Source organism: Podarcis bocagei (assembly GCF_964188305.1).
Source record: "Podarcis bocagei genome assembly, chromosome: 11".
In the NCBI taxonomy this organism is placed as follows: Eukaryota; Metazoa; Chordata; class Lepidosauria; order Squamata; family Lacertidae; genus Podarcis; species Podarcis bocagei.
The window spans coordinates 26464409-26536497 of NC_138136.1; the positions used below are offsets into that span (position 1 = coordinate 26464409).

General features: G+C 43.5%; 1 protein-coding gene and 1 long non-coding RNA gene across 2 annotated transcripts; one reads left to right on the top strand and one right to left on the bottom strand.

The window, feature by feature from the left end:
* Positions 1–12604: 12604 nt before the first annotated feature.
* Positions 12605–26585, bottom strand: FAM174A (family with sequence similarity 174 member A). The gene is made up of 3 exons (XM_081212446.1): positions 26209–26585; positions 19825–19959; positions 12605–13127 (listed from the first exon to the last, which is right to left on the bottom strand). The coding sequence occupies exons 1-3, from the start codon at positions 26568–26570 to the stop codon at positions 13124–13126; spliced, it is 501 nt and encodes a 166-aa protein (XP_081068572.1). The 5' UTR covers positions 26571–26585; the 3' UTR covers positions 12605–13123.
* Positions 26586–26832: 247 nt separating this feature from the next.
* Positions 26833–60413, top strand: LOC308597002. The gene is made up of 4 exons (XR_014012786.1): positions 26833–27097; positions 29612–29692; positions 34327–34407; positions 59034–60413. It is a non-coding gene; the product is annotated as an uncharacterized lncRNA (long non-coding RNA).
* Positions 60414–72089: the final 11676 nt, after the last annotated feature.

Genomic DNA, 72089 nt, shown 5'->3' on the forward strand with positions numbered 1-72089 from the left:
CGAGGGGAAGAGTCTCACAAGCCAGACTGGGATACATTCTGGGCCAGATTTGGCCATTGGGCTGGAGGCTCCACACTCTTGCATTATAGGTTAAGACCAGCATTTTGCATTGGGCTCAGAAATATATTCGCAGTTGTTGCAGCTGGGCCACAAACTGTGTATTATGATCCAACCACTTTGTCCCTGTTCCCAATCTATCTGCTGCATTCTGCATCAGCTGCAGTTTCCAAACTGTGTTCAAAGGCCTCCCCACATATAGCAATTGCCTAATTTATTCTGTTAAGCTGAATGCCTGAGATGTGAACGGCTGGACTCTCCCATTCCCATGTACGTTGCAATACGCTAGTTCATAGGAATCAAATCATTACACAAGGTACATGCATCCATACTAGCTCCTTGTTGCTAGCTTCTTAATTCTTGTTTTAAATGCAACTGCTACATCAACGACATTTGCCCTTTGGTTCGCTGTCAGAATCCTGGACACTGATCTTTGCGTCACACATTGGATCCTTCTGACATCCTCCAGCCCAGAAGAAAAGATTCTCTTTTACAAATAATTGCTCAGAATTTCCTTGGAGCGAAACGCAGGCATGAGCAGCTTCTGTGGCGTGCTTAATACTCTACCATCTCCTCGGCCAACTGTACTTTGATGTAATTCCAGATGGCAGTTTCATACTTGTTCCTTTATGATATCCAATCCTCATTGTGCAAGGTGATTATATTACAAAAAGAAAATAGCAGTTGAACAATTACATCTCAATTACACATGTTTATTGAGCGACAAGGGAGCCATCACTAGCCACTTCCTGCTCAGTTTAGCTCAGTTATTAGTGATAAGTACCACAAGAGGGATTTCAAGTGTATGTCAAATAACCGATCAGCTTTTGTGAAAATGACAGCCCGGAGTTCCATAAATGTTCCCCTGTTGGAGATGTTCATAAGAAGAAATGTGGCCAACTAACAAAAACAACTTTTTTCTCTTTGGTTATTTCTGCTTCCTTTTCCCCATTGTTGATCACAAGCAGAAAGAAGAAGGAATCAACATTTTAAGCTAGCAATTGCCGATGGGCAGAACAGGATGTTGTTGTTGTTGTCCTTCTGTAGTTATTTTTGCGCTATTGGAAAGACAGCAGTTTAACACGGCAGACTGCTCCTCTGCCTGTATGTGGGCTCTGTGGGGGGGGGAGAGGGAGGGAGAGGGTGGCAAGCTGCTGATTATGGATGAAAACTTGTCTATGAGCTGATTGCATTCCAAAGATCTGAAGGAAGGGAAGAAGGATTTCCTATAGACCAGTGATGGGGAACCTGTGGCCTTCTAGGTGTTGTTGACTAGTGGAAGGAGAACTCTGTTAAGAACCCCTGCAGTGACATTGGTCACCATGGAAATTCAAAATAATAGGGAGCATTGGTGATGGTAAGTGTTGGTTATTTAGCGGAGGGAAAAATACATCTATCACATATGGTGGAAGTGCCAAAAGGTGAAGGAATTATGACCTACAGCAACAAACATACAGTGGTACCTCAGGTTATGTATGCTTCAGGTTACATACGCTTCAGGTTACACACTCCGCTAACCCAGAAATAGTGCTTCAGGTTAAGAACTTTGATTCAGGATAAGAACAGAAATCGGGCTCCGGCGGTGCGACAGCAACAGGAGGCCCCATTAGCTAAAGTGGTGCTTCAGGTTAAGAACAGTTTCAGGTTAAGAACGGACCTCCAGAACGAATTAAGTACTTAACCCGAGGTACCACTGTAATTAAATAAAATTCCCAAATTGATTTTGCATTAGATACCTGGGTATGTCTACTCTGTTGAACTAAAAATGCCATCCTTATACAGGGCAAAGGTTGCCTATATCCTAACCATGGCAAGGATTTTGCATACTGATTTATGGGGGAAACCTCAAAAACTGAGGGCAGTATCCACTGCAGGAGTTCCTTTAGCACGAGCAGCCTTCTTCTTCTTTCTTTTTTGGCAATCGCTCTTAGCCGAGTAAGATTGTCTTCCACAAACACGGTTTTAACAGTGGGTCCATAGGTGACTATGGGGGCCAATTCTGGATCCACATGTCCTTCCACAGTGGGGACATTGGTTTCTCAGTGGTGAGGGTTTGCCAAGCATGCCTTCCTCTTAGCACATTTCTCCCTTTTGTCCTGAGTTTGAGCGTCTTCAAAATCCATGACACCTTTGGTAAAGGCTGTTCTTTAATGGGAGCGCTCAGAGGCCAGTGTTTCCCAGTTTCCCTCTGATCAATGGGCCTTCCTTTTTCTCTCCCTGTGTGCCCCCTGTGCCCCCTCCAAATTTGTCCGGGGGGGGGGGTTCCCCAACCTTCCAAAGTATATTTGAGAAGAGGAGAAGGTGGGGGAAGTTCTGCCAGCTTTCTGGGCACATAGTATACAGCAGCTGTGAGAATTTAGGCTTATTATTAGCCTATTATTTTATTCCTTTTTATTTGAAAAAATTATTAGTCGATCAATGGACAGTATGCTACTAATGTGTCTCTTGGTGGAAGTGTTTCCATTTGTGCAATGAGACTTACTCCCCCTTCCCCCTCCCCAAACCTGCTCTATAGGGTTGGGGACCCCATAAAACAGATTTAGGGGGCACATGTGGGTGGAGAACATTTGGTTGCAGAAGCAGAAATCCTTGTGCTGACAAAATGATTGCCTTAGCAATATGTTGGACTCCCCACACTCTATCTCTCTCTTTATCTATCACGCATGCATGTGCGGCACACATACACACACACACACACACTACAATACACAGTTGATATTAATAGAAGGCATTTATAAATAGCCAGGATTGACGTTACAAACAATTGCTCCCCCCAAGGGAACTTTATCATACTGTATTGTTTTAACTAATTAAACAATGCAAATTCATAAATCATAATTGGTAGTGTTCCATATCAATAAAGTTTTGCTAGTTCACAAAGAATTCATCTAAGCACAAAGTATGCAGTGCCTGTGAGAATCTAGACCAATTTCATAGTTCTTTCCTACCAAATAGAGTGTGTTCCGTCATAATAAAACAGTGAAAATACTGGGGTTTATACAGGTTCTATTCTGCTGTTCGATATCTCCTGCAGATTTTCTTCCTCTTTCATCCCAGGCTTTCTATCTTAATCTTCTATCACCAGTTCCTCTTGAGCCCTGTCCATCTCTAATTCTTCTTTCTATGATGTGTATTATGGAAGAATCTGAAGGGAATTGAAGGTCATTTTGTCCAGCTCTTACTCAGAAGCTGGACCCTCCAAGCCTAACACCCATAAATTATCCAGATTAGTAGACCACAAGCAGAAAGCAAACCTGAGTAGGTTGAACGATATCAGACCTCCCTATAGGATAAGTTCTTGCATGCAACTATTTTCACTTCGCTTGTTAATTATTATTATTTTCAGTTCTAACCATCAGCCTTTACTCTGCACTTAACAGAACTCTACTTTTGCCACTGAGTTTCTTCGGACAAAAAGCAAGCCCAGCCATTAATTCAGCATGTGCTACTAGTGTTCAAATCAGAGAAATCAATGAACATAACATTTGGGTTAATAAAAAGGAACCCCCCAAAAAGGCAAAGTAATTGCTCGCATTTTTGCTTGATAAGGAAAATCAGCATGGCGAAAGAGAAATGTTTTTTGTGGGACAGAGAGAGACAAAAATAAGGAAAAAGTCCCAAGGGAACTTTATATTATTTTGCTTGAATTTCACGTAGGTTAGCTTCATCAGTACCCAAAACATTGCTGAAGAGATTTATGTCTCTGAACCTGATCAGTAACCTTTTAAAAGCTCCACTCACAAATTATTTGACCAAAGAACAGAGGAGGTAGCAAGTGTCACCATACTTTCCCTCGTTGTGCAATTTCTCCTGGCCCCTCTCATCTTTCAGGTGAACATCTACAGCGAGGAGCTTTCGGTGTCTGGTTTTCAGGGTTCTACATCATACAGGGAGCCTCCACAGATAGAAAATTGGGGATACAAAACTGACTTGTGTGAGTGCTTGCAGCGTGTGGAGAGGGGTTATCACCCACTCTCCATTCATCAAATGATTGCTCTGATAATTAGGGAGGGTGCAATTTGCATCCCCACCAGGATACTGGGATGGATGCAGAGTTTTGAACCTCTCTGCTCACCTTGCCCTGTGTTTTTTTTATTTTGCTGTCATCACCAAAATCTGGGGGGAAATTTTTGCTTAGGCTTCCAGACTGGGGGTTAGCCAGCCCTGACCTATAAGCACCAAGGATAAAACCCTATTAAAGTTATATAGACCCTTGAAGTTCCTCATCTCTCTATTCTGCTAATAATAATAATAATATTATTATTATTTTTGCATTCATTAAACCAGGGGTGTGAAATTTGTTTTGGGCTAAGAGCTATATTAACATGACAGGAAGTGGTTAGGAACCACATTCTAATAGTGGACAGGGCCAAATCCAAAAGTGAGTGGAACCACACACACACACACACACACACACACACACACACACACACACACGTCTTAACAGATTCACAGACTCATAAACACACAGTGACAGACATTAACACACAAAACAACATGTCCCGGAAACAGAGGCAATATATCTGAGTCAATCCACTAATGTTTCTCATTATTTATTTATTTATTTTATCACATACACACACACACAAAAACAATAAAACAGTTAAAAACAGACATGCATTGTGAGTGGATGTATTCTTAATTGCCTGCATAGTACTGGTGGAGTAGAAGAGTTTCCCTGCTTCCTTTCCACTTTTCTCCATAGACTTTCAAGAAGAAAGTTTGTTCTTTTAAAACAGCAGATCAATGCAAATATAATGTCAGCACACAGGTGAACTGTAAGCCTTGCTTCACACCTATTCAAAGCCTCAGATTCCAAAATGCAACCGCATCACTAAAATTGCATCAGCGACTTTTTGTATATTTGCAAGGAGCACAAATCTACCTCTTTGCTGAAATGTTTTATCTCTGCGTTCTGTTCCTGTCGCAACAGATCTCCTTGTAGAAGCTGCAACTGCACAACCTCAGAGCCCTTTCCCCTCTCAGCTGCCCCCAACCAGGAACAGATGACAGGTGGGAGAGGACTCAGAGGGCCAGAGGATATATTGAATGCCTCTAACACGCAAGCTTCTAACTTTGTTTTCACAAGTTTATCTCGGCTGATGGGCTCAGTTTACTCTACAGCAAGGAGCAAGGGCAGCGTCCTGGGGCAAAATGTCCCTTGAAAGCAGACAAAGTAACAGAGAGAGTGTTTCATGGAGGAAATGAATCTGTTAAGCCTTCAATTAAGCAGAGCTCTGGCTGCACACGGTAGCCTCATAGAGAGGCCAGCCTGGAAACAGAACATTTCCAGCATGAATTTAGTTCAGTAGAGCAGCTCTAAATGTCTGTTTCTTCATTTGTGTCAAGCGATAGCCATACAGATGTGCCTCACCTTCTTACTTGCATTGTAAGTGTAAAAAAAAGCTGCTTTTTTCACAGATGAAAATAAACTGCAGCTTCGAAGTTTGATGGAAGACAAGTACCAAACCAGTTTTGTTTGGTTGTAAAAAAACAACAAGATTGTAGCTGTGAAGGTTAGGGGTAGAATTGTGGCTGCTTTAAATTTTAACTATCAGAATTAGGAATTTTATCAGAGGGAGAACATCCATAGATCTCAGTGAGATACAGCAGATTTCCTGAAAGAATATCTCTTTTATAGCCACGATTGCTTTGACACTTTTCACATTGTGCATTATAACGCCAGCTTTGATGGTCTTCCGAAAACCAAAGCTATTATGAGCTGCTATAAAATTTAAAACTAATAGCCTGGGAATTTAGGGCTTCTTTCCCTTTACAAAGGTTATAGAACCATTTTAGCCGGGGAGGGGGCAGATTTTTATTGGACATCTCCACCTCGAGGGGCCAACGTTGACAGATGGACGGGGCAACCCACCTGCCATTTATATGACATCATCATGATTGACAGGTGTACTGCCCTGCTCACCTGCCAAAATCCCTTGCGCGTGGTCCCCAAGTGCCTAACAGTCATGTCACCCTCCCTGGATCCCAGGGCTGGGTTGGTGTGCGGTGGGCTCCCTTCGCCCTCCACACCCTGCCCCCCTCCCCCAGTGCCAATAAAGTACACTCTGCTGCTGGGTAGCTGTGGTTTCTCATGGGCCAAATGGGACTACAGGCCAGAGCTTCCCCAGCCTTGGGTCACAGCAACGGAACCTTTTCCATCGCTTTTCCAGGTTGCAGAAAAACATGCAAAACATGACTGCAAAACAAAGGGCGGACGTGAGCTTGTACCGTTTGCACCAAATGCTCCAAAACTCTTTGACCCCATGCTGTTGTCTTTTCCTCCCTGAATGATGGAGGTGGGTTTCCCTCCTCGCCTTCTCGTTCTTCAGCCTTGCTTGCTCCGTAGCAAGATCTAATAAATCAAAGAAAATCCTCGCAGCAACACGCCAATATAAACAACAGGCGCACAGATGGGTTTTATTTGCTCGGATTGCTGTCATTTGCGGTGACATAATTAGAAGTCTGTCAAACACTCCAGTTTGAAGAACGCCCTTCGCTGAGAGCAGATTTCGCTCAAGGAAATGTGCTTGGTGTCAGGCTGCAAGCAGGACTGTGGCTGCATACACCCTATGCCTTTAAAGAACGCCCAAGACACACACACACACACACACACACACACACAAAACAACCCCAAAACTATTCTGGGCACTGTAGTTTGTTAAGGGTTACTGGGAACTGTAGTTTTGTGAGGGGTAAACTACAGGGCCCAGAATTCTTTCAGGGGAAGAATGTTCTCTGAATACGCTTTAAAGGCTTACAATCTCAGCAGTTTCTGCAGCAAAATGCAAGCAAACATCCATTAGCCAGCAGACTAAGGAATGCATTTATTGTGTATGTTTTGGTTTTCCAGTCCATTTGTAAGGTATCTTGAGGATCATCACTTGATCAAAAGGCAGAATATAAATCTTTTAGATAAAATAAATGGGGGCTATTGAAAAGTAACTTGATCTTTTGAGCTCTCCTTCTTTCATTTGTTTTTAAAACACAGAACCAAAAAAAAAGGAAACTTTGACCTCATCAGTGCTGTACATTTAAAGTACTGTTATACCATGGCTCCCCCCAAAAAACTGCTGCCAACTGTAGTTTGCTAAGGGTGCTGAGAGTTGTTAGGAAACCCCTATTTCCCTCACGGTACTACAGTTCCAGAGTTCCCTGGAAAGAAAGATTGGTAATCCACTTTGCAAATTGCAGCTCTAGTGTGTACATATATCCAACCGTCCAGTCAGTGCAAGGATTTATGCTTCTGCAACATGACTCCCCTCACCCCAAATCTGCTCTGGATCGCTGGAGAAGTCCAAGAAGAGATTTAGGGGGATCATGGGAGGAGGAAAGTCGCATTGCGCGAGTGCAAATTCTTGCGCTAACAGGACAGTTACTTAATCTCATATTGAATACAAGCCAAAGACTTCCTCTCGCCATCTGCAGTCTCAATGAAAATGCCTCCTGCTGCTCTAATCTTAGAAATTAGTGCACGTGATCCCATTAGGAGCTCTTTTTCCTAATGCTAATAGTGGTGGGAGTGGGAGAGGAAAAAAAATTTTTTTTTTTGGCCAGAATTGGCAGCTGGGGTGGAGAGGGAAGGGTTATTCTCTCTCCCCCTATGGTTTCTGTGAAAACCTCCCATTCCTATTCTTATCCAAATAAAGAGACCCCTGATGTAGAGGCCAATGTCACATTTAGTATCATGTCTAATTTGACTCCCAGACAGGTGGGAGCAGATGAGCCTTTGGTGGAAGGATGCACTCAAGTTTTCGCAGGCGGATACAACTTGCGCTCCTCTCTCATGTCAGTAGCGCAGGGCAGCTCATTAAGATGGCTTTGTTTTGAAAAACCAGGCATGCTAAATTGGCAGATCCCTACAAGTTCAATTCATTACTCCAAAAGGCAATCATTCTCCGTCTATTCAGTCTATTCAGGGTAGCATAATACAGGCGTTTATACACTGCCGAAAAAGTTATTTGTACTGATTTGGGATTCATTATGAAGTGTTGTGTAGCCTACAACAATACTGATTGTGCTTTTCAGCCCTCACAGTGGAGTGGTGGGGGGAAAGAGAGAAATACACTTTCTTAGAAGGAGCAATGAGTAAAGCAAACAAAACCAAGCCTTGGGTAGGGCTACTGGTAGTCGGTCTTTGGCTCCTACAGGTTGCATTTATCATGACAAGAAAAGCATTGTGCTATAGGCTTGGCATAATTGTGCATCTTCCAGAAGGGTAAAAGCAGGAAGGGGAGACAGACTGTCATATGATCAACGTACTTGCAGTTTAATACTGTATACAGTGGTACCTCTGGTTGTGAACGGGATCCGTTCCGGAGCCCTGTTCGCAACATGAGCAGAATGCAACCCACGTCTGCTTGTCTCGCCGTTTCTGCGCATACGCGTAACGTCATTTTGAGTGTCTGCGCATGCGCGAGCGGAGAAACCCGGAAGTAACCTGTTCCATTACTTCCGGGTTGCCGCGGGATGTATCCTGAAAGAACGTAACCTGAACCGAACATAACAAGTGGTATGACTGTATCTGATTTTGCTCAACTTCCTTGCTCTACTGAGAATCAGAAATGTTGTCCCATTTGGGTACGATTTTAAAATGCTAAAATCAAATCATATGGAGATCTGAAAGCATGCATAAACTATGTACGGACCAGACCAGTTTATTCTACATACTAGCATCTTAAAAAGTAGACACATCACCTTGCCAACAAAGGCCCGTATAGTAAAAGCTATGGTTTTCCCAGTAGTGATGTATTGAAGTGAGAGCTGGACCATAAAGAAGGCTGATCGCTGAAGATTTGGTGCTTTTGAATTATGGTGTTGGAGGAGACTCTTGAGAGTCCCATGGACTGCAAGAAGATCAAACTTATCCATTCTTAAGGAAATCAGCCCTGAGTGCTCACTGAAAGGACAGATTGTGAAGCTGAGGCTCCAATACTTTGGCCACCTCATGAGAAGAAAAGACTCCCTGGAAAAGACCCTGATGTTGGGAAAGATGGAGGGCACAACGAGAAGGGGATGACAGAGGACGAGATGGTTGGATGGTGTTCTCGAAGCTACCAGCATGAGTTTGACCAAACTGCGGGAGGCAGTGGAGGACAGAAGTGCCTGGCGTGCTCTGGTCCATGGGGTCACGAAGAGTCGGACACGACTAAATGACTAAACAACAACAACAACATGACTGTACTAATAACATTAGTTCAATATTTAAGTGTCAGCCTTGTGCACAGTCTGGTAGTTGTTGTTTTTTAAATCTGTGCTAAATGAACATTGATGCTTCTCTGTAACAAAGGGTTTCTGCAACCATCTGCAGACATGATTACCCTCGAGTCCATTGCGAATTGATGTCTAATGAGAGAAGGTCCTCCGCCTTAAATCACAAAAAGAGTAAGAAACGAGGAACCATTTCCAATCCCAGGTTGCCGCAAATAAAAGCAATTGGAAAAGGAAAAGCTCAAATCCACAAGAAAATATCAAGAGGAGGTACAATACAACATAAACATAATTATTCTAGTCTTTTGATAAAAAAAATTAGACCCTCCCATGAACACTATTATACATGCTGGCCCTCCTTCCCTCTAGAGTAGTATTACATCTGAGTTCGAAATCAAACAAAGGCATCATAGAAATTTCTCTGTGAAGAAATCAAGTGCATTTTCTGTTACAAAACAGAAGCTGATTAATGTATTGTTGGTGCAGTCCCTAAGCCTGCAGTGCCAAACATCTCTTGCAATGAAATACTTAGCAGTGCACACACTGAGAATTATACATGCTACTTATACAGGGATGGTCGTTTGATGAGTGAAAGATTTGCTCAGTTGACTGCCCAATTTTTTTTAAAGGATCATTGTTACGACAACAAAGAAGAGAGTAATTGACAGGTTTGGTACCTGATAACTACAAAATATGAATCAGACAAGATCAGTTTGCCAAAAAGCTAACTTTAGCCAATTACAGTGGTACCTCGTGTTATGTACTTAATCCATTCCAGAGGTCCGTTCGTAACAGGAAACAGCTCATAACATGAGGTGTGCTTTCACTAACGGCGCCTCCTGCTGCTGCCATGCCGCCGGAGCACGACTTCCGCTCTCATCCTGGGACAAAGGTAGCAACAAGGGGCATCTACTTCCGGGTTAGCGGAGTGTGTAACCCGCAGCATTAGTAAGGGGAAACGGTACATAACACGAGGTACCACTGTATTAAAGCCACACACATGCGCACAGGAAAAACCTTAGGATGGCATACATATATAGCTGTCTTGTGTTTTATCCTCACAAACACCATGTGAAGTACAGTACTGGGTATTTGGAACCCGAGTCCCTCGGTTCAGAGCACATCTTATCCACTTAAATATTTATTTATTTACTTGACGCACAATTTATGAAACTTTTAAGGATGGATCTTTGCACTGCTCGAACAAATTATTCCATTCTAGCATTACATCTGAGCCAGCAGAAATTCCAAGGAAGGTGTTATCTATTTATATGAATGTTATTATGAACACTAAACTTCACACTGTGTTCCCCGTCTTGGGCATTTGGATGTGCTGGAACACAATGTTGTTCTTCTATCCACTTGTAGTGTGATGAAAGCCTGTAACATTACAATGAACATCTGAATAGCTAACAGGTCCTAACATACATTTCGATAGTAATTTGCCCTCCTTCAGAATTTGATCTCCTAGAATTTGATCTCTCAAAATTCAATGGCTCTGTTGAAGCTATTATAGTATTGAATGAAGGATACTAGTGCTAAGAAGGCTGTTAAAAGGCACTAAATTTAAATATTCGGCAAGCCTGGTTATTGAACAAGTTTCCCATTCTAATTACAGCTGTTTGAGACAGCAATTCTGAAATTCCTCACTAAATCAAGCTGATCCTGAACATCGCCGTACTGTATATCCCATTTCTCTCCAAATGCAAGCCCTTCTTCAATGCTAGTAAACCCAAACCACTAATCCTGGTTTCAAATCGGTTTTAGATCACTTTAATGGGATAGATGGGATGCGCAGGAGAAATCACACTTTTCAAGCACATATGGGGAGGGGTGGAGAAGAGAAAAAACTAAATATCTGAGAAAACTTAAATATACTATCTCTGTATAGTGTTCCTTTATTAAATTTAAAATACCGTAAGAACAGCCAATGAAATTTCACACCTCAAGCTGAGCAACTAAAAATGGAATTGGAAGGAAATTGTTTCACACAGAGAAGTTTCAATGTCTTCTTCAGTTCAAAAAGAACAGGTAAGCTTTAAAACTGGAGACATTCCCAGGCATACCTCTTCTATTCCTAGCCTTCCAGTGTTGGGCAGGAAGGTCTGATGAGAGCTTCTAAAAGCAGTTGCCTAGACACATTTAAGAGCTCCCATGCAATTAGGAGTCTGGATGATGCAGGGTTCTTGGATCGTAGGGAGGCTTCTAAGTGTGTCAGGCTGAATGCACTTCTTCAGATCTTCCAACTCAATGAAGAAAGGTGAGGAGTGAAGTAAGTATGCCTGAAAACCTAAGGTAGGGAAGGGGATGCATGCACCTCCATCCACCTTTCCAGTCTAAACTTTCACACATTCTTTTTGAATGCTTGGAGACGGCTTCTATTGGAAGGATTTTCTTTGGACAGTTTCCATCAAGGCTTGCACATAACTGCCGGCAGATCTCTTAGCAGAGGATCGGGGAACCTTTTTCATAGAATCAGAATAGAACTGTAGAGTGGGAAGGGACCAAGAGGGTCATCTAGACCAGCCTGCTGCAATGCAGGAATTTTTTGTCCAGTGTGAATCTTGAACCCATGACCCTGAGATAAAGAGATAAAGAGTCTCATGCTCTACCACAGGCACAGGCAAACTTGGCCCTCCAGATGTTTTGGGACTACAATTCCCATCATCCCTGACCACTGGTCCTGTTAGCAAGGGATCATGGGAATTGTAGTCCCAAAACATCTGGAGGGCTGAGTTTGCCTATGCCTGCTCTACCATTTAGCATGACACTCCAGGGAGATTTCCCATGGGAAAATCTCAGCTTTGCGGCTCAGGACTGTAATACCTCAAGGATTGCCTCTTTCCATATGAACCTACCCGGGCTCTGAGGTCATCTCCTGAGGGCCTCCTTCATGTGCTTCCTCCTCAATATATAAAGTCAATAAATAAATAAAATTTCTCTCTACCCTTTTTCTCATTTTCCCTTCCACCTATCACATTTCACCCCTTCCCACCACTTTCTGTGTTAGGGGAATTTCTGGGGAACACACACACAGTGAGAGGAGGATTAAGGGTTTTGTGTAACTTAAAGTATATAACTGACACCATTCATGATCTCCATCTCATTAGGAAGACCATGGTGCTTGAAAGAAACCCAATGTAAACTGAAGCTTCATTTATTTATACCTGCTGAGTAGGCTTATCGTTTTCAGAAACGTTCTTCAGAGTGATCTCAGCCGACCTGTGAAAGACAGCCAGGAACATCCTCACCAAAAGTCTTTGGTTGATTACTATCAGCATATTTCCTGCTGTCCGAAGCATTACATTCAAAACCAACAGATACAGAATACAAGTAATGAGTGTTAGGAATACTGCAAACATTTATTTGCATCACTCACACAGATCTATAATGTACATCCAGTTTACAAAGGAGAGGGAACACCCCTCTGACACGGGTAGTTAAGTTTGGTAATATATCTGTTAAATGAAAGAGTAGGCGCTGAGAGTTCACATAAGTAAGTTATCACACTTGACACTCATCTAAAAAAATTAAGTTGGTCAAGAAACCCACAAATATATCTCAGTTAGTGTTTTGTGGAAGGGGAGATCACCATACAGAATTAACATAAGCAGAAAATACCCTGTTTTAAAATAGGTTTTAAATTTAGTGCACATTTCCCATAGACTCCAAACTTAAAATATTTCTGTATATACAAAAGGTACAATAAAATGTTACAGTGTTTATTGCAACAAACTAAGGATGCCATAATATAGATCAATTGTATACACCCAACCCTGATATTGGCTTCTTATTCCTTCTGTACAGCCTTCTTTCGTTGCTCCACAACTGAAATATTCTCCCAAAAGGCACATACTTATCTACAAAGAAAAAAAATATTTTTTAAAGTAAACACCATTTGTTTGAAATCTTTTAACACACACAAAAAACCCCAAATCTCCTCAACGCTGCACCCACTTGAAAGCAACAAGAGGATTTCATGTATATTATATATCCAGCATTTAACATACTTGATTCTTGCAATGACCCAAAAGCTGAGTTCAAACTTCCCTCTACACACACCAAAAAGCCCCTACCTTAGTCACCAAGCCACCACAAAAGAATGGATGTACTGCAATTGAAACAAAAGCAAAGAGAAAGGGAAACGTGCATTTTGGCATGGATTGGTGGGGGGCTATGACTGTTTCTCCTGTGGCTTCTAGGCTGCAGCTCCAAGCCCAGGGCCTCAAACCCCAAGACTCTCCCACCACAGCTGTGAATAGGAAGACTTCTCTTCAATTACAGTAGGGCTAGGGAACGTGTAGTCCCAACAACATATGGAGAGCCACGAGTCCCATCACCCCTGACCATTGGCCTTGCTGGCTGAGACTGATGACAGTAGGAATCCAACAACATGGTGGTGGGGAGAGATGTCCCAGGTTTCCCAGCCCTGATTAACAAGGTGGGGGACGACTTCATATAACAGACCAGTAGCACCTTCCACTCAATGGTACGCATCTACTCCAGCCAATTAAGCTGACATGTTTGTGTTTTGAATTGTGGCCGTAACATTTTACAATGCAGAAGTTGCAAAATGCAATGCTTTTCGTTCTCTTATTTCTGACCTTAATCATCATGATTAGCAAGCTAGACATTGTCTTCTAATCCAATTTTTCTGATGGTGATGATGATATTTAGTAGTACAGTGGTACCTTGGGTTAAGTACTTAATTCGTTCCGGAGGTCTGTTCTTAACCTGAAGCACCACTTTAGCTAATGGGCCCTCCTGCTGCACCGCCAGAGCATGATTTCTGTTCTCATCCTGAAGCAAAGTTCTTAACCCAAGGTAGTATTTCTTGGTTAGCAGAGTCTGTAACCTGAAGTGGTAACCCGAGGTACCACTGTAGTAGTAGTATTACTATTATAACCTGCCCATCTGGCTGGGTTGTGCCCCAGCTACTCCGGCAGCTTCCAACACATAAAAACATAATAAAACATCAAACATTAAGAACTACCTATAGAAATGTATCTTACTGAAATACTGCATCCCATTTTACTCCCATCCCCCCCCCAATCTTTTCTTGCCATCAAGCCACTGTCCTTTAAATCAATCTCTTTTCATCCCCCTCTTGCAGCAAAAAACACAAACTTTACAGTTCCATCCTGTCATGAAATCATAACTACCAGAGCAATAATATTCAGTCCACTCAGCAATTTATTTTTGGTACACAGTGCAATTTTGAGCATACTTTATCTGCACAACACACAGCTAGCTATTACTTATAGGATGCAAGCAGTTCAATAAATAAAGGCATTATTGGATGTTAAGATATTGTTTAAGTATCTTTTAGAACCATCTCATAATGGCACTCAGGAGAAGAACTCAGTTTTCCAAGTATTTCTCTTACTTCAACATTTATATCCTTTCTGCACTCGCAGCATAATGCTTCTGTGGACATTTACTTTTTTCATGTTTATAGCAAATAAAATAAGCTGCACTGTTTTTAACTGTTTGCTGCTGACACGACTCAAAGTAGTGCAGCTTTTGACCACATCGTGTTATAAAAAGGGACTTTAGTAGATGACTTGCACCACTTAGGAATGCTAATGATTAAGCAGTATATTAATGCCTTGAAGAGATAAGGGTTCCAATTGCTTCTGTGTTTTTAGATTTTGCAACACTGTAGATAACTTTATCAGAATAGCACTGAGAATTTCCAACTCAGGCAATGTCATATTCATTACTTGTATATATATTTGCAGCAAGGCGTAACATACTCTATGGATTACAAGCAGATAAGAGAAGTCTGTTCGTAACCTTGCCCAGACAGCTTTCAAATCTGTCATTGTGACCAATGTTGCATACGTTTTGGAAGCATAAGAATATACGAACAGCCATTTATAAGGTTGCTTCACAACAGTTAAACATAGTTATTAGTACTCAAGACATATTCAATGTAATTCAGGAGCTTCTTTTTCCCTTACTGACTTAGTAAACCAGTACCAGGGATTTGCAGGCTGCAAGCAGAGGCTTCCTTGACAATGATCCTGTAACCAATGCTATTTCAGCCCCAAAAATGGCTTGTCAGGGAGAAGGCAAGGCAAGAACCCTTCTTCCTACACCTAGTTTTATTCAGAGAGTGGATATTTTGGTATAGAGGGGCAGGGAACACCCAGGTGCAATGGGACAGGTGTAAATTCGCCATAACAATGAGAACAAATATTAAGAAGATATTAAGAAGAAGGGGGGGGGATCCTTGTTTTGAAATAAGCACTGTCTTGGTGGATACCTGAATGTGAGCCTAGGGCAATTGCTACAAAGAGGTCTCACTCCAGCTATTCTTACAAGGCAGAACAGGCAGAGAGTCAGTCCCCTCTCTAATAATTAATAACCACGCTAATTATTTTAAAGATCTGGATGTGTTGAATCAAGATATGCAGTATTCTTCAGAGGATTGGGGGAAATGTCCCAGCACCCAGTAACTGGTGGTGAGAGCTGTGCGTGCTTAAGCCTTTGCCTTAATTCCTACCTAGAGTTGTTTTTCCATTGTGAGGTTTCAGGCACATGTTTGCAAGTTGAAGCAGCTTAGGGATGCGAGTTTCAGGGAAAGGGTAGCTTCTGGAAGATGTGATACACATCTCCTTCCCAACATTTCTTATCGCACTTTACAACCCCTAGAGGATGCTTTGCAATGGCTAGTGTTATTGTAGCATGTCAGGATTCCTGAACTTGGAATTGGCATGACTAATATACAGCAAGGGTATGAAAGTTTCAATATATGCAAGAGTGAAACACAAATTAAACACTCAAAACAGAACAGAATATACTCAGTTTGGAAAAAAAAACTTGGAAAATATAGTCTGTAAGCTTTGGGGCAGATACCATGATGGAACTGTTTCTAAACCTGAAGCAGCAAAGCAACCTCAATTTTTTTATAAAAGCAGAGGGAACCATGAATTCTAATAATGTTTATAAAGTACTTTGCAAAATTAGGAAATGAGAGCGTTTATAAGAAATAATGGGGAAATAGGGCATTCAAGCAAGTTAGCTATATTCCAGAGAGAGACTTGGAAAAGATTGCCCAATTTTGTTGAGAAAACAAAAGCCAAAGCACAGCCGTAAAAGTGCAATTATCTTACTATGCTTTCCCATGGGAAATGAGCTGTATTCATATCAACAATGAACAACTGATTGTTGCTGTTCCTCTAATATTGAGTATATTTCACTCAATTTTCCCCATTTTAGCATACAGAACTGTATTACAAGTAATTATCAACTAGAAGTGCATCTATCTAAACTGTGTTGTTTTTGTTTTAAAAAGAAGTTGTTTCTGTATCTCGAGACATATACACAAACATAACAACCATGCACTAGCTCAAAGATTTAGATTTAGACAGAATCTCATTTTTGCCTTCCTGTGCTATTTTAGTAGAGCTGGCCAAAAAATTTTGGTAGGCTAAGAAGCTGATCCTTTCTTAAATCGAATAGTCTTATTTGAAGCTATGGCCTTAACTGCTAAATAAATAAATAAACTCAAGTAAAGGTACAATTTGCCATGAAGCTATCCAGTCTACGGCAATATCCACTGACACAACAAACACAACTCCTATTCTGCCCGACATCTTAATACTGAAAATAATGGCATCCAACTAGACAAAAACTGTATGCTAGAGGCCAGTTTAGTAGTGTTCTATGTTTTACTTGCTTTTTAAGGCAAACTAATTTTTAATTCTGCTGATTGGGAGTGTCTCACTTTTAAGAATTTTGTTAATATTTTAAATTTATATGTCTTCTGTATAAAAGACATGAGAAAGCTGCTGACATTTGTTTAATAAAATAATTATCTCAAATATCACTGGAGATGGGAGTGTCAACACAGCTTTACATCTACAGTGGTACCTCAGGTTACATATGCTTCAGGTTACATACGCTTCAGGTTACAGACTCCACTAACCCAGAAATAGTGCTTCAGGTTAAGTACTTTGCTTCAGGATGAGAACAGAAATCGTGCTCCGGCGGTGTGGCAGCAGCAGGAGGCCCCATTAGCTAAAGTGGTGCTTCAGGTTAAGAACAGTTTCAGGTTAAGAACGGACCTCCGGAACAAATTAAGTACTTAAGGTACCACTGTACATTGCAAAACTAGGTTGTTACAAGTGAAATCCCATGCCACAATAAATCCAATTCGTCTGCAACACACAAGAAGACCTGTGCCACCTGAGAGACTTAACACAGCTACTATTTGAGAAATGAAATACTACCAACAATATCATGTAAGGATAGAATCCTTAATTAATTAGACATTGCCATTATTTCTGGAGTATAATAGCTTACAGAAAGCCTGGTATGCAGTATGACTTTATAAGAACAGGGACATAAAAAATGGGCAATTTAAGTATTTAAATAAATCAAATGCCCATAGCACTAAAACAGCACCATGTAAAGTATGCTACAGAACAAAGAATACAAACGACTTATTCCTAAATTAAAAGTCACAGATCTAAGATTCTCATACATAAGTTTGGGGATAACTATTTCCCTCATGTCTGATGTTGGGAAAGGGAGGCTGCATGCAAGTAGGTTTGGCAACTCTGCTTGGAATGCCCCAAGACCGGGGGTCGGCAACCTGCGGCTCCAGAGCCGCATGCGGCTCTTTAAAGCCTTTGCTGCGGCTCCGGGGCGGTGGCGAGGGGAGGAGGCGAGGGGCGGAGGTGACCAGCCTGCCGCCCGGCGGGCGGGGCGCCGTAAAGAAGAGCGCCCCCCTCGCCAGGCAGACATCCGCAGCGTGGGGAGCCTTGCCGGACTTCCCGGCAAGGCTCCCGACGCTGCGGATAGCAGCCTGCCGCCCGGCGGGCGGGGCGCCGTAAAGCAGAGCGCCCCCCTCGCCAGGCAGACATCCGCAGCGTGGGGAGCCTTGCCGGAGGTCCCGGCAAGGCTCCCCACGCTGTGGATAGCAGCCTGCCGCCCCACAGGCATCGGCCAGCCCCACAAGCTCGGGGGACAGCAGGGAGGCGAAGCGCCGCCATCCCACTGTTCCTCGACCTGGTTCGGTTTCCCCGACCTGCTTTTGGGGGGGAAATAAAGGGAAATTTTTTCACCTTTATTTCCCCCCCAAAAAACTAGGTGCGTCCTATGGGACGGAGCGTCCTATGGGGCAAAAAATACGGTATTTTTATAATGACGAATGCCTCATTATTAATTATTATTTACATCAGGCACTGATTATGATTTATGGTACACCGGGGCCCTGATTAATTTTCTATGGCATTTTGGGGCATTGATTATTGGGCATAGCAAGTCGCGGTCGCGTGGAATTTGTGCTTTGTGACCGTTTGAAGTGGGGTTTTTTTCTTGGGAGGCTGGGCGGCACGAAGAGAGGGATTATTTTTATAATGATGAGGATGACATTGGGCCCTCATTATTAATTATTATTTACATCAGGCACTGATTATGATTTATGGTTCACTGGGGCCCTGGTTAATTTTCTTTGGCATTTTGTGGCATTGATTATGCAGTCGCGGTCGCGTGGAATTCCACGTGGAGTTAGTTGCTTGAAGCCCCTTTTTAAACTTAAGCAGGTGAAAGTTTGGTGAATTGCTGCCAAGGAGTGTGGTGGAGTCTCCTTCTTTGGAGGTCTTTAAGCAGAGGCTTGACAACCATATGTCAGGAGTGCTTTGATGGTGTTTCCTGCTTGGCAGGGGGTTGGACTCGATGGCCCTTGTGGTCTCTTCCACATATGTATGTGAGCAGGTCTTCTCCAACATGAACTATATTAAAAACAAGCACCGATCACGCCTCACAGATGACAGCTTGCAAGCCTGTGTGAAAATGAAGGTGACGTCTTACAGCCCTGATGTGCAGACACTGAGCACTGAGGTTCAGGAGCAAAAGTCCCATTAACCTGGTTACCTGGTTGTAAATTAAATATTTTAATTAGCTATTAATTTGTCCTTTTTTCTTGAGATTGACAGCTGACTGCACGATCCTGTATATATAGCATTAAGGCCAGAAACAATATATGTAGTGTTATATTTGTTTTAAATGTTGCAATGTTTTTGCGGCTCCCAGTTGTTGTTGTTTTTTCGGAAACGGGTCCAAGTGGCTCTTTTTGTCTTAAAGGTTGCAGACCCCTGCCCAAGACAATATTACACAGATGTACCGTGCCTTCCTTAAAAGAACAACCAGTGCCTCTGGTCACAGAGGCATTTTTATATCTTTTCAAAACATCCACTTCATCCATGGATGCAGAATGAAATACATCACGCTTGGTTTCCAGTCATATACAGTGGTACCTCGGGTTACATACGCTTCAGGTTACATACGCGTCAGGTTACACACTCCGCTAACCCAGAAATAGTGCTTCAGGTTAAGAACTTTGCTTCAGGATAAGAACAGAAATCGGGCTCCAGCGGTGCGGCGGCAGCAGGGGGCCCCATTAGCTAAAGTGGTGCTTCAGGTAAAGGACAGTTTCAGGTTAAGTACAGACCTCCGGAACGAATTAAGTACTTAACCCGAGATACCACTGTACCTCGGAATCCGTTCCCTCTTACAAGGAGAACATCCTAAACTCTGTCTACCAACCTTCGAGGATGATTGGCATCAAAGAGTGTTGTGTCGTCGTCATCATCATCTTGTTCCAATGGTGTCAGCTCTGTATTTTCTATGTTTGCGTCCAGAACCCCATACCTCCTCGTCTTTCTGTTTCTTCGTCGAAGTCTGAAAAGTGTGAAAGGTTACAATTTATTAACTGAATCACACTAATAACAACAGAATTAAAATACCCCTCTGAAGGAAAACTTAAGAAAAACTAACATGAATTCAAGTGTACTAACAACCATCTGTATAAGCATTGCATTATTGTAATTCACATGCGTAAGCAGGACGCCCAATTCGACAGTCAAGCACTGAAAAACTATTGATTTGTATAATGTGATTGCACAATTTTTGTTTGCTTCAAAGAAAATTCAGCTTAATTTAGCAAACAGTATGAATAATCCTGCATTTTATCTTGCCAGATCTTACTCCCTTAACTGCAGAAGTCCAAAAAGGAAACAGGGAGGGATGTGCTCTTCCATGGTTGAATAAGAAAACACACACACTCACAAAACACTTCTCAATTTCAAGCCAGAAGCTCCCACCAAGGCACAAGTACAGTGATACCTTGGGTTACAGACGCTTCAGGTAACAGACGCTTCAGGTTACAGACTCCGCTAACCCAGAAATACTACCTCGGGTTAAGAACGCTGCTTCAGGATGAGAACAGAAATCGTGCAGTGGCGGCAGCGGGAGGCCCCATTAGCTAAAGTGGTACCTCAGATTAAGAACAGCTTCAGGTTAAGAACAGACCTCCAGAACGAATTAAGTTCTTAACCCGAGGTACCACTGTATCAGAATATCATATTGTAATTTTGGGGAAATAATACAATATTGCTACTTTAACACTCAGCCAATGTAGCTATTGACTTGTGTCCAATATGTTTCACATGTTGGTCTTTGAGTATTTTTTATGTAGCCAGAACAACATCTATGCACAAGAGAGAGGTATCAGATGTTTCTGGGGAACCCCAAGTTTTGAATGTCAAAAAAAAAAGCCCTTGGGGCGGAGAAGCCCAAGTGGAGGAAGACAAAAACAGTCTAGTGAGGACTGGGGATGTTGACAAAGAATGATGAGGACATTGGAACAGAAGGGAATAAAATAGAATATTCTAAAGATAACTGAAAAGGTGAAGAACAGCAGGACCTATTTGTATGACCCTGTGATGGAGCTGTAAGACTGCAAACAGGTCACAAATCAGATCTATTTTACAGAAGCTTAATTATACTCTGATGATGCAGTCTATACCAGAGATCTTACTTAAGCCACTAAATCAAAGGGAACAAAATTCACTGAAAACTTGTCTGAAGAAATTCCAGTAAAATGCCAGCTGTCAAGGAATGGCACAATCATGTGCTTGGTGCTGCCACCTTATGGCAGGGCACTGTCAAAATAATTTCCTGATTGATTTCTTAGCATATAAATGCTGCAATCCGATGCACACTTACTTGGGAACAAGTTAAAACAAACTTTCATTTTGTTCTCATTCAGAAGTTTCATGCTACAAGTATGTTGGGTGTTTTATGATTCTAATCACATCCATATTCAACAACCAAGTGAGGCAGGATTTTGTTCTCGCTTAATAAATTACAGGGCCTAAAGAGAGTTACTAGTCCAAGGCTGCCAAAACAAATCTTAGCTAAAGATGAATCGGATGAGGGGACCATTTGCCAAAATGCAAACTATAATGTTTTTGCAAAGCTGTTAAAGAACAAGATGAAGGACTGTGTTGCTTGTTTCCCACTAAATACAGTCTTATGCAACAGCCTTAATTTGTGATTCGAGGACCCGATCCCCGCTTGGGGAATAAAGACACGTGGACACAGAATGTAAGGTTAATGGGTAAGGTAAAGGCCACAACTTTATTGATTACAGCATGTGAGAAGGTATTGGCTTAGGCATTGGACCACGGAACATTAGACTCCACCCACTTGTAGAGGGGTGAGTCTGAGGAGGGGTTAACCACCAGTAGGGGAAGCCTGTTGATGCTAATCCAACTATAGGCTCTCTTCCTGATGTCACCGAGGGTCGTGCCATGGCCCCCCGCCACACGGGCATCGGACAGGATCCACGACCGCCGGATTCCTTTAGCAGAATACCCAAAATTGTCGGGGAAGGCGATGGCCACACCTTGCCCCCTGAAACACCAACAACACATTCCAATGCCTAACGGCCACCCGAGCCGCAACAGCCTTAATTTCACAGTGAACAATATATGACAAATGGTGCAAGGCAGGCTTAAACTTTTTATTATGTAAGAATATAAGGCCAGATGTCAAACACAGTTCAACAATTTGGTCAGAAAATATCTCTCTATGCTTTTCACAAATAGGATGATTGTGAGAAAATCTGTAATTTAAATGTATCATTATAAGTCTGATGACAATCAAATGCAGAACAGGAGTTTAAGCATTTATGAAAGTCATTCTGATGAAATGCATGCATTACACAAATGAACGTTTCAAGAATACATTTGCCTGAGTTATGTGAAGAAAATGTAACTTCTCTCTAATGTATTTTTTGTTCTTGAAGCAGAAAAATAAGTTGAAACAATAAAGCAGCCACTTCATTTTAAGTATTCCATTTCTACAGAATATTCCTTGAAAGTGAGCACACTTCCATGAATTCACAAGATGTAGATTTAATATCCAGAACTTTGTCAGTTGTCCTTCAAAAGGCTTACTCTGTAATTTGTGCAAATGCCATTTTAAATTCTATCCAGGTTGCCGATTTTATGCTGAAATACATTTTGGACATTCTGATTCTTTATTTAGAATATATCTATCTTCTGGTTAATGCAAAATGAGACTGATGCAACATGTGACATGTACCGACTTGTCAGTCGTTTTTCTCAGAGACTATAGTCCTTACAGAATATGATGCTTCAAATCATAAAAGAGCTCTGCTCAACAAGCCCTACAGTCCATCCTCCTATTTCGCAGTTTATGGTTTTCTTATCCCCTTTCTACTTTTCCTGTTATATTTTATGTATTAATTTTTATTCTGTAAGAAAAGTTCAAACAAAGGGCGTCAATTAATACCTATAATAAAATAAACAAACATTTTCAACAGATCCTTTTGGAATGCTAAGAGACAGGATATGAAATTGACAGCTCTCACCAACACCCATATGTTGCATGTTATCAGCATGCTGTTCACAGGTATACTGCTGCTGATTGTGGAAACTCTACTTAACCCTATCAGGACTAACACTTGTGGATAGATGTATTCTCCATGAACTTGTCTAATCCCCTTAAGAGCAAAGTCACCTACTATAATCATGTAGTGTAGCCGTGAATTTACTAAGTAAATTCTACATGGTTTAGAAAAAGAAGGTGTGGGGGTGGGAGTGGGGAGAGAAAATTCTTAAGGTTGAAAAATCAATACATAATTTCATAATGTGTTGTCACACCATCCTTCTGAAGGCCATTGCTAAAGATAGGCAGGCCTGGGTCTGGTCACAGCGTTGAGGGGTGAATTACTGGGAACTACATGTACCCTGCCTTTAGCTCCATAACATAAGGAAGGTAGGATACAGTAACAATAGAAGATCTAATCAAAATAATTTTTAAATACATTGGTAAACCTGCACATGCACATGGCCTCTACCATTTCAGACTTCTTCTTCTTCTTCTTCTTCTTCTTATTATTATTATTCCAACTGTAGGTGGATTTGCAGGATTGAATGGTCCTTAGCAAAAATAAATAAATGTATATACATCACACAAACACACATGCATGCATGCACATACATTAATATACAAAGGAAGTTAGGCTACAAAGTGCCCTGCTTTTCTATATAAAGGAGTCAATAAAGTTTGCACCGACTTGGCAGCCAAGTCAAAATCTGTGGTCATCAGACTCTTCCTTCACTGCATGTTTTCTCAGAAGTTACTCCCACTGAGCTCAATATGGCTTAGATCCATGAACCATGTTGCAGTCAGGTTGGGAGGCTATTGAGGACCTCTGGGCAGCTGAGATACACAGAATGCCAGCCATCACTCAAATGGCCCCTCCAACCCTTCCTCTCCAGAACACGGGAAAGGATGGGATTTGGTTTGGTTTAGGTGCGGAGTGCCTGGCTGCTCACTGTCCAAACAATCAACTCCAACCTTCCTCTCAAGTTGGAAGCTGCACCAGAAGTAGCTGTGTTGTGCCTCCAACATGCAGTGTAACTAAGCGGTTGGGCATCACAATGCTCCCTCTAACTCCAAACTGAAAGGCAAAGATGGAGTTTAATTATGCTCATCAGATAGCATTGGAAGTGAGTGTGGAGCATGACCAGAAACTTAGGCCGGATCCTGAGCATGTTCGGCTCACTCACATGACTCGGCAACCCAGGTTCAGACTATTTTAAAGGCTTATTCAGAGCTATGCTACTGAGTGCAGCTTGGATCTGGGGTAACATTTGGTGGTTTAACTAACACCAGCATCTTGTGCATATAGATTACCCTCTAGGCTGTTTTCTTCTTCTTCAAAACATAGAAGCTGCTTCAGATCCTTGATATTTTGGTTGCCCTTCTATGCGTTTTTCCCAGATGCATACAACATCCCAAACAAAGTCACACTATACCACAAAACAAATTAGTTCCCACACAGGACTAGATTACAGAGAAACGTTTGTTTCATGGCTTTAAAAGCCCACTGCTTACTTGTTTTAGATACATATACTCAGGAAAACGTGCAGTTTTTTATATAGATCTACCTGCGTACTGAATATGTTAATCCAACACAAGTACTGCTAGTTTCTCAGGGTTTGTGCCACAGGCTCTCCAGTTGCTGGCCTCGAGTCTACAGTGGAACTCTGCTAGTTACGACTTCTCTCTCCAGTCTTATTTAAATACAAAATGATCATTATGCTAAGCAGCTGTCCCTTTCACTGGGTGCAAAACCTGCCCAGAAACGACCTTCCAGAAACACATATGATAGCACTTAAGATCAGTGGCGTAGCGTGGGGGGTGCAGGGGGGGCCAGCCGCACCGGGCGCAACATCTGGGGGTTAGGGTTAGGGGCGCAAATCTACGGGTTAGGGGGCGCAAATCCACGGGTTAGGGGGCGCAAATTACTTGCCTTGCCCCGGGTGCTGACAACCCACGCTACGCCACTGCTTAAGATAAGGAGTGCCAGGCTTGAATCAGATACACCAGCGACATGTGCTCTATCAGATACACCAAGGTAAACAAGGACCAGGGGAACACAGGACAGCCTTAAGGGGATGTTTCACAGGTGTGTAATAAGAGAGGGCCATGGGTCACAGAACTGAAGAGTTGGAAGGGACCCCATGGGTCATCTACCCCCTGCAGTGCAGGAATCTCAGCTAAAGCATCTGAGACACATCCAAACTCTGCTTTAAAATCTCCAAGGAAGGAGAGACCACAACCTCCCGAGGGAGACTGTTCCACTGTCAAACAGCTCAAAGTTTTCTCTGATGGTTAGTCAGAACCTCCTTCCTTGTAACTTGAAGCCACTGGTTTGCATCCTACCCTCTAGAGAAGGAGAAAGGGGGGGAAAGCTTGCTCTCTCTCCCACATGAAAGAGCTTGAGATGGCTGCCATATCTCCTCCACGCATATTCCTGCATTGCGGGGGTGAGGTTGGACTAGATGACAGTCCCTTCCGTGATTCAAAGTGTTGGTGCTGACCTTTAAAGCCCTAAACGGTCTCGGCCCAGTATACCTGAAGGAGCGTCTCCACCCCCATCGTTCAGCCCGGACACTGAGGTCCAGCTCTGAGGGCCTTCTGGTAGTTCCCTCCCTGCGAGAAGTGAGGTTACAGGGAACTGAGCAGAGGGCCTTCTCAGTAGTGGCACCCTTCAGATGTCAAGGATATAAACAACTATCTGACTTTTGGAAGACATCTGAAAGCAGCACTGTTTAGGGAAGTTTTTAATGTTTGATGTCTTATCCTGTTTTTAATATTGTGCTGGGTGCCGCCCAGAGTGCCTGGGGAAATCCAGGCAGGTGGGTGGGGTATAAATAAATAATTATTACTATTATCATTATTAGAAACTTCTTTCTTGTAACTTGAAGCCACCCTCCAGAGCAGGAGAAAATGAAGCTTGCTCCCTCCTCTCCGACGTGGAAGACCTCGAGATGGCTATCATTGCAAGCAGGGTTGGACTAGATGACTTCTCGGGGTCCCTTCCGTGATTCTAAGATGCAACAGGGCTGAGAAAGGGAGAGGCCACCCTAGCCAACCTCCCTCCCCTTCTTCTTGGAGGGGGGAGGGGGACGGGACACCCCTCAGACTCAGTTTCCCCAAAGCCAAGTGGAAACGAGGAGGGGGAGATCCCCAAACCCTTCCGATATCGAATGAGCGATCGATCGCTGGGTAGACAGATTACAGGGGTCCCTCCTGCTGCCCCAGGCTCACCGCACGGTCCGGATGACGAAGTAGACGATGAGCGCGGCGCTGGCCAGGACCAGGACCGAGAGGGCGCGCTGGGTCATGAGCTGGTTGCGCTCAGGCGGGGCGGGCACGGCGGCGGCCACGCTGCCCACCCCACTCGCATTGCTGCTCCGCGCCGCCTCGCCCACGGGGGAACCGCTGCTGCTGCTGCCCAGGGCGGGCGCGGCGTCGTGGCCGCCGGGCGCCGCGGAGGCAGATGGCGACGACGGCGCTGCCGGCGGAGGCGAGGAAGGCGGCGGCCTCAGGACCCCCTGAGCCGGGAGCGCTTCCCCGCCCCACAGCGCGGCCAGCAGCAGGAGTAGCAGCCCCGGCCACAGCCGCCGCATGGCAGCCCGTCCAACCGTGCGCCCGCTGGGCGCGGCCTAAGCGCCGCCGCGGGGCCTGTCAGGAGAGCAGGAAGCAGGAGCGGAAGTCCTCATCTTTCCCCTCACACGGCGCGGCCATGGAAGTCTCCCGGCCGAGACTCCCGCCCTCGCGCCTCAGGCGGCCTGCTCCCACGTGATCAAAAGGGCCGGTTATTGCGCAGGCGCAACAAGGGCCCTCGGTCTCGCCTTTCGCCCGGGATGCTCGATGGAGGAAAGAAGAAGGGGAGGCGGGTTTTTTTCTTGTCATGTCTAGTAGCCAAAGAGCCCCCCTTGAAAGAGGGGCCAGGGATGGGGTTTTCGGACACCCAGACAAAACTCAATGGCCTCCCCGGGGAACACAAGGCCACTCGGTTTTTTGGGGTTTGTTTTTTTAAAACAATCAAACAAACAGCAACCCCCCCCAATATTGCTCCCTGTTTGCAGGTGGGGAGATGCCAGATCCTTAGTCAAATCCGGCAAGTTCCTATCGATGCCCATGGCAAGTCTAGGTTGGTACACAACTTCTCTTCATGTGTAGCCAGTTTGTACGATATTTGGTTTATTTGATATTTGATTTAACGATATTTGGAATTCATGTTTATATATACCGTATTAGGCTTAATGACACAAAAAATGCAATTTATTTTGACATTTTATATTGCCCCCCCCCACACATATATAAAGACACCTAGACAGCATCTTAAAAAGCAGAGACATCACCTTGCCAACAAAGGTCCGTATAGTTAAAGCCATAGTTTTCCCAGTAGTGATGTATGGAAGTGAGAGCTGGACCATAAAGAAGGCTGATCGCTGAAGAATTGATGCTTTTGAATTATGGTGCTGGAGGAGACTCTTGAGAGTCCCATGGACTGCAAGAAGATCAAACGTATCCATTCTTAAGGAAATCAGCCCTGAGTGGTCACTGGAAGGACGGATCCTGAAGCTGAGGCTCCAGTACTTTGGCCACCTCATGAGAAGAGAAGACTCCCTGGAAAAGACCCTGATGTTGGGAAAGATGGAGGGCACAAGGAGAAGTGGATGACAGAGGACGAGATGGTTGGACAGTGCTCTGGAAGCTACAAACATGAGTTTGACCAAGCTGCGGGAGGCAGTGGAAGACAGGTGTGCCTGGCGTGCTCTGGTCCATGCGGTCACGAAGAGTCGGACACGACTAAACAACTAAACAACAATAACATGACCATATATATATATATATATATATATATATATATATATATTCTATTGACTCCAACAGTTTTTGTCAGCTGGTATTTCTACCTGAAGAGCAGACAGACAGAAAGAAAGGAGCGACATCTGCAACAGTAGGAAAGTGGCTGCCGAGAACACCTTTCCTTCGGCACAAATGCATAGCGCAAACCCGTCTCCTGACACCCAGGATTCAGGGCCAAGCTCCAGGCACAGGCTGCCATAAACCAGTTTGCACTCTTGTTCACCTAGGCCCGTATTTCCTGTTCCAGCAGCGGATCTCATAGGAACACTGGAAATTACCTTACACCACGGCGCCATTGGCCATACCTTACACCACGGACCATTGGCCCAGCTGGCTCAGTGTTGTCTCCACTGACTGGCAGTGTTTCTTCATGGTTCCTCTCTTGCGCACAAAACACCTCCCCCTTCAGCTCTTTGCTCATCCCATGAAAGATCTGATGACCATGTCTACTTCATTGTTGTTGCTGTTGTTGTTGTTGTATGCCACCCCAATCTCTGAGCGGTGCAAGATTCAAGGAGTTCCAGGTGTTCATCCCGGGTCTGAGTTTCCTTTTGGAAAGGAGACACAGCAGAGACTGGTGTCTATAGGATATATGACTTTCTTACAGACATATCTAATCTGAGATTACGATGGAGCCTTAGCATCCCAAAAGGGTTTTGCTTCTCCCATAGCCACAGCCTCAGATTCAAGCAGAAATCAGTCATGATTTTTTCCTGCCTTTTCAGCCTGCAGTTTTTCCTTCTAAGCTCAGACTTTGTCCTACTAACTTAAGGTCCGTTCTTAATCTGAAACTGTTCTTAACCTGAAGCACCACTTTAGAAGAGAAGAAGAGTTTGAATTTGATATCCCGCTTTATCACTACCCGAAGGAGTCTCAAAGCGGCTAACATTCTCTTTTCCTTCCTCCCCCACAACAAACACTCTGTGAGGTGAGTGGGGCTGAGAGACTTCAGAGAAGTGTGACTGGCCCAAGGTCACCCAGCAGCTGCATGTGGAGGAGCGGAGAAGTGAACCCGGTTCCCCAGATTACGAGTCTACCGCTCTTAACCACTACACCACACTGGCTCTCACTTTAGCTAATGGGGCCTCCCGCTGATGCCACGCCGCTAGAGCATGATTTCTGTTCTCATCCTGAAGCAAAGTTCTTATCCTGAGGTGCTATTTCTGGGTTAGCGGAATCTGTAACCTGAAGCGTATGTAACCTGAAGCGTATGTAACCAGAGGTACCACTGTATATAAGAGAGGGAGGTTCACCCCCCCCCAATGTTGATGTAATTTTGCCATCAGCATAGTGTCATTTTTCACCATGAGAAGGTGGGGGTGGTGTTGGAGTTACACTACCTTGGGCAGCAGTTAGAAATGGGCCAGATTTTGCTTCATAATTCTACAAATTTATCAGTATTCCTCAACATGTACATGACACTGTTTTATCCACACTCCTATTGGCAGTCACATAATATGCCTTTTTCTTATGATGTGCTGATGACATTATTTATACTGCTCTATTTAAAGCATATAGAATTGGGCTATTACCGGTAGTTACAGACCACTGTGCCAAATGGATACTGATTTTTACCCCGTAAAACTAGTCCCATCAATTATAATGTTTTATGGTTGGAGTGTTGTGCATGTTTTAGAACCTTTATCTTTCCAGTTTCATATTTGCATTTGTATTATTCAGCAAAAATAGGGTGTGCTGTTTGCTGCTTGCTTGCTAGGTTTTTATATAGATTTATATATTTTATATATTTTGACCATATAGTCAAAATAAATAGCAATTGTTTGTCATACAGTGTTTCAGGAAAAAACTGTTGGACTATCCATGCTTACTTGAAAACTAAGTTCTATTGTGTTCAGTGGGATCACTCTCTCAAGTAAGTGTTCGAAGGACAACAGTGTGAATGTAGTGTGTGAGCCTTGGACTTTTGAGACCTATGCCCCATCTGTACTATACATTTAAAGCTGTATTGTATTATTCAACTTTAAACAGTCAAGACTTCTTCCCAAAGAATCACCCGGAACTAAAATTCTCAGAGTGGTTTAACAGTCAATCCCTCTTCCCTGGGAATTCTGATAATTGTTTCTCTGTGTAGCAAATGGGGATCTCTTAGTAATTCTCAGCACCCTTAACATCAAACTGCATTTTGGGGGAAGTCATGACTGTTTGAAGTGGTGTGATACTGCTTTAAATGCATAGTGCAGATGGGGCCTCAGATCAAGATTTTGCTCTCTCTTTTTGTTGTTAGAAACTGATTTACTTTTGAAATTAAAGAGAACAGAATGGAATATACAGAAATGGAGGCTTTCAGCAGTCACTGGAATTTAGTGTTTATTAAAAAGGCTGTCTGGCACTCTATGTCTGCCACTCTCCTTCACTTACAATCGAAGCTGTGGTCCATTTCAAATGTTTTACATGACAAAAGGGAGACAGATCTTGAATTTCGGTAAACGGCATTGAAGCTGCTAAATAATGTATTAAAATTAAGAATTTACTTGACGGTTACTGTGGAGAAAAAGATTTTTCCCCAGTTCCCAAAATAGTTATTGTAGGTGAATGGTGAGAATTTACATGACAGTTCATTAGTTGTAGGTTACATTTGTCTGCCTGGGCAGGAAGATTTTTATCTGTATACAGTGGTACCTCGCAAGACGAATGCCTCGCAAGATGGAAAACTCGCAAAACGAAAGGGTTTTTGGTTTTTTGAGTTGCTTCGCAAGACGATTTTCCCTATGGGCTTGCTTCGCAAGATGGAAACGTCTTGCAAGTTTGTTTCCTTTTTCTTAAAACCGTTAATACAGTTGCGACTTGACTTCGAGGAGCAACTCATAGCACGCGGTGTGGTAGCCTTTTTTGAGGTTTTTGAAGACTTTGGTGATTTTTGAAGCTTTTCCAAAACCGTGCTTCACAAGACGAAAAAAACCGCAAGACGAAAAAACTCGTGGAACGAATTAATTTCGTCTTGCGAGGCACCACTGTATTAAGCAGGATCCTGGAGAAGAAGGGCACTTAAGAACTCTGAAAATAATGTGTTTCTCAGTTCTTTTTTTATCAGCTGAACCAAAACTTTACTCTGAGCTATTTTAGACCAGGAGGCATCAAAATGGAAAGGTCTGCCCTTGCCTCTCAGACTTCAGCCACAAAGCATAGTGGCTTCCATTGGATGAAGCTAACTGCCTTGCCAGATAAGGATATGACTAGTCCACTTTCTGCTTCCAAGAATGGTCAGCCGCACGCACTTGGAAACTCACAAGCAAACCATCATGTTGCCCCATCCCATAGCTATTCCATTGCCAATAGTGGATGTTTTCTCCATTTTTCCCTTGCCTTTTAGCTTGAGCTGTGCAGCTAAATGAGATAACACCCCCAGGTTTCTCTGTCCTCCATCAATCGCGGACTGTAGGTCGGGGGGGAGGAGTAGCGTTGTTATTCCGGGAGGATTGCTCTTTCAGAGCTCTGCCATCACCGGCGATCTCCGGCATTGAATGTGTTGGTCTCGTGTGGGGCACCAAGGAGAGCTTGGCTGTCTGGCTGGTGTACCGACCACCCAGCACATCTGCAGCCACCCTGTCAGATCTGCTGGAGGTGGTGGCGGGCTGGGCCTTGGAGTTCCCAAACCTACTGGTTTTGGGAGACTTCAACGTCCATGCCGATGCCGCTCCCTCCTCACAGGCTCTAGACCTAGTGACTTCCATGGCAACACTAGGGCTCTCCCAGTTTGTTTTGGGCCCCACTCATCAAGCAGGCCACACGCTGGATCTGATCTTTGGGGCTGGCATAGATGTGATCATGCTCCCCGCTGTGAAAGTGCCATGGTCTGATCACTACGCTTTAAAAGCCAAGATTGACTTCCCGCTCCTCCCCGGCTCGGGTGGCGAACCTATTTGGGCTCGTCCGCGAAAACTGATGGATCCTGATAGATTCCGACAAGCCTTGCGGAACCCTGCTCCTCCTGGCGACTCATTAGATGACCTTGTTGAGGACTGGAATAACCGGCTCTTGGCAGCCATTGATGAGATCGCGCCTAAGCGCCCTCTGCGACCCCGTCGAAACCGGGCCCCTTGGTTTACTGAGGAGCTCCGGAAAATGAAGCGGGATCTCAGACGGCTAGAGCGAGTATGGCGACGGACTCGTGACGGAGCCTCAAGAACATCTTATAGGACGCTTATGAAAGCCTATGAGATGGCTATGAAAGCTGCTAAGAAATCTTACTTTGCAGCTTCCATTGCATCCGCTAGCTCTCGCCCGGCACAACTTTTTAGAATAATTAGGTCAATAACGTCCTTAGGAGGACAACCAAATTTAAGCACAAATTCGACCCACAGCTGTGAGGCATTCGCGAGCTTTTTTGCGGAGAAAGTCCTGTTGCTCCGCCGTGACCTCCCTGCCAATTTAGATACAGTGACTGAACTGGAGGCCCCTCGACTGACTTCAGGTCCAGTGTTGGACCATTTCGATCGGATACTCCCTACTGATGTGGATAGATTCCTCCAAGTTGGTAGGCCCACCACCTGCCTCCTTGATCCGTGCCCGTCTTGGCTGATTAGGGAGTGTCCAGATGTTGCGCGGACCCCCCTGGTTGAAATTATCAATTTGTCCCTTGACACGGGGACATTCCCAGGGGAACTGAAGGAAGCAGTGGTGCGTCCACTCCTAAAGAAAACTTCATTAGATCCCTTAGACCTATCCAATTACCGCCCAGTTTCAAATCTTCCATACCTGGGTAAGGTAATTGAGAGAGCGGTTGCTGAACAGCTTGGTAGGTTTCTGGAGGAAACATCGGCATTAGATCCATTTCAGTCCGGTTTCCGTCCTGGTTTTGGGACGGAGACGGCTCTGGTTGCCCTAACAGATGATATCCGTAGACAACTGGATCGAGGCGGGTCAGGACTGCTGATCCTTTTAGATTTGTCAGCAGCTTTTGACATGGTCGATCATGATCTTCTGGACCATCGCCTTGCAGACGTGGGGATACAGGGCATAGCCCATAACTGGTCGTGCTCTTTTATCTCTGGTCGGGGACAGAGGGTGGCACTAGGGAGGGAAATGTCGTCACGCCACTCCTTAGTGTGTGGAGTGCCGCAGGGCGCAATTCTCTCCCCAATGCTTTTTAACATCTTTATGCGCCCCCTTGCTCAGATTATCCGGAGCTTTGGGCTGGACTGTCATCAATATGCTGATGACACTCAGCTCTATCTACTGATGGATGGCCACACCAACTCGGCCCCTTACACACTGACCAGATGCTTGGAAGCTGTGGCTGGATGGTTTCGTGGGAGCCGATTGAAACTAAATCCTTCAAAGACAGAGGTCCTATGGCTAGGTCGGGATAGCATGGGGATGAGGGACCAACTCCCTTCTCTTGCGGGGGCCCAATTAGTGCCATTACCTTCCGTTAAGAGTTTGGGTGTAATCCTTGACGCCTCCCTTTCCATGGAGGCGCAAGTCACAGCAACAGCCAAGGCGACATTTTTCCACCTTCGCCGCATCAAGCAGTTGGTCCCTTACCTTTCCCGCCCCGACCTGGCCACAGTGATCCATGCGACAGTCATCTCCAGGCTTGACTACTGTAACTCGCTCTACGCGGGGCTGCCCTTGAAGCTGTCCCAGAAACTCCAGCGGGTACAGAATGCTGCAGCGAGGCTCCTCACAGGGTCTCTGCCATGGGAGCATATTCATCCAGTGCTTTTCAAGCTGCACTGGCTCCCGGTGGAGTACAGGGTCAGATTTAAGGTGCTGCTTTTGACCTTTAAAGCCCTTCACGGCCTAGGACCCTCGTACCTACGGGACCGCCTCGCCTGGTATGCCCCACGGAGAGCCTCAAGGTCCATAAATAACAACACCCTAGTGGTCCCAGGCCCTAAGGAAGTTAGATTGGCTTCAACCAGAGCCAGGGCCTTTTCAGCACTGGCCCCAACTTGGTGGAACGCTCTGTCTCATGAGACCAGGGCCCTGCAGGATCTGATCTCTTTCCGCAGGGCCTGTAAGACAGAGTTGTTCCGCCTGGCCTTTGGATTGGAGCCAATTTGATTCCCTCCGCCCCCTTTTTCTTTTTTCTTTTCCTTCTCCTGCAATGAGGCTCCATTTTAATATTTTAATGTTCCATTATTTTAATGTTGTATTTTATTTTTGTTTTTAAGTTGTAATCACTCATCTTGTTTTTATTATTGCTTGTAAGCCGCTCTGAGCCCGGCCTTGGCTGGGGAGGGCGGGGTATAAATAAAAAAAAATTATTATTATTATTATTATTATTATTATTATTATTATTATTATTATTATTATTATAAATCTTATGCATGGCTAATTATAACACAAGCACTGAGTTCAAATAAACTCATTTCCAAGAAAGTGTGTTTATGGTTGTCTCCATTTCCTAGGTAGTACTTAACCCCCAACTCACAGAACTGTTTTAGGTTCACCATTTTTTAAAGTATAAAAGCCATACTTTATACACCTAATCTGTAGTTTATAATTGGAAGAAGACCACTGATAGCTTTCTCTTTTCCACAGTGGCCAAGAAAATGTTCCTGGGAAGCCCATAAGTGAATATGAAGAGAACAGCCCTCTCCTGCTTCCAGTTGCCAGCAAATGGTATTTGAATCTGGAGATTCTGTAAAAAAAACAAAACCAAAACACCTAGTGGTTAATGGGCAATGGAGTGTAATAACCACTGCATAGATTCATCAAATTATAGAGTTGGAAGAGACCAACTTCAGTTATTGTTTAATATTAAAAAGGAAACTAAGAAGCTTATAATGCACAAATGGGACGCGGATGGTGCTGTGGGTAAAACCTCAGCACCTAGGACTTGCCGATCGCATGGTCGGCGGTTCGAATCCCCGCGGCGGGGTGCGCTCCCGTCGTTCGGTCCCAGCGCCTGCCAACCTAGCAGTTCGAAAGCACCTTCAGGTGCAAGTAGATAAATAAGGACCGCTTACCAGCGGGAAGGTAAACGCCGTTTCCGTGTGCTGCGCTGGCTCTCCAGATGCAGCTTGTCACGCTGGCCACGTGACCCGGAAGTGTCTGCGGACAGCGCTGGCTCCCGGCCTATAGAGTGAGATGAGCGCACAACCCTAGAGTCTGGCAAGACTGGCCCGTACGGGCAGGGGTACATTTACCTTTAATGCACAAATACTACATGGTGCATCTTTCTTAAACAAAACTGGAATAAATAAGATTTGGGGTGGCATTCAACTAACTTTTACTCGGAGCAGATCCACTGAAATTAGTGAACATGGCTAAGTTAGGCCCATTAATTTGAGTTGGTGTAGTTTAAGTAAAGGTTGGTTGAATAGCCCTTAGATATTTAGAAGTGAGGACCAATGGGTCATTGATAATTGAACTGCATTGTGTTGGTGGATTTGGGAAGCCTTGCTTCAAATGGTTGTTCAACAGTGACACACCCTGTATTGCTTTGGCCAAGTCATGCTCTCTCACACACAGTTGTTGTGCAGGCAAGAACTATGAATCAAGCTGTACTGAAAACTGCTATAGAAATGGATAAATAATAATAGTAATGGGAGTACTCATGGTTTGATCTCAAGATGAAACTGCTGGGAGGGCTTACAGTGAAATGTGATTAATATGGATTTTGTGATAAGCCTGCAGCAGTGAGTGCAGAATTATGATTATGATATAATATTAGCACTTGGAAGTAAGAGGAAGAACGAAATAATATATATGAGTCGCAAGTGAATGTTGCTAAGTTCAAGCTCCCAAGCCTACAATTTTTGTTCAAAAGGACCAAAAAGACAATGAATAGATGTACACTTTAGAGTACAAACATAATTTATCCAATTGCCTGGAGGGCGTCTGAAACATTTGAATAACCAGAAGGTCAGATAAATGGGAGAGCTATTTAAACAGATTGTCATTGACATAAGATTGCTTGGGGGACATGCAGAAACTTCAAGTTATAACAGGCTTAATAACATCACGTATGCCATAGTTATTGCCATTGCACATTTAGAGCATAAGAAGAGTCTAGAGACATCACCTTGCCAACAAAGGTCTGTATAGTAAAAGCTATGGTTTTCCCAGTAGTGATGTATGGAAGTGAAAGCTGGACCATAAAGAAGGTTCATCGCCGAAGAATTGATGCTTTTGAATTATGGTGCTGGAGGAGACTCTTGAGAGTCCCATGGACTGCAAGAAGATCAAACCTATCCATTCTTAAGGAAATCAGACCTGAGTGCTCACTGGAAGTACCGATCCTGAAGCTGAGGCTCCAATACTTTGGCCACCTCATGAGAAGAGAAGACTCCCTGGAAAAGACCCTAATGTTGGGAAAGATGGAGGCACAAGGAGAAGGGGACGTCAGAGGACGAGATGGTTGGATAGTGTTCTCGAAGCTAATCTGATGTTTTCATTATGCCATGATGTTAAACTATTCAAAAGGAGGGATAACACACATTTACATAGCTGGTTGTACAGTGGGCAATGGAAAATAATATGGTGATGAATTTATTTCGTCGGATGTAGTAAAGAAAAGAGGCATAGTTATATATGCTACGAAGATTAGACCTGAAGCTTTTATTTAAAGATGAAGAAGGCAGAATGATAGTGATAAAAGTAGTATATCAAAGAGGAAAAAAATGGTAATTGTGGGAATCTGTGCACCAAATGAAAAGAAAGCAGAATTTTAGGATAGATTGCTGGATTATAGCGACGAAAAGATTATATTATTAGGAAATCTAAATGAAGTAACATTACTTGATATGGATAGAACAGCACGAGAAAGAGAAAGCAAAGAAGAGAGATTTCCGTGAAAAAACCAGTGTCCCCAAGTAAAAACTTAGATTTGCTTTGATTAATTTTGCATACCACAATCTGGATTATTAGTATAGTACATGGAAAATAGTAGAAATGAATAAAGGATAAGCAGTTTAACAAATAGATAAAACAGACCCGCTTAGAGGAAGATGGAAGTCTATTGGAGAAGAAAAGGAATTAGGATTAAAGAATATGGTGACATAAGTCTGTATGTAAGAACTTATGGATTTGTGGTTGTATGTATGTTTTTGGTATGGTTGTTTGTTTTCTAATATATCTTCTTTTGTTTGCAATTGTCATTTTATTATTTTGGTGACTTTATTGTTTATGTTTGTCTATTAAGTAAGAAAATTAATAAAAAGTAATTAAAAAGAAAATAAGAAAACAGTGTGTTCATTGCACATTCAAATAGAATCTGCAATTTTTATCATTTCTAGGGATGTTTAGATCTCTGCCCTTAACAAAAGCTGAGGGGGAGACGTTCAGTTGGGCTAACATAAATGTCCTGTGTTGGGCTGGAATTACTAACTTTGAGATATAAGTGATCCTGTTATTGGTTGTATTTAAACCATAGAACCTGGGGGAGCAGATTTTATTTACAGCTGACTCAATGTTTTGTTTCACAATATCCCTTAATCTAATTTGGATATTGTGATAAATATATTGATTACTAGAATTATACAGTAATTCCAAGTCAATACCAATAGGTCTAATTTTGCTGTGTATGAGATGGAGCCATCCTTAAGTAAATGGGAAAGCAGGCTTGAAGGTTGGGAACAAAAATGGCAACACAGCCAGTATTTTATAGTGTTAGTCCACGCCCAATATTTCATCATGTGCGTATCTAAATCTGCAGAATTAAGAATATAATATATTCCTTAAAAGGCTGTCTGATCATCATATACATCAACAAAAGTTAATATTGTGTGCTTTATTGCACACTGGCTTATTGTATTAGACTGATTTAGGAAAGATACAAAATCCTGGCAGCTTCAGACTGCCAGAATGCATCACTTACCGGTACATTTATTTAAGTTCCTGGTTCCTGGCATTGTGCCAAGTTGCCACACAGTGCTATCCCCTATCTGATTTATGCTGCCATGAATTCAGTGCAAACCACCTTTCAAAGAAGGTCGATGACACAATAAGGATGGATAAGGAAATTTTCACACTGGCGTTATTTATCTGAAAGACGCAAGGCAGCATGTTGTTCATGATGTACAATAATGAACGGCATTCAGAAGTGAAATGGGAATTATATTATCCTCATAAAATAGGAACAAAGGAGGGTGAAGTGAAGGTGTTAAAACTGCAAAACAATCAAAGAGAAAGCACACTCAAAAGTTTCAGAAAACAAGTAATTAGACAAAAGTGTTGTGTTGCTGCCATTGCCCCACATATGTACTAGTGGTGCTTAGGACTGTTTGATGAGGCTCAGGATCTAAGAGACTGAAAACAGGAGATTCTGCTGATTCACATCACCTTATCTGAGGCTGAAAGCCATGTCTGGTCTCCAGTCCATGCTCAAAAGTAGGTCTTGAATTAGTCATGGATCACCTTCACTTGGGAGCTCCAGAATGGAACCATTCTGAGCAGGATTTGCATTTGGTGCCTAAACAGTGCTGGAGTCAAACACTGCTTCCAAATAACAACTGAGAGCACATGGTTTGCGAGTTCATTTGCAACAGGGCTTGCATTCATCACTATTTAAATTCAGGGCCAAATACAAGCCCTACTGCTTTCTAGCAGGGGATCCACCTGGTGTCATATGGTATCTGGTGATTGGCTGGTGGCGAGGCAGGGATAAACAATTTTGAATCCAGACGCCTGGACCAAAGTGGTTCACTATACCAACTCAAATGGGGCACTAAATAGGTTGATTCCATGCAGAGATAAATATGAACTCACCTTTTTGTGTCCATCATTATTGAGCAATAATCAAAGAAATCTCAATTCATTATGCTTTGGACAAAATGTTTTAGCTGGCAGGTCTCTGGGTGCCCTCCCCCATTTCATTTTCATGTTTTCTGTGCCCCTATTCCGTTTTTGTCTTTGTTAATTATTTTATTGTGCTTGAGAGAGGATCAAATATTCATTTAGAACTTTAGGATATTCTAGGCTCAGAGTAGCTATTATAAACAGTTGGCAAAAAGCAATCTATTAGTCTCTGGTATCACATGACCAATGCTATGTATATTGAAGGGGCGGAGAAAACATGTTTAAAAATTAATTCTATTACCCTGCATGGCACCTTCATTTTCCTCTCATGCATGTATTTATCAGGGCTTCTTTTCAAAAACAGCAGTTACTTAAGCTCCCCTATCTAGCAATAATTTATCTTTACCCATCAGTGCCAATGTCTAACTTCCATCCGCACTAATGATGGGGAGGGTATGGTTACCCAGACTCAATGAGGCAATAAATAGTTAGATATCACTATTTACTTGAAAGGTTTCCAAGTAAAATATATTAATAGTATTCTCTCCAACAAAGGCAAGTGATTTCAGTGTATTTTACATGAACAGCTGATTTAAAAAGCAGACACTGGGAGAGGGAGTAGACTCAATAACTGGACATGAATCTATGCTGTATCTATGTACTCTTTTCTTAACCAAACACTCATTTGACCTAGAAGCTTCATGGTTTTTAAGTGGTCAGAACATCTGTATAAATGTTTAGAAGAGCACTTTTGGAGTTACCATGTTGACCCTTCGTCAATAGTCAAGATTCGACAGACAACACACCTACGAGTTTATAATTCCATTACCTGGCTGTAAGGCTGTGCTTCCTTTCCCTTGTAACGTTTCTTTGAAACTACATGTGAATACACATCAAAGAAAGCATCTAATGGAAACAATGACCCTAAGATTCTGTAGTGTGAGATAAAACATTTATGTGCAGAGAGGTCACTACTCTACCTCCTTACAGTCCCGCATGCCACCCCAAAACTGGCTACAGAAGGCCATTGGTGTGAAGCACAGCGTCCTTGATTGCAGATGTGGAGAAGCAGACTGGCAGTCAGTCATTGTTCTCATGGCTGCTTGAAAATGTTCTTTTATATTATGGTCAAAGACAGGCAAAGACGAGAAAAACAATCACAAATGAAAACTGCCACTTGCAGGTCTCTGTCACAGAATGTTCTTTGGGTCTGTTAATTTCTGTTGCTCGTTGTCCACATTTCCCCTTCTTTGTGAGCTAATAGGAACACAGGGAGCTTCTCTATACATGTCAGACTGTTGATTTATCTGGCTTAGTATTATGTGACTTACAGCAGCTCTCCAGGTTTTCAGACAAAGGAGTCTTTCCTTGCCCTACCTGGGTGTGCCAAGGATTGAGAACCGTGAACCAGGTATGGAAATGGTGAAGCTGTTCTCCATTTGATCCCAAATGGGTGGAGCAATCCAGTGGGGCTGTGTCTCCTGGCCCTGCCCCATCTATCACTGGCCCCTTGGTTCATGTTTTGGGGTCATAGGTCTGAATAGGGTCTATATGTACAGGCGTTCTTCTGATTAAAAAAATCACAGGAGAGCTTGCATGCATAGAACAGACTCCCCATCCTTAAAATGCCCCCCATGCATGGTTATGGGCAACAAAGCTGGGGGACTGCAACAGTGGGGCAGGGGTGCATCCCCCCTTCTGCCTCAATGTGACTACAGTCATGTGCAGAATGACCAAAGAGTGCCAGTGAAATGAACCATAAATACATTTTAAAACAGCATCCACAGCACCATCTTTGTGTTTTATTTTTTGGGGGAAGCACCCACAATACACTTTCATCAGTGAGACATCAATGGGAAATAGGGAATGGTTGCTGTGCACAACAGTTTGAAATGGTGGAAAAGAATGCTTGGTACCGTAGCTTCAGGAACAAGACCCCCACGCAAAATGGTCACCGCCTGTATTTAAGAACGTAAGAAGAGACGTGCAGGATCAGTTCAGGGACTCATCCTGTTCTCACAGTGGCCAACCAGATGCCTATGGCAAACCCCGAAGCATGACTTGAGTGTTTACTTGTGATCTCTCACAACTGGTATTCAGAGCTGTCATGCCTCCAACTATAGAGGCAGAACATAGAGGTAGATGTAGAACCATGGCTAGTCGCCCTCAATAGCTCTGTCCTCCACGAATTCAATAGATTTGTAGTCATCACCCCCGATTGATATGGTCGGCCTCCCAGTCATTCTTCCAAGGGTCACGCTCATTTCACATCCAATTTCTCCTTACCTTTGTGATCCCACAACACATGTTGAAATGCTGCAATTCCCATTAATAAGAAGAAAAACAGAGCCAATTGTCCAGAACACATTTAAGCTTTCTCCTTTTGGAATACCCCCTTATGCTATTATAATAACTGCATCAGAACAATGGATGTGCGGGAATTTCAGTATACAGGTCATAATACATATACATAATATACATAATACATATGGTGCAAAAGATCAAACGTATGGGGAGAGTTTGACATTTACTGTTTAATGACTGTAAATGTGATGACTGAGATCATATCCCAATCTCCATAATCAAACATAGGTAAGAGCAAATATTTGACAATGGAGCAAATGGCTATATTCCTACAAATTGATTTTTAAAACCTGAGCAAATGTATTTCCGGGCAGCTGACAAGTACTGACTCCAGATGGCGAGGCACACACTTCAGACTCCGTAGCTATGAAACAGGTTTATGGATTTATTTTCTTTCTAAATCAGCATATTAGTCTAAGCCATTCTTCTATGAAACACACTAATTGCCAACAGTTACTAGTCACATTTTCTGCATTTAAGTGCTATTATAAAATAAGTGTCTTTGGCTACATGCATATTTTCATGGTTATGTAGGCCATAAAAATATCATTAGTAAAATTGCTACAAATATGGTTCCTTGTGGCACTTCTTTTTTATGACAAAAAAACGGACACAATCTATTTTTGAATGAGAAAGAAGAATTCCATTGTTTGAAACTGACACTACATTTCATTGACAATTGCAGATAGTCCCCCCCCCCGAAAAATCCTATCTTCTATACAAATAAAGACCAATATAACATTCTTGGATGCGCACATACCTGGAGGCGAGTGCCATTGGACTTAATGGGAGTTAACTCTGAGCAGACACAGGATTGCGCTATAAAAAAACCTGATGACTTTCATCTGCATGCCATTAGGCCCAGACTTTGCTGAGCTGCTGCCTAAAGAAGCATATTGTTTTCTCCCAAGTTCTAATTAGAAATGCATTAAGGCTCAACTCCTCCGTTGTTCACAACCTGTGGAAATGATGTCAGAAGGTTCTCCGCTCCATGCTGTCTTCTAGAATTATAGCTGCTTGGTGCTAGCTGCTTGACAGCTACAAAATGCCTTTCCAGGCCCTAGACCTGGCCCAATAGCAAAGCAGCTGACTGAAGCAGAAGTCTATCTGAGGGAGATTGCTGGGGGACTCAGTTCAGGAAGGATATTGTATGTATATCCAGGTCTCACCATGGTATAGTCCCAAAATCTCGTTTGGATTTGGAGATGGTGGTGGGAACTGTGTGTGTGTGTGTCAGGGAACTGCCATCAGAGGCAAGAGGAGAGGTAAGACGCTCCAATGATGCAGGGGAGGGAACTAGCAAGGAGAGAGAGAGAGAGAGCTTCCGCTGGGGAAGGAAATCCAGGGGACACCAGGGAGAAAGGGGAGGCTGAGAGTACTGCGGAGGGGAGGCTCCGAGACTCTTCCAGTGAAATCAGCGGAGAGAGCACAGGACCTCCGCTTGGCATGCCCACGCTGCGCAGAAAGCTTCTGCGCAGAGAATCTAGGAGGAGACTTGGAGTCAAGGATTTTTTATGTTGGAGGAAGTTTAGGAAACGCCCACTGACGGATTCTGCCAGTGACTGAGACAGTCGCGTTGTAAGGGCTGTCAAACCAGGGAAAGGTTTAGCTATACAACCAGCTTTGAGCAGTTTGCAGTTTACGCACAAGCAACCCCAATTCCCATTACAGTGTGTGTGTGTGAAGATAAAATTGGCTGACACTGAAGCCCTAGTTAGGAGTCTGCACACAGTCACAGTCTTAATATGGAATTTGGATGGTGATGCTTTTGAATTATGGTGCTGGAGGAGACTCTTGAGAGTCCCATGGACTGCAAGAAGATCAAACCTATCCATTCTTAAGGAAATCAGCTCTGGAAGGACAGATCGTGAAGCTGAGGCTCCAATACTTTGGCCACCTCATGAGAAGAGAAGACTCCCTGGAAAAGACCCTGATGTTGGGAAAGATGGAGGGTACAAGGAGAAGGGGACAACAGAGGACGAGATGGTTGGACAGTGTTCTCGAAGCTACCAGCATGAGTTTGACCAAACTGCGGGAGGCAGTGGAAGACAGGAGTGCCTGGCATGCCCTGGTCCATGGGGTCACGAAGAGTCAGACACGACTAAATGACTAAACAACAACAACAACAAGCAGACTTTCTGTTGGGATGCTGGTTAGTTTTTGCAGGTTTCATAAGAACATAAGGGAGTCCCGATTGATTAGGTGAAACACCCATCCAGAACATGGTCCTGCTGTTCTCACCGTAGTCAACAAGACTCCTATGGAAAACTTGCAAATGGGACCAGTGCTGTTGTGTGGGTTGCCAGTGCCCGGGGCTGCGTGGAGAGTGGGTGGGTGGGAGGGAAATGGACGGAGTACACATGCGTATTCAACTGCCTAACAGCATCCATGTAACCCAGGAGATCGGAGCCGCAGAGAAAATAAAAGATGGGTTGCTCTGTTGTTTGGAGAGGTCACTTCCTGGTTCAGATAGAGAAGCCGTTTTCAATGGAGCCCAGCAACGAAAGCACACAGCAGTACGGAGGCAGCACCTGGTGTTGAAATTTTGCGCCCTTAACAATTTTGCACCCAGGGCACCCATAGTGCCCATGTGGTTCCCAGCATATTCCCTCAGACAATGGAGACAGAACATATCCACCATTTCAGGCCACACCAAGGCCTTTGGGGAGGGAGAAACACAATGGCCGATTCTCTGCTTTTCGAAAACAAAATGATAGTTGCTTTTCAAGGGGAGTTTGAGAAGCCTCATTTTGCGTGAAGTGATGCTTCAAGAACTGCCTTCTCTTGATTCCAGGACAGGAATGAATGTATTTTATCGAGTGATTCATGTTCGCTTTGCTTTACATCCACCTGGGAAAGATAGAAAATGATTTTCTTGATTTAGTCAGACAGTGGAAACAAATGGCAACTTTCTGCATGGATGCAATTTTCCCAACGTCCCATGTGATTTTGGCTCTAATTATATAGGGAGCAAGCAGTGTCCATGCTGAATGTTACCAGTTGCAGTTTCCTTTCAGCTGCAGAAATTACCTGAAGTGCATCTGGTAAAAACAATGCAGTTTGCTGTTCAGCAGAAAACCAAACCTTATTTTTTATTATTATTATTACGTTTATATACCAGCTTTTCTTCCAAGGAGCTCAAGGTGGTCACATGGTTTTCCTCCTTCCCATTTCCTCCTCTGAACAACCTTGTGAGGTAGGTTAGGGTAAGAAATGGTGACTAGCCCAAGGTCACCCAGCAAGCTTGATGGGTAAATGGGGATTCAAACCCTGTTCTTCCAGGTCTTCGTTCAACGCTCTAGCCATTACAGTGGTACCCCACAAGACGAACGCCTCGCGAGACGAAAAACTCGCAAAACGAAAGGTTTTTTCGTTTTCGAGTTGCCTCGCAAGACAAATTTCCCTATGGGCTTGCTTTGCAAAACGAAGCTTGCCCCGGGGACAGCGGGTCTTCTCTTTTGAAGCAAGGGGCTGGGGGGAGATAGCGATCTCCCCCCAGCCCCTTGCTTCAGAAGAGGTCCGGGGGCAGCGGGAAGCGAAGCGCTTCTTCCCCGCTTCCCCCGGACGTCTTTTGCAGCAAGGGGCTGCAGGGAGATCGCTTCTCCCGGTGCTCCGAAGCCGGGCGGGGGGCAGGGGACACCTCCCGCCGCCGCGGGGACACCTTTTGAAGGCAGGGGCTTTTAAATCGCCCCGGACAGCGGAGAAGTCCTCCGCTGTCCGGGGCGATTTTAAAATGCCGCCCGCCAGCATTTTAAGATCGCCCGGACAGCGGAGAAGTCCTCCGCTGTCCCGGGGTTTTTTAAAATGCTGGGGGTGGGAAGAAAAGCCCTTGTCCCCCCCCAGCCTTCAGAAGAGGTCCGGGGACAGACTGTCCCCGGACCTGGTCTGAAGGCGGTTTCCCTAGGAACGCATTAATTGATTTTCAATGCATTCCTATGGGAAACCGTGCATCGCAAGACGAAAAAACCGCAAGACGAAGAGATTTGCGGAACGAATTAATTTCGTCTTGCGAGGCACCACTGTATACTGGTTTTACTTTGTTATGGCATGGAAGAAACAATATGAAACTTAATGAGAAACCTTTCTAATCTCATTCTTATTTCCCATGTGCTACCAGTCGAAATAAGCAACATGGGAACTGACTTGTTTATTTCTGATCAGATCATGGAAATGTTATTCTAGAATAGTTTCGGTTTACTGGAAAATGTAATGCTTACCACTCAGGTACCCCTCAGGTTAAGTACTTAATTCATTCCGGAGGTCCGTACTTAACCTGAAACTGTTCTTAACCTGAAGCACCACTTTAGCTAATGGGGCCTCCCACTGCTGCCGCGCTGCTGGAGCATGATTTCTGTTCTCATCGTGAAGCAAAATTCTTAAACTGAAGCACTGTTTCTGGGTTAGTGGAGTCTGTAACCTGAAGCGTATATAACCTAAAGCTTATGTAACCTGAGGTACCACTGTATTTCACTAGTAACTAGATTAAACTCCACAGTGTATTCAGCTGTACTACACAGCAGCCCCATACTTTATGACAGCTCTCCCCCCCCCAAAAAAAGTATTGATCTTTATTTTGATATTACTGCGCAATAGAGGGATCAATGGAAAACCATGGTGATCAATAGACAGGGTGCCGTACATTCATCCCTGCTATTGTTCATTCACATATCTGGCGGAATTTTTCTATTCATCAAAGCCTGACAAAGAAAGCATGATTCCTTTCAAAGATGTGCTTAGAGATATAGCAGAACACAAGCCATCTGACGGGGCATAAATCAGCCACTCTTCATCTGCATTCACTTGCCCATTTTTCAGCCCGAGACATGTTTTGATAAATGGCAGCTCACGTCCTTAAACTGGCAGGCCGGTGTTGAAAAATTACCGTTACAGTGGTACCTCAGGTTAAGTCCTTAATTCGTTCTGGAGGTCCGTACTTAACCTGAAACTGTTCTTAACCTGAAGCACCACTTTAGCTAATGGAGCCTCCTGATGCTGCCATGCCGCTGCAGCACAATTTCTGTTCTCATCCTGAAGCAAAGTTCTTAACCTGAAGCACTGTTTCTGGGTTAGCGGAGTCTGTAACCTGAAGCGTATGTAACCTGAGGTACCACTGTATTCTGGTCAACCGGATCTGCAGTTGAAAATAAATAAAATTAGGTTTTTTAAAAAAATATTAAAAATACAAACCATCTGCGATAGTCATTTCATGCCATTATTTGCTTGTGAGCTCAGCGATCATTAACTTAACAGGCAGTTCTAGAACATCAAAACTTCGCAGGTCCCATTGGGCGAGGCCCTCATTTAGATGCAACATGCGAGCAATCTATAGACAAGCGGAGAGCATAACGAAGGATTGATCCACACCCCCAAACAAGGCAAATTAGACCAGTCTGTGGAGAAACTGGAAATAAGGATCACAGCAATGGTGAGCAGTAAAAGGGAAAGTGTCAGGTATAATTGCTTAGCATTCTGGCTTTCGGTGGTGCAACATTAAGAGGAAGCAATTCACTTGCCTTTGATAGCAATGCAGCGCATTGTGGCCATACCAGGAACAGAAAATTCTTGTCGTTAACAGCATGCCAGCTGTAACAGTTATCTCTAGTGGCATTTCGCAGTGCCCTCTGGCTTTCCAACTATCACACCCGGCTGCCATTTCCCTGGGCCGTTCCATCCAAGTATGTCAGTGTATAGGGAGGGAAATAGAATTTACTGCTCTCTGTAACTCCACAATGAGTCTAATAATATTAGATGGGGCCAAAGGCACTCTATTCGATTGTAATCTTTGCACTTTATTGCAGTCAGGAGGTTCTGGCTAATAGGGCCGCTTTAACCTGGATGCTGGTCAGTGTGGGGACATGTTGGGGGTCTGGCCACACTGTTGCCGTAAGCCAGTACTCACCAGAGACCACAGATTCCATACCGTCCAACATTTCTCCAACGGAAATACAGTCGTACCTTGGTTTTCAAACAGCTTAGTTCTCAAACGTTTTGGCTCCCTAATGCCACAAACCCGGAAGTGACTCTTCTGGTTTGTGAACTAGTTTTGGAAGCCGAACAGGGCTTCCACGACTTCCGATTGGCTGCAGGAGCTTTCTGCAGCCAGTCAGAAGCCACACTTTGGTTTTGGAAGTTGAATGGATTCTGTTAGACTTCCAAGGTATGACTGTATGGATGTCCTGTTCAATAATAATAATAATAATAATAATAATAATAATAATAATAATAATAATAATAATAATAATAATAGAAGAATAGGACACCCCTATTTTCACATTATTATTATTATTATTATTATTATTATTATTATTATTATTATTATTATTTTATACCCTGCTCATCAGACTGGGTTGCCTCAGCCACTCTAGGCGGCTTCCAACATATATAAAAACATAAAACATTAAACCTTAAAAAAAACTTCCCTATACAGGGCTGCCTCCAGATGTCTTCTACATTTTGTATAGTTAATTATCTCCTTGGCTGGGGGTGGGTGGGGTGGGTATCACATATTTCTATGCCCTCTAATGTTTCTCCGATGAAAATAGGGATGTTCTAAGGAAAAGCGGGACAGTCGAGCATCAAATCAGAAACCGAGACAGCTTCTGTAAATTTGGGGCTGTCCTTGGAAAATAGGGATACTTGGTCTGGGATTCTCCTGATTACGTGTTAGAAGATGCTGGTCTCAGTAATTCCCAGATTAGGCATGTCTTAAAACTTGAGGAATTCCTGAAACTCCTCAACAAGAAACGGTACTGTAGGTGTCACACAGGTGTAGATGTCCTTCCTGGACTCCTTTGGGAGAAAGGGCAGGACAGAAATGCAATAGATAGATAAAAAATATCTGGATTTGTCTCTCTTCTTAAAAGCCAAGTGGAGGAGGCGATGGTGCCACATAAGACCTACACTTTGGAACTCCCTGCCTATTGATATCAATAAGGCGACTTAACTGAACTCTTTTTGGCACCTGCAGAAAACATTCTTTTTAGTCAAGCCTACTCAGATCCACAGGGACGCGGGTGGCGCTGTGGGTTAAACCACAGAGCCTAGGACTTGCTGATCAGAAGGTCGGCGGTTTGAATCCCCACGACGGGGTGAGCTCCCGTGGCTCGGTCCCTGCTCCTGCCAACCTAGCAGTTCAAAAGCACGTCAAAGTGCAAGTAGATAAATAGGTACCGCTCTGGCGGGAAGGTCAACGGCGTTTCCGTGCGCTGCTCTGGTTTGCCACATGACCCAGAAGCTGTACACCGGCTCCCTCGGCCAGTAAAGCGAGATGAGCGCCACAACCCCAGAGTCGGCCACGACTGGACCTAATGGTCAGGGGTCCCTTTACCTTTACTTTACTCAGATCCACAGAAAGCTGGTGTAATTTTCATCTGTTTTAGCATTTTAACTTTTGTATGTTTTAAAGTATGGTTGTGATCTTTTTCGTGATTTTACTGTTTTATCTTTTGTAAGCAACTTTGAGTGGTGTATAAATTTTATGAAATAAACAATAAATAATCCACTTCCTGCATTTGCTAAAAAGTGTTCAATGTTACTTTTATACTTATGCCATCTAAACAAACTTCCATTGTTACCTGGTGATGTATTTTTGAATAAAAATTACATCAGTTAGCACTTTCCTAATAAATAGCATGTATTATATTTGTTTTTCTCCGATGTCATTCCACCCAAGCTATTGATCCAAGAATTTGAAAAAATAAGAAGTGAGGAAAGTAGACGTTTCATACTTAAACAAGGCTCTTTTTCACAGATTATCCTCTGGTAAGATGCTTGGGTGCCTGCTGATGAGGGTGACTGAAGTCATGTCCCTCCATTATTGATTGTGATAAGGCTTCCAGGTACTGAGAAGAAACTATTGAACGGTTCTGGATCTCCTTTGAAAACTTGCATTTCATGTTACATCCCTGAATAAAGAAAAAAGTGACAAGATAAGTGCAGTCTACACAAAACACACAAAGACGCCCTCTCCTATTTGACACTTAAAGTAAAGCCATACTGGGCATTTGTAATAGGGATGAGTTATACATGATGCCACCTTGGAAGATGTTTCAGAAATTGAAGAATTTTGTAAACCGACTCTTTGCTGCAGTAGGCCACAGGGAGCCTATTAAGCCAATTCTTGCTCTCTTACCTTGCTATCCTGAGCCATATACAGAAATTTCATCTGCAAGTGTGCAGAACTGAGCGTTCCTTGTTAGTGATGCCCATGCTGTGAGATGTCTTCCCCAGCAAACTTTGTGTGGTCCTCAGTTTGTTTTCTCACATGTTAAGGTGTCTTTATTTCGGAAGGCTTTTCCTGGTGTTTCATCTGTTTTAACTTGTTGATTCATTTTAACTCTGGGCTGCTTGGCTTTCTTGCTTGTTTTGAAAATTGTATTATTGGTGTTCTGTGCTAGTGTCTGATTTTGACAACCTAGTCTAGGTACTGAGACAGTACTTGTTCCTTTCATCTCAGGTGAAAGTTTACTAACTGTGGTCCTAAACCTAGAGAATGCTGAATTAACACCTCAGCCCTTGTCCTGACCTTGCCATAGTTCCCAGTCAGTTCTGGAGCCCTCGGCTTACTGGTCTCCATCTTGCTTGAGCCAGCATTTCCCTTTTGTGGCAGAAATCACCTTGGATCAGCACCCTAATAGGGTGTCAGTCCATTTCTCTCCACAAGCATCTCACCTTGAGCCATCCATTCATAGTGGCAAGCCTGTTTCTTTGGAGGGGAAGCAGGCTATTTGAAACAATGTGCCATTTCAATGGAATACATTTGAGTTATAAGTCATCTGATATCTTCTCTGCATCCCACCTCCAAGGGAGTTTTGCAGGGTGTTCATAAGAATACAGGCTTTTCCTGTAGTGGTTTCCAGTCTAGGGAATGCTTTCCTCAGGAAGCCCTGCCTGACGCCAGCTTTGTTTTCATTTCGGTACCATAGAATAGAATCACAGAATTGTTGAGTTGGACGAGGCACTGAGAGTCATCTAGTCCAACTCCCTGCAATGCAGAAATCTCAATGACAGATGACCCTCCAATCCTTGCTTTAAAAACCCCAATGAAGGAGCGCCCACAACCTCCTGAGGGAGACCGTTCCACTGTTGAACTGCTCTTACTGTCAGAAAGTTCTTCCTGATGTTTAGTTGGAATCTCTCTTTTTTTGCAGGCATTTGGGCAGCACCAATGACTGGGTGTTTTTATTCTGTATTTTTTGTAGCTATGTATCTTCAGAGCACTTACTCTATTTTGTTGTAAATCTGTCTGGAATGTATCAAGTCTAATGGCCTCAAGGAAGAGTAGAATGTCTGAAAACATGCCATTTGGATGAACAATGCCATAGTTACAGATAATAGGACACAAGCCGGATTTCCACTGAAATAATGGTAAAGCCTAAATGAAACTACATTAGCCTACATAGCTTAGTTGGCTAGAGCATGGTGCTGATGATGCCAAGGTGGCAAGTTTGATCCCCATATGAGACAGCTGCATATTGTTGCATTGTAAGGGGTTGGGGTAGAATGGATAATGCTCAGGGCCCCTTTCAACTCTTCAGTTCCATGATGGTGACAAATAATGTGAAACCACACGAAGGCATCTCTTGGAAGCAAAAACAAAACTAACTAAATATTTTCAAGTGCTCGCTCCTAGGGTTTGTTTGTTTTGTACCAGCAGGAGAGGTCCGTCACATCCCATACATGCTCCCATCCCTACAGTAGCCATAGCTTTGGAATCCAAACAGCGTAGGAATATTTTGACAAAGCTCCTCTAGCAGTCCAGAGCCCTTTCGTATCCAGCAGTGCTTTTGGTGCGGGTGGGTGGGTAAAACTGAGGTGCCGGTACTCACATCTGGAGAGATGTGCCATGGGTGCAGCACAAAATGCCTGCCATAGGCAGCAAAATGGGGGGGGGGGAGAGATGTGAAGGTAAAAGTACTCAGTACTAGTGAATACTATCACAAAAAGCCCATATATTTGTTGTCGTATGAGCCCTGCCTCATCCATTTGAATAGAGGTGGCGTTCCTTTCACCAGAACTGCCAAGTATCCAGCACAAACAAAACCAAGGTCTCATGCCAACTTATTTGAGCTCCTTTGGGTTGGGTATTACTTAAAGGTAAAGGTAAAGGGACCCCTGACCATTGGGTCCAGTCGTGACCGACTCTGGGGTTGCGGCGCTCATCTCGCTTTACTGGCCGAGAGAGCCGGCTTACAGCTTCCGGTCATGTGGCCAGCATGACTAAGCCGCTTCTGGCGAAACCAGAGCAGCGCACGGAAACGCCGTTTACCTTCCCGCCGTAGCAGTACCTATTTATCTACTTGCACTTTGAGTGCTTTCGAACTGCTAGGTTGGCAGGAGCAGGGACTGAGTAACGGGAGCTCACCCCGTTGCGGGGATTTGAACTGCCAGCCTTCTGACTGGCAAGTCTTAGGTTCTGTGGTTTAATCCACAGCGCCACCCTCGTATGCTTAAATCTTAAACATCTTTGACTAGCCCAGCCGTTTTGACTGCCATGTGTTTCAATAAAACCATGTATAGGTGTGACTAACTTTGGTGTGCCATCTGAGGCTATTCCTTGCATGGTGCTCTTCTGCAGCCATGGGATGCAGCAAATTCAGATACACCTGCAAAAATGGAAGCATGCACAAATTCAAAAGCATGTGTTTAGAATCATCTTATTCTCTGACTCAAGACACTCAGTGAGACTCATTGCTGAGACTGAGCACACTGAAATGCATATACTAATGTGGCAGATTGATGATTACTCATATATTGTTATATGCAAACATTGGGAAAATTAATATAGAACGTCTATGTTGCACATATTATAAATTTGTCAGGAATTGTTTTGCTTTTAATAGCAATGACAAATTTGGCTTGCATTTTCTTGGCTAGATAAGAAATAGAGCATTTAGTTGCATGAAGCCATTTATCCTTGTAATCTTTTTTCATTAAATTGCAAATGTCTCTCTTTGCCACAGCTCTGCGTATTTGATTTATTTTAAAAGATGCAATATAAACTTTTAAAGATTAAATCTTCCATATGATTGCTCTTCCAAACATCTTATTTTTATTATCCTCTCTTTCTTCAAAATAAAGATTCCTCAAAGTTTTACTCACATTTTTTTATTATAATAACTGTGATGTGTCTTTTTCTTGCTGCTTGGACCCCAAGTTACAGCTGCATTTGCAGAAGACACTTCCACTTCCAGGGTTTTGGAGGAATAACTGATTCCTCCATCTATAGCCCCCATACTCTGGTAAAAGTTTCTCAGATGAATCACGGGTTTTTATACTGGCTTCGACCACCAGTCCTGCAATCACTCTTCTTTACTAGGGTGCCACTGGGGGGAGGGGGGAGCTACCATCTACTCTACTCTATCCTTCCCAGAAGCAATTGATGTAAAAAAAGGGGGGCGTTGGCTTTTGCTGCCCAACTCCACATGGAACTCTGAGTCCCTTAAGTCCATGATCGGTCCGAGAAGAATGGATGGAGGCAGGATTCAGTGGAAACAGAGTTGCAACAGAGTTCCCTCCCACTTTGCAAGGAGGGAGAGACCCCGAACAATGGTGTGCAAGAACATTTAAAGACTTTTGACATTGCCCAACCCCTTAGCCAAAGACCACCCTAAAAACATCAAACATACATCACAGAAGGAGGTGTGGTATTCCCAGTGCTGGATTTATGTATAGACTAAGTAGGCTGAAGCCTGGGGCCTCTAAATCTAGGGGGCCTTGCCAGCCAGCCCGCTCCCCAGCAGGCAGTCTCCCCTCTCCCAAAATTGCAAACCCAAGGCTTCATGTGAGGGCAGGATAACTTGGGCCTCTAAATCTAGGGGGCCTCGCCAGCCTGCCCACTCCCCAGTGCCACAGTCTCCCCTCTCCCAAAATTGCAAAACTGATTTACAGGTACAAATACCAATGTGGAGTTGTGTTAGCAGTGGAATCTCCAAGCCCAAGATACATTTCCATTTGTGCATATCTTTTTAACCAAGCCTATGCTTTTATTTTCTGACTGGTCATCTTTTTATTCAAAACAAGGCTTTATGAGACTGGATAACTGACACTTTTCAAAACTAGCCTTCCCCTTTTGAGAAATTCTGAAACATCATGGTATGACTAGTATGCTATTATTTAATTTATTTAGAAGGTATATAACTGCTATACAACACAGCGGAAAACAAAAAGAAGAAGGAAGAAAGGAAAATGCAATGTATAGTAATTATACATATAAAAGTCCAAGAAGTGATAAGCAACCAGCAACAATAATATCAGATCAGGAATGTCAAAAATTTATTTATTTATAGAGGCCTGATGTCCTGAACATTTACTTTGAAGCCATCAAGTCACATAGTAAGCAAATTTTCACATAGCTGCTTAAGGAACAAACCTAATTATGGGAAGGCAAAGTAAATTATGGCAGCTTAAGTTAAACCAGTGTAACCACTGAGCCTCTTAGGCTTGCCGATCAGAAGGTCAGCTGTTTGAATCCCGGCGACGGGGTGAGCTCCTGTTGCTCGGTCCCAACTCCAGCCAACCTAGCAGTTCGAAAGCACACCAAAAAGTACAAGTAGATAAATAGGTACCACTCCGACGGGAAGGTAAACAGTGTTTCTGTGCGCTGCTCTGGTTTCGGTGTTCCGTTACACCAGAAGCGGCTTAGTCATGCTGGCCACATGACCCAGAAAAACTGCGGACAAACGCCGGCTTCCTTGGCCTGTAAAGCGAGATGAGTGCCGTAACCCCAGAGTCAACTGCGACTGGACTTAACAGTCAGGGGTCTTTTACCTTTTAAAAAAAGTATGCCTGGCTCAAACCCCACTGGGAGGGGCAAACGCTGACTGAACCGACCTCAACCTGGCACAGAGAGAAAAGGCGGGAAAGCCATCAAAACACAGAGAGCCAGCTCAGCTAGCATCACCACTGGAATGGGGACTACCTGTTGCTACAAGCGCAGCACAGGGTGTGGAGGCATCACAACACACCTGCCCACTTCCGAAAGCTTACTCTGGCTGACTTGGAATCAGTTCTTCCAACTAGACAGGGAAGTCATTAAGGAGCTCTGCCTGAAGCAAGCCCAGGTCCAAGCCCAAAGGAACAAGGTGCTCCAGAAAATGTTCCTGGGTTTGCCCTACCTGGCCACAGGGGACTTGCTGAGGAGCTCACCATATCTCCCAGTCCTCCAGTAGCAGGTGTCATTCTCCCTTCCTGGACTTCATGGTGGACCTTGTGTTTGTGGAGAGTATTCCCCAGGTGCAAAATGCCTTCCACCGAGTGCCCTGAAATCTGTCTCCTGAGTGCAAATTCCCTGCATCATCTACATGAGGAGCTGCACTGTGGAACTGAAATAAGCTGAACATTGGCTGTAAATTATGCTGGATCCTGAGTGCTCTTTCAGAGTTGTGTGCGGAGGTGAACCTGGGCCCATTCCCCCCCCCATTAAAAATGTGGTCTGAATTACACCACCTTTGGGCCAGTGGGTTGTCAGGTCACACATGACTGAGCTGAATGGAGTTGAGTATATGGTCCTGCCTGCCCGGCCCCACTCCCCCAGAATGTCCATTTTTCAGGGCTTACATCAGTGTAAGACTCAGCCAGGATGGAGGAGTTACATGGCATATCTCCAGCTGAGTTCAGGTTGGGGACTTATGGACGTGTAGCCTGGCTGAACCAGAACTCAACTGGCTGAGCTGGAGACCCACTGGATCCTAACTTGCTCACCCCGGTGGATCTTGGATTTCAGTTGCTACCTCTGCTTAAACCTTAGGAATGCCTTTCAGCCTAAGCTAACTTTTAGTCACGCTGAAATCAACGAGAATTAAGCATCCCTAACTTTCTTTGGGTTGCACCTGCAAACAACAGTCCTGCATTCAATTAGGAACCCTTAAGTCATGTTGATTTAAGTGGCAGTAACTCAAGGATAACTATGCACAAGATCACCCAATTTAGGTGTCTAAATAGTTGCTTAGTTTTCAGATATGCAAAATATCCATCACTCTCATTGATCTCAACTAATTTAAAACTCTGCTAGCTAATTGCCTGGAACTCTGATTCCCAATCAAAGAGAGCTTGTGTTATAAATAGAACCTATTTTGGAGTTCAGACCTAGTTGTGAGAGTCTTGCAAGTATGCAAGAGCCTTCTGAATTCTGTTAGAGTAAGGAACATCTAGAAATGGCTCCCTTTAGCCCCAAAATCCTTTGGTTTGAGATGAGATCCAGGAAATGTGCCACATTATTGTGGCCTAAGAGCTGGTGTAATGTTTTTGTATCTAGCCTAACTGTGGGAATAATTGTCATCTGAATGGCATGAGTGATGTAATATTTTGGGAGGAGCCAAAGGTCACTTTGTAACATGCTTTGTAAGCAGAAGGTCCCTGGTTCACTGCTTGTTACTGATGGTTTTAAAAAAGCACATGGGGCAGGGGTGGGAAAGCTTTGGACTTCCCACCCCTCCCATAATCCCTGGCCAACATAGCCCATGGTCAGGGCTGATGGGAGTTGTAGTTCAACAATGACAGGAAGGCCATAGCTTCTTCACCACTGTCCCATGTGCTATTTTAAAATGGAACTAATAATAATGGCGCCAGACTAGAGTGGTGATAAATACTCAGAGATGGAGGATGAGCTGGTGAAGTCTGGGCCTGCTGTACTGCCAGCTGTGGAAGAAAACCAGGGGCCTGGCAGTGATCCCAAGGCTGACAGTCAGGAACCTCTGTACCTGAACCTGAGCCCTGTCTTGCTCCAAGTCTAAGGCATCCACGGAGCCTATCAGCTCCCTCTCCACAAAAACCGCCCAGCAGAGCAAGGAGCACGCTAGGTGAGAAGGCAGAGAAGCTGGGCCTTTGAAATTTGTCAAGAATGTATAACTTGCTGTTGAAATGGAATACACAAGATGAAACAGTGAAATCAGCTATGATTAAATGGGCACAAGATATTGGTCATAACATTATGTTTGCTGACTGGGAACAGTTGTGGACCACCGGTATGAAATTTACGGCATGTAATGCCTTAAAGGAAAATATTTTGAAAATGATTTATAGGTGGTACATGACCCCAGTCAAGCTTGCAAAAATTTACCACTTGTCTGATAATAAATGTTGGAAATGTAAAGAAACTGAAGGTACTTTTTTCACTTTGGTGGACATGCCCAAAGATTAAGGCTTTCTGGGAAATGATATACAATGAAATGAAAAAGGTATTTAAATATACCTTCCTTAAGAAACCAGAGGCCTTTCTCCTGGGCATTGTCGGCCAATTGGTGCCAAAGAAAGACAGAACATTCTTTATGTATGCTACAACAGCAGCAAGAATACTCATCGCAAAGTATTCGAAGACACAAGATCTACCCACCTTGGAAGAATGGCAGATGAAGGTGATAGACTATATGGGATTGGCAGAAATGACTGGCAGAATCCGAGACCAGGGAAAAGAGACGGCGGAAGAAGATTGGAAGAAATTTAAGAACTATCTTAAGAAACATTGTAAAATTAATGAGTGTTAAAATGATGCGGCTTTAGAAATTAAGTGGATTACAGCTGTAAAGATTAAGTTAAAAGAAAAGAAAGGTTAACAATTAGATAAAATTAAGGGTGAGGATTTGCTGAACTAAATATTTGAAATTGGAATGCAGAAAGGGGAGGAATGAGGAGGTCGGTGAAGTAAGTTTTAAGAAAATAAGGATTTGAAATTATACTTGTTTTTTCTTGTGTTTGTTTGTATTGTTGTGTTTGATTATATAATTTGTGAAACTTTAATAAATATCTTATAAAAAAAAGAGAAGCTGGCCTTTGAGAAGCGGCGGCAGCAATATGAGCAGAGGGATTTATAAAGACTTAGTCAATTCCCACTTTTGTTGGAGCAAGAGTTGCATTTTGAGGTGCTATCTGAGGTGCTTTGCCTCATGGGTTTTTATTTTGTTATTATTTATTATATATATATACCACCCTTCGCCTGAAGATCCCAGTGACATCAGCACCTGCTCCTATAGACCAAGACAACGTCGACCCCCACCATGTGTTTTTGAGGTGGTTGCTCAGAGGGCATTGACTCCACCCCATCCAATCCTCATGATGTCACACGACTGATGTCAGGATGTTGCATTGGGCCCCTTCAATCAACTGGAGAAGATGTCACCTCTGCTCAGGGCAGTTCAAAATATAAAAATACAGGATGAAAGCACAAAATAATTAGGGGGGGGATACAATACCTCCTCTCCCTTTTTAGGAGAGATCAGAACAGCTACAGGCACATACTTCTGAATTGTACTAATTTGGAATAAGATTGTGACTCTTTGGGTGAATGCTTATATAACATAAACCCCAAAATGTTAATATATTCAGGGTTTATATATGTTTGTTTCAAGTCATTTCTATTGGGCATTTTTTTCCCATTGTAAACTGAAGATGCTTATTTGGCATGTAAGAATTAACTTCATTTTATTCCACCCTGGGCTTTTTAGCTTGGCTGCACCCAGTAGAAGGTTTGCAAATTCCAATTTCATATATAGTCAGCTGCTTGCATATATATCGTTCTGATCTGCAGAGCCCCACAGAACTGACTGAAAACAAAGTTATATCCAACAAGGGGCACACATGAGAAAGTAGCAGCCTTAAAGCTGGTAACATCCTCTGTATTTTTCATTGCCTTGTCAGCTTACTCCCTCCTGACAGCATGGTATCAATATCCTGTCCTTCTAAATACAAGTCCTGATATTAACTGTCAGCAGTGTAGAATCCTCAGTAATGTATGTCAGAGATGTATAATCAAAAACTAAATCAGAATGTCAAAGTGATTGAATCGGGAGGTGTAAATTCTCATAAAACTGCAAATTCATCCTCCTTCAGCCGGAAAATTGGCATTTTTTGTTCACAGACTCTTTTAAGTGGCCATAATTTTTTGTCCATTGGTTTCTCCCCCTTCCTCCCACTGCTTTGTAGCACATCTGGTTTCCTGCTTATGACAGTAGGCAGGCGAAAGAGCACCAAAGGCCCTGGGGGGGAATAGAAGATATCACAACAGCATCATATCTGCAGACTGAAAGGTGTAGGGAGTGTAGGTTTGCCATATCTTGAAGAGCAAAAAAGAGGACAGTATGGGCCACTGCCAGTCCAAGCCAGAGAAAGGGGTGCCCTGCCCTCCTGCCTCTTTCTCAGGCTTGGGCTGGCAGCAGTCACAGCATGCAGAACATCCTAAGCCTTAAACCTTGAGCTGGAGCAAAAAAACCCCAGACATTTCCTTTAAAATGTAAAAATCTGCCCAGATGGGCATGTTGGCCCTCCAAAAGAGGACATGTCCAGGTTTTCCTGGACATATGACAACCCTAAGGGAGAGCCTCAGGTTAGCAACTAGCAGCTTTGGTTACGTGAAGGCTATATTCTACCTCTACTGTTAGAGGCAGAAGGAAGGTTATCTAGATCGTACAGTATGTTAACGTTAGGGTTGGGGGGGGGGAATTCCTTTCAGGTTGCATTTAAATGCAAACCTATATATAATATGTACTTCCCCAAACTATACATGTCTCAAAATGAAGCTATTCTTCTAAAATTATACTTCTCCAGATTATACAGTGCAGTTCTCCTGCCAAAAACTGTGTGTATTAGGAGAAAGTGTGCATAGGAAAATGCCTATAATGGTGAAAATAACACACAAGAATGCATTGTATGGTGGGGAGTTCTTTCAAATGTGTATAACTTAGGCAAAATTCAGGTCGCCATACACCTGGGATTTCCAGGACATATCTGGAATACTGGTGTCAGCAGCAGTGTCCAAGCGGAAATCAGCAAAAATGTCCGGGAAAATCTGGACGTATGGCAGCCCATGTCGGCTGTGTCGTTTTTGACGATTTAACATAAAAACAGCTCAAAGATTGGGGCAGAACTAGAAAAAGCTCAACAATTTTGCTCCCCCACCCCCCCAAACAATTTTTCACTGTTTCAAATATGGCCACCCTAGGCAAAATAGCACATAAAATATGTATATCAAGAGAAATGCACACTAAAATGCTGATTTGTTTTCATGGGCATTTTTATTTTAATTAGGTAAATATTGCAAACTGATGTAGAAGTGTGGTGAACTGAAGACTGGACAAACGAGAAAGTGAGAGAGAATGAAAATGACGGTCTTGTCCGTTCCTAGCCCACATTTCTGTTTTTCTTTTTTACAGATTGGCTGGCGGCTTGCCACGTGGGAGAAAGCCTAGTGAAGTGGCACCAGCAGCCACTGTTGGTTTGTATTACAAGTAGAGCTTTCATTATATCTGGTCTCTTTCCTTTTTTTACACTGAAGTGGTTTGGAGCTGCTGCAATGGCCTGGCCTACTCTGCCTCCGTCAACTGGAGATTTGTGTTCTATGTCACAAGCAAATAGCTGAGCATCTTCAGTGGCCAGCGCTATGTAAATAGCAAGATACAGGAACAGGGTATGAGCAGCTGGCTAACCTTGTCCAATTTGCAAACTGGGAAGGTTTCCAAGAGCAACGCAAGTTAACATAATCAATGAAGGTCAAGGAATTGAAGCTGCTGCGTTTGCACACACGGTTTGTTGGCATAAAAATATGCAGACTCAAGTATAATAATAATAAGCTGCAGAGAGAATGTGTCAAGATAATGAAGAGCGAGACCAAAAGTGCAAGTAAACAAGGAGTTTCCAAGAGCATCAGGCTGAAGATTTACGGCACGAACTAAACGCAATGGCTAAGACCTTGAATTTTGTTTGGACAAAAGCTCTAGGTGTTGATATGACAACAATAGGGAGCTCTGGTTATATCAGTTTAACGAGGAATTGCAAGACTGAAAAGCAAGGGAAACTATGCAACAGGCAATATAGCAAGTCTTCTGTAAGAAGTACGTAATGAATAAGTGTTTAATGTCTTCAGAGCTAAGTAAAAACTGGTCCAGAATGCAAACTTCTGAAAATGCCAGAATGGGAAACTCATCTCTGCTAGTGTGGAGAATCAAAAGTACTGTACAAAACAACAAAATGTTTTTCTCAGTTTTCAATCTATGTCTGTTATCAGTTACTTATGCTTCAGGAGATCCAGGAACAATAGAACTATACATAGATAAGATGTGCAAGTCTGATTCAGCCTGTGACCCTTCAAGCCAAACCCAGAAATCCAGTTACATACTTAAGGTGGCCTGCCAGGGGTTTGACAGTTTACTTGTTTTTATTGTCCCAGGCAGGCAGGGAATTATATGTGGGCTGCCATATGGGAATGGTAGCTTATGCTTACGTTAGTGGATCAGCAGTTGTTCAGATGTGGACTGAAAGGACACTGGTGCTTCTTCAGACCCTACTGAGCGCTAATGTCAAGGTTCTACAGGGATGGCATCTCCTTTCCCTAGACAGGCAGGATCATTCAAAACAAAGCAGCTACTCTTGCCTATTTACAGAACACCCATGGTGACTAAAAAAAAACCACTGCAGGACATGCCCACATCATATGCCTCAAAGAGGTATTTTCAGATTTCCATTTGTTAGTTCAGATAGATGTTGGCAATCTCTTCCAATAAAGGATTAGTTCATGTTTTTAACTTTTATGTTCATCCACCGAGGGGCTCTATTTTGTGAATGTAAAGTCAAATTTAAATGCATTTACAATACATTCATATTTACAAATTATGCTTTCTGGCAAGCTCAAACAATGACATTTACTTCCAGTAAAACGAGTTTCCAGTTTTATGTAAGATTGTAAATCAAATGCAGTCCTGAAGGAAGCAGAAGCATTCGTTTTATGTGTAATACAATTTTAGGGTGTGACTCAAGGTGAGAAACAATCATTTACAAATACACTCATAATCGGGAATTATTTCTCAGACAAGTGTATAATGTAGCTTTATAAAATAAGTATAAAAGTATTGCACTTTTGTAAACAGAAACCCCCAAATTCATCGAATAAGCTATTTCTGTACCTACTTTGCAACATGACAAAGTGTATATATTGTTACATGCCACCCAAATCTCTGTCAAGTGGCTGTGCGAGAATCCAGGGGTTATAGCCTCCTACCTGGGGTTGTGTTTCTGTTGGGAAGAGTGAGGTCTATAATGGAAGGGGTGCAGAACAACACCTTTGTCTGTTAATGTTTTTGTTCTCAACTAGCCTGGGCAGACTGGTTTGTACCATCTGGCCCAGGAATTCCTTGTCTGGCACAGTTCTGCAGCCTGTCTTTCACATTCATATCCCAAATATTTGCTAGATTCTGGGATTCATTAATTTATTGGGTTTGGGGAGGGGATACTCCCCCCAAAAACGTATAACAATATTTTGCAAGGAGCCAGGGACAAATCACAGTTCCTTGCATCATGACATGCAATGAGCCTGTAGTTAAAATGTTGTGTGCACTCTGATCACATGCATGGCAAAATATTCACTGAACTTCCACTGAACATACCCTTCATGCCACCCTCTTGAACTTACTTGCTTTTGCTTGGTTCTGACATGGGCTGCTCGCAGCTTGAAGGGGTTTGGGTGGGTGAGTCTATTAAAGGTAAAGGGACCCCTGACCATTAGGTCCAGTCATGGATGACTCTGGGGTTGCGCGCTCATCTCGCTCTATAGGCGGAGGAAGCCGTCATTTGTCCGCAGACAGCTTCCGGGTCATGTGACCAGCATGACTAAGCCACTTCTGGTGAACCAGAGCAGTGCATGGAAACGCCGTTTACCTTCCCGCTGGAGTGGTACCTATTTATCTACTTGCACTTTGATGTGCTTTCAAACTGCTAGGTTGGCAGGAGCAGGGACCGAGCAACGGGAGCTCACCCCGTTGTGGGGATTCGAACCACCAACCTTCTGATCGGCAAGCCCTAGGCTCTGTGGTTTAACCCACAGTGTCACCTGTGTCTAATACAAACCAGCAATATACAAAAGCAGCAGGGAAGGAGGAAAAAGATATGTGTCAGTCCTGAATGAGAGAGTCAGTTCAAAGATGGACTAACTGGTGTGGCACATCTGAATGTACATGACTCTTGGGAATCATGGGAACTGTAGTTTTCCCTTCACAAAGTGAGAGTTCCCAGCACCCCTTAACAAACTGCAGTTCCCAAGATTCTTTGAAGGAAGCTATGTGCTCCTTGTGCATTTAATGTGCATTTAAGTGTATGGTGTGGGCCTGCCCTATGTTCAGACTTCGGATAACACTCAAATAGGCATCAGCTAGATCCAGTTCCACAAAAGAAGAATCCTTAAAAAAAAAAAAATAGAGATGAGGATCTCCCCTTTGAATCCTTTCAACCATATACTGTAGCTTTATTATCAAGGTCCCTCCATCCCTGTTGAAAATACAGAGAAAACAAAATTGCATCTCTGATTACACATTTTTCAGATAGGAAGGGGCCTCAACTACTTTTCACAACTAGACCCCACTAATTCAGAGCAAGATTTTTGCCTTCTGCTGAACCACAGTTTTCTATCGCCCCAAATGCCATGCCTGGGTTGAAACTTCTTCGTTAATTGCCAACTGCACTGTCATTACATACGTCAAACTGACAAGCAGGGTCGAGTCTGTTCAGGATATAATGGAACTCAAATGGAATTTACCATTATTTGGGATGCTCATAATATTTTATGACAAGGTCATTGGCTTTGCACGCTCCCATGAATCTACTTTTCAAAAATACATTTTTCAAAAGGGAAAAACCAACGGCTGCTCACCTGACAGCCATGTTAAGAATTCATCATTTTTCAGGTTTACTTGCGAAACTTTAATTATATGCCTAACAATTCAGGATCAAATAGTAACTTGATAACTGTTACACTATCACCAAGTACACGGAAGAGTTTTGTGCAGGGGTGGCTAACCTGTGGCCCCACATGGAAGTTGCTGAACTTTAAGTCCCATCATCTTCAGCTAGTGTGATCACTTGTCAGGGGTGTGTTGCAGTCCAACAACAACTGGAGAGCCACAGGTTTAGCAAACATAGCACCCATGTTTGTTGAAGAAATCCCCCAGCACCACAATGGTGGGAAATCATATCCTTCCAGCAGAACCAAAGAGATTGTCTTCTGTGACTCTTCTGTGATTTCCCTCACCATTTTGGCTAAGGAAATGGAGACCTGATAAAGGGCCTTTTTGGTGGTGGTGTCATGCCTAGCCTTGTCTTTGTACCAAACACAGAGTTCTCAGGGAATGAAGCAATGAAGCACACCCCATACAGGCCAAAGACCTTGAGGAACAGGCAGGATCCCCTGAAAACACTGCCAAACACCCCCTTGAAAGTCCTTCTCAGTTGAGACTTGGTGAAGAAACTATGGAGCTGTCAGGGAATGGGGAGGTAGCACCAGGACATTCAGATACAGGCTGAAAAAATGACAGAGTATGCTTCTGCAGACCCAGACTTGTCATACTGTTCATGAGTAAGTGATAACTAAAACCCCTTCACAGGGGCGCCGCCTTATAAAAAATATTGGGGGAGCCCGCGAAAGCTCATGAATAATAAATAAGCTCATGAATATGCAGATAAAGTGGCACCGCCTCCTCGTGAGCGAATAGGGGAGAGCGTGCTGCGCCTATTAATCAGCTCCGAAGGAAATTGGGTGGAGCTTTTGCTCGGGAGGGAGGGCAGGAGGCATGCAGCCCGACCCTGTGCATTTTGGGCTGGGGGAGGGGCGGCGGTGGCGCTCTGCTGGAGGGGTGCCCGAGATTATTGGGGGGGCTGAGCCCCCCCAAACGAATTTTTGAGGGGGCTCGGGCCCCCTCAGGCCCCATGGAGTCGGCGCCTATGCCCCTTCACTATCATCAGCCTTGGTCAGGGAGTGGTCTAGGAGACCAGAGCACAGTGGTACCTCAGGTTACATACGCTTCAGGTTACAGACTCCGCTAACCCAGAAATATTACCTCGGGTTAAGAACTTTGCTTCAGGATGAGAACAGAAATCAGGCAGCGGTGGTGCGGTGGCAGCAGGAGGCCCCATTAGCTAAAGTGGTGCTTCAGGTTAAGAACAGTTTCGGGTTAAGAATGGACCTACGGAACGAATTAAGTTCTTAACCCGATGTACCACTGTATATAAGCTCTCTCTCTTGAGCCTTCCTGCTTGATGGAAACAATATCTCTGGCTTCTTGCTCCTCATGTTAGCTCCTGCTCCTAGCTGCATTGTATGTTTCCGACTTCCCTGTGCTATAGATGGTGGACTGTTGTCTGACTGCCCCCTGGATAATGTTTGGACCTGGCCTGATTCTCTGTGCTTGACCTTGGTTTTTGGGGCTGTGTTGCATCTGAGGCCCTGCCTCGCTGGCAAGTTCTTTGGTGAGAGACTTATATCTGCCAGACATGGGACCCCCACAGGTGGTGTTTTTTTAAAAAAATACTCAGGGGTTTTCTTGGCAATGACTCACTGACCCACTGTTATCAGAGGGCTTGTGTAGCATAGCGAAGAAGGGACTGGGCTTTGAAACAGGGAACTTGCATCTTTCCTCTGCTGTGAATTCAGGTGGCTTTAGGCATGGCACTCTCTCTTGGCCTCACCTCCCACAACTGCATTATGGGTGCATAAAACTGGCACACCTTATTTATAGGGTTGTTTTAAGGATGGCACCTGGATAACCTATATGGAACACTTTGAACACTTGAAAGCACTCTTCAAATGCTACTTATTTTCAGCACTAAGTGAAGACTTCAGACATTCCAACATTGTTCCATCTTGCCACTGTCACTAACGCTGCATAATGTTCCATTTTATGCAATGAAAGAAATGTATTGTTTTAATGAGATTGCAAATTGCTGGGTTTAATGGTTTGCCACTCTCGCAGCTCTTTCAGAGTTGAGGAAAGGAGCAGAAATCATTGCAAATAAATAAGCCAACAAACCTGCTTCTTCTTGTGTACATATCTTTTTTTAGCTATGAGTTTTAGCTATGGATTTAATTTCGTTTTTAAGAACACCCATTATAACCTCTGTCTGACAATAATCTTATTGAAAGGCTTACTTTCCCTTCATGGCTGAAAGAGGGTGCTGGATTTTGTGTGTGTGTGGGCGCACAATAATATAGATGAGAATGGCAACATTCTGCAAGGGGGCAATGTCAGATAAGGTGGAACAAAAGATCAAGAGAGATCACACAGGAGTATGAATAATAAGATGATACGCCATGACAGAACATAGGGTTACAAAGCACTAGGACTGTAATCCTTTCACCTGAGGGCATTCACCTTTCCCAAGGATAGTATCTGACTATACATTCTTTTGTGTATGGGCTTTCTTATATCTTAAGATTTTGTTATGGGGCAAAGTTGTAGAAAGGGTACAGGAATGGAGACACTGGCAGCAACATAATCTTTGAACCTATATAATCTTTGAAATATGCCATCTTTGAATTCTCATGTAAAAAGCAGTTCGTTCCAAAAGGAGCTGCTGCACACTGAGTCAAAACCCCTATTTCAACCAGTCTGCCTACTGTCTACTCAGACCCTACTGTGACTCATGGTGGTCACAGTATGGTCATGAGGTCCTTCCTAGCCCAAGGATGCTGTAGTCAAGCATCATTTCACTTTGTACTTTGGAAAAATCACAGAAAGTGATTGATTCCTACCTCATTACTTTCAGTAGTCTCTTTGTGCTCCTGGCTGCCTAGTTTGAAGAGACAGATGAAACTGAGACACTTTTTTTCTTCTTCTAATGTTACTTCTGACTAGCTCCAGCAGCTCTTGAGAGACCTAGGCACGTATCTTGATGGAAACACATAAAGCATAATCATAATTTGTTAGGGGTGTTTTTAATGTTGTGGTGGAATTGTTTCATTGAATATTTAAATTATGTATGGCTATTTTTAGATTTATTTTGTACAGTTGTACCTTGGAAGGTGAATGGAATCCATTCCGGAAGTCCGTTCGACTTCCAAAATGTCCAAAATCCAAATTGTGGCTTCTGATTGGCTGCAGGAAACTCCTGCAGCCAATCAGAAGCTGTGGAAGTCCCATTGGACGTTTGGGTTCCAAAGGAACATTTGCAAACTGGAACAATCACTTCTGGGTTTGCAGTGTTTGGGAGCCAAAATGTCCAAGTTCCAGGGCATTTGGGATCCAAGGTATGACTGTACTTGCAAACTGCTTAGAGGCCATTTTGGCAATCATTATAATATAATGTAAGAGCACAACCCAATCCATCTTTATTCCTTTACTTCAATGGAATTTAGATCCAAGAAAACATGCAGAGGATTACGGATATTACACCCCCAAGTGTGCCTGTTACTCTGTCTCACTCATGATTGAGCCCTTTCTCATATGAGAAAGGCTTGTGGTCTATCATTTAGACCTTGCATCTCTTGGGGAGGATTCATAGCTATCACTCAAGCTGACAGAGACACCCCAAAGACAGCATCACACCATCTTTTACAATTGTCTCACAAAAGACATTCACATGCATCCCAGCCTTGTGAATGCATTGTGTCTGAACAAATGGCCAATACAAGTTAACTGGATGTCATGCTTCTGTACTCCCCAGTTGCTGGAGGAAAAGCTGGAAGAGTAGATGAGCTGATGAATCCAGACATCTCTGTCCAGTGCTGAAGGTCTCCTGGGTTCATGGTCCCATCCACGCCACTGCTACCAGAGCCACTGGATCAGGGAAGACAAGCAGGCACTTCACAGCCACTGGCAAATTGCCCAGCTAGTCGGGCATGTGTCAAGGGCCAGGAGTCAGCTTCCCTTGCAGCCTGAACGGAGAGAACATGGAGTGACTCCACCTGCAGCTGGTCAGTCTTCAAGGACACAGAGGAGAAGGCACTGATGAGAACCAGCTGGCTTCAACCTTCTTAAACAGGGCTTTTGGCAGCGGTCAGATGCTGGAAACAACTCATGTGGTTTATTGCCCTACCTTGTGCATCTTGCTCTCCATATGGACCTTTGGCTTTGTAATCGTAGATTCTTTGACCCCCTAGATCGTCTGACTATGTGGATTGCTGGTTGCCCAACCCTTGGAACAGACTGGACTTTGCATGTGTACTGGGCTTTGAGGCTAGTGTATCTCAGAGACCCTTATCTCCTATCTCCTGTCTGTTTGGCCTCACATTCCACCCAGCTCTGCACTCTGTTGCTTGGGACAGGGCTATGACAGTGTGGGGCTCCTAGGGAGATTGGGAAAACAATAGGTAACAATTTACCTGGATTAGAGCCTGACTTGGAGTCTGGAAAAGGTGGCAGCTCCAGAAGTGGTGGGTGACAAGCCCCATCATGATTGATCACTGGACATGCTGGTTGGGAAGGATGGGAACTGGGTCTTCTACATCTGAAGGGTACCCCACTGGCTGGTCCTACTCCTACTCTGTATGCTCTCAGTCAGCGCTGCTTCACTGCTAAAGCAACAGCTCCTTTAGAGCTGCAAGCTGTAGTGCAGAGGCGTTGTGATCTGGAGGAATGGACAGCTGAGTTCCTTTAGCTCCTCAGTATGAGTGGATGCTGGATTGTGATCAGACAGGGATGCCTGTAAACCTCCATTCTGGATTACTGCAAAAATGGCATTTTGTAATTGTGGTGGTGAGCTCACCATTGTTAATTAATTACGCTGCACAGTAGGACTCCTTTAGGTACACCTTATTAGTCCAACACTCATTAGAATCTGCTCTGCTGGAGAGAGAGGATGTTGTGCATTGTAGTTCTTTTGTAGTATAAACTTATTCAAACAATGCTCGCCCCATTTGCTAAATTTCTGATTTTCCAAATCCCTTGGATATTCCCTGTGGGCTACAAATATAAAGACACTTCCATTATCCGTGGGCAAAATGATGAAGCAGGCAGAAAGTTTAATGGTTTCATACCAGCTAGAAGGATTAAGGTACAATAAAATTGGCTTTAGGGCAGACTTTCTTATTGATTTCAGCGAGGAAGGGATTAGGCTCTCAATTGTGATCAATGGTCTTCCTAGAAGTAGTGACATGACAATGACTCAGGAAGTATTAGCCATTATGGTGTATGGATTGATCTAACCTTCATATAGTCTAATTTCTTTTGATTGCTGTGAAAGATGGGGTAGAATCTTTGAAACTCTGTTCTAATCTCCCAGGAATGCAGTGGAAAGCGGAATGGCTTTAGAGATATAAAGGGACCTTTGCATATAATTAAATGCAGTGTAAGAGTCATGTCCCCTAGCATCTTGCCTAATGCCTTAAAAGAAACATCTGTATCTCGCTGCAGCCATTCCTGCATCTCACAGTCCTGCAGGCATGTATCAGATGATGGGACACGAATCCATTCCCTAAAGAGGCCTAACAGGCTCCCTTTTCATAAAGTTTCAGATGTTCCTATATATTAAATAGAATGCACTGGTCTTTCCTCAACTCGGTCACATTTCCTCAGCACTCGGTCACATTCTGCTACCTCACAGGGTTATTATGAGGATAAAGTGAAGACAGAAGCATGTAGGCCACCTTGAACTCCTAGGAGGAAAGGTGAAATAAAAATGCAATAAATAAGAGTTATTGGATTAAACTCAGTCGGGCTGTGAGTGCATTTAATTTATTGCATTTCATGTTATGTTTGAAAACACCTTATCACCTCTGAATCACTGGGGGGATTTCTTCCTGAGATAGATTTGTATTTTAAGCATGTTATGACCTGCTCTTTCAAGTAGATTAGGAATAATAAAGAAATAATAAAGAATAAATAAAATTCTAATGGTATAAAATTAGGGAGATCTGAATGCCCCTAAGAAGCATATGATAAACATTTTACAGGCTCTACAGTCTTGAAATTTCAGTAGTTTAATAATACAATTGTATTGCAATTCTGGAATGAGATTAGGAAGCTGCCGTACATCAAGTCAAAGCATTGGTTGTTTGAGCACAGTTTTGTCTACACTGCTACTGTCTGCATGCACTCTACCTTCGAGTTAAGCCTTTCCAAGAACTCCTAGGGGTTTTTTTATTTTGCAAAATAAGCAACTCCAATTTTCTTTCTATCTTCTTTTATTAACATGGAACAGGGAGTGCATCATTAACTACATCAGAAGTTACTGTTTGCTTTTATAAAGTACCTAGAAGCAAAGTGGGTAATAACACTAACAATGGACTCGGCAAATAAAAGTTTGGTAGATTTCTGCCATCACTTGGCTATGCAAACTCGCAGTGTAACTAACTGGGGGATTTATTGTGTTGGTGCCCAGCAGAATCATTACACTGAATGATATATTCTGCTTTCATTGAGTGTTAAGTCTCTATTTTTAGAAGGTTGCATGACAGGAATAATAAAAAGAATCTGTTTTTATCTGAAATCTGGAAAGCAAAAGGTTGAGTCAGTGGCTGATTTTTCTCTTTGTACAGCCCATGGCAGCCAGCAACCATATCCTCACTTGATCGCATACATGTGAGGGCTCTCATGGAAGTGCCTAGCTTGCATGTACAAACAAGCCCCATGTTGGATGTTATTAGGAGCTACTGGGCTAGAACAGAAAACCTTAAATTCAATATACAGCTACCCCACACCTAGCTTTCAGAGCTGGAGCTCAGAGCATCCAAGCAGTAAAATAGTCTCTGGTCTTGGACCTCCACCAAGCTGGTCATTGGGCCATCCTAAACAGGAAGTTCTACAAAGGACTTCCTGTTTCAGCTAGGACTTTGTCTGAGCGGCAAGGTTTTCTTGGCTCTGGTGTGCACCTGCATGTCCCTGCCAAATTTCTGATTTGCCTCTGACTGTGGCCTATGGCTTAGGCTTGAAAAATGTTTAACTTTAGCTCTGTTTGCAATCCAATAATTAGGTAAAGGTAAAGGTACCCCTGCCCATACGGGCCAGTCTTGACAGACTCTAGGGTTGTGCGCTCATCTCACTCTAGAGGCCGGGAGCCAGCACTGTCCGCAGACACTTCCGGGTCACGTGGCCAGCGTGACAAAGCTGCTCTGGCGAGCCAGCGCAGCACACACGGAAACGCTGTTTACCTTCCTGCTAGTAAGCGGTCCCTATTTATCTACTTGCACCCAGGGGTGCTTTCGAACTGCTAGGTTGGCAGGCACTGGGACAGAGCAACGGGAGCGCACCCTGCCGCGGGGATTCGAACCGCCGACCATGCGATCGGCAAGTCCTAGGCACTGAGGTTTTACCCACAGCGCCACCCGCGTCCCAAAATAATAATCCAATAATTATATGCCAACAATTTCAAACACCCGCAAATTTCTAGGGCTGCAATACACACCACACATCAAAAACACATTATTTTCCCCAAAGAATCTTGGGAACTGCAATTGAAGGGTATTGGGAATTGTAACTATGTGAGTGGTAAACTACAGTTCCCATGATTTTTTAAAAAGGGAAAGTAAAGTGCTTTCAATGTATGGTGTATATACAGTCCTAGAAGTGGCCATAAAATAAAAAACTTGGGTCAATATGTACAATTATAGAATATTTCTTACTTTACTTCAGTTTATCTTCACAATCAAGGCTGGTTCACACATGCAAGCTGATCACTAGATGGCAACAAACAATTGCTTGCACGCATGAATGGGTCATCATAATAAAATGTCTCAGACTATTTTCATGCTGCCTTTTAAAATATCAAATGCAATGTTTGTAATGGATTAAGCTGTCTGTCATCAGTTATCCAATAGCCAACTGATATACCGTACATAAACAGATGAATCAATCCTAAGGGCTGTACAGTTTCTTGCCTTAAAATGTTTGTTGACATTTGCATGCTGTCAAAAAATCTTTGTGAAAGATGCCAACTAGTCAAGACTCATATAATGTGAGGAATTATCTGTGAAAAATCAGACTTCTGGCCAGAACGCTTGGAAAGGAAAGACCATCAAAAGGTTCTGGAAGGCGATACACCTCTTTTCGCCAGCTCAGGGAAGAAGGCTGATGAAGGGATGTGTGTGTGTGGGTGTGGGTGTGTGTGTGTGTGTGTGAGAGAGAGAGAGAGAGAGAGAGAGAGATATGACTTTGGAGGACAGAGGTTGCTTTCGGACTGTCATTATTTTGCAAATATGATTTGGCCATATGCTGGCCAACCTAGGCTACACAATTAAAGCACAAGTGTGTTGGGTACTGTTGTGCAACAAACCTGCTTTTAAAAGCACAAGAAAGGTGACAGGGAAATGCAATGGCAAAGTTGGGTAACAGGATGTAAGGACACAAGAAAAGCCCTTCTGGGTCAAGTCAAAGTCCCATCTGGCCCAATATCCTCTTCTCACAGTGGCTAACCAGGTGCCTATTCAAAGCTTGCAAGTAGGACCTGAGTGCACCAGCAATATGGGAACCTATGATTCCCAGAAACTGCCATTCAGAGGCATACTGCCCCCGACGGTGGAGGTAGAACATAGCCATCATGGTTTGTAGTCATTCTGAATCAACACCCATGAGACTGGACTGCAAGTCTTGGAAATACAATAACTTACAGCTGCTTACGTTTCACCCTGAATCTTACTGTATGGATGTCATCTCCTATAGCTATAGAAAAACCTGACATCTGTGTTTTGGTCATGCAGTAAGATGACTATTTTTAATGGTAATTTTAGTTTGCCTAATTTTTTCATGGGTACCTCCTTTCCATGGATGGAAATGGAGGGAAGGCAATGTTTGATCATTCCTTCTCCCCTTGAAGCCCTCAGGTCACTTCTTGTGTAGGACTCTCCACTTCCAATATTCCACTAATGCTTGGAAAATCTTTGGAGAATTCCTCAGACACCTTTCCTGACTCAGATAAAAATCAGGCAGATGTGACTCCAACCAATTGAGAAAGGAATGTACCATCAATGGGATAGGTCTAGCAAAACAAGAGGAGTCCAGGGTGTTACGGAAAAGCAGCAATGCGAGAGCAAGCTGCAGCTGGTTGGAATGCAAAACAGGATGTTGATGTTTGGGACTGTACCATGGGAACAAAGGGGCAGTCTATTCACTGTACTGAGCACCGGATGTTAGCTCAGAGTGTCATCTGACCTGTACTGGAAGTACAGGGGTGGAGTTTGTCTCTCTACTGTTGGAGACTGGAGAGTGCAGACGTGTTTCTCTGTACTGCTGCAATGACAGAAATAAAGACATGTAAATAGATTTCTATCTGTCTCTATCCCCTCCCTGGGGAAGCAGGGAGGAGGGAGGAGTGGTGTGTCCCTCTCACACTGAGTGGGATCGCCGATCGTGACCTTGCCTGTATCCTGCCGGGAGACGCAGACGGGGAGGTCAACAAGGATCTCAAGCCGAGTGCCGGGAAAGTGGCCAGTTACCTCTGATAAAGGCTAGAGAATCCGACACAGGGTACTAATGGAAATCGGGGAGAGGGCACACAAAACGTGTGAATTGAGATGT

Bases quoted from the DNA above. Each gene is read 5' to 3' on its own strand.
- FAM174A (XM_081212446.1), bottom strand. From the start codon at position 26,570: ATGCGGCGGCTGTGGCCGGGGCTGCTACTCCTGCTGCTGGCCGCGCTG. The intron at 19,960-26,208 runs GTGAGCCTGGGG...CACACTTTTCAG, and splicing joins TTCGTCATCCGGACCGTGCG to ACTTCGACGAAGAAACAGAA.